Source organism: Electrona antarctica (assembly GCF_951216825.1).
Source record: "Electrona antarctica genome assembly, chromosome: 2".
Classification (NCBI taxonomy): domain Eukaryota; kingdom Metazoa; phylum Chordata; class Actinopteri; order Myctophiformes; family Myctophidae; genus Electrona; species Electrona antarctica.
The window spans coordinates 9,739,242-9,811,330 of NC_136807.1; the positions used below are offsets into that span (position 1 = coordinate 9,739,242).

At 43.4% G+C, this 72,089-nt stretch overlaps 1 protein-coding gene across 1 annotated transcript; it reads left to right on the forward strand.

Moving 5' to 3' along the window:
• The first annotated feature begins 21,157 nt into the window (after positions 1–21,157).
• Positions 21,158–57,536, forward strand: epha2b (eph receptor A2 b). Its single transcript, XM_079494248.1, has 17 exons — positions 21,158–21,260; positions 22,089–22,171; positions 23,754–24,402; positions 40,716–40,871; positions 41,598–41,966; positions 43,389–43,522; positions 45,547–45,709; positions 46,164–46,263; positions 46,984–47,039; positions 47,150–47,275; positions 47,942–48,127; positions 48,678–48,739; positions 49,035–49,244; positions 50,592–50,741; positions 52,684–52,877; positions 53,884–54,039; positions 55,748–57,536. Exons 1-17 carry the CDS (start codon positions 21,185–21,187, stop codon positions 55,854–55,856), a joined length of 2,979 nt encoding a protein of 992 aa, XP_079350374.1. The 5' UTR covers positions 21,158–21,184; the 3' UTR covers positions 55,857–57,536.
• Positions 57,537–72,089: the final 14,553 nt, after the last annotated feature.

A 72,089-nucleotide genomic window follows, 5' to 3' on the forward strand; every position in this document is an offset into this window, starting at 1 on the left:
TATGGCCTATGACTTGGCCACCAGAACTGCCTATAAAACGGGGATAAGATTTGCATTGTGCTTATTTGCATTGTGGGCGTGGAATTCTTTCATGCCTTCAGTATATTGCTCATATCGGCGGTTCTGGAAAAACGGATTTCCATTATGCATATCAGCCGGTTCTGAACAACCGACCATCCAACTGATGTGATGCTGGCCACCGCAATCTGTATCTCTGGACATCTATAATGCATTTGCTAAGTTTGAAGTCGATCAGTTCGATGGAAAGGGACACATGCACGCACACAAAGATTTTACACATTTAGGATATTGCTGTCCTTGAAACCATGTATCTCCATCATTCATTTTTTTTCCCCATAAATGAATGCCCCATTTCATACTTATACATCATGTGACAGTGTCATGCAAAAGTAACCGATCTGCTATTTCCTGGTATTTTTGACATATCCAAAATAGGAACTCCAGATTAAAGTGGTTTGTATGTGTGTTTTAGAAATATGTAATGCTTATGACTAAATAATAACATACATATGGTTTCTGCAGCAACGAATTATATCTCTGCCCTTAGAAGTACGGTGCGCCTGTATAAAATATATTTGCATGAATTTCCCTCATAGAGTTATGATTTCCCTTCGCATCGGACCTCTGTTAGAAATAGGAGAGGTTCAATTGAAAGATTGGCTTTCCATTACATAAACACGTGGTTTCTGTGCCGTCTTATCACTGATGCACTCAGAAATTATGATCAGACTTGAGACAAATGTCTCTAAGTGACATATCTTACAAACATGTGCTATTTTGCATGAGAGGGGGAGAGGTGGTGGAGTTAGCTGCTTTAGCAGACAGTTCCAATGGAGTTAAGTGGTTTTGTCTGAAGCGCTTTCTAATAAAATTTCATTGGTTCAATGTTTTTTTAACCAACACAGACGTAAAACCTCAAAAATTTAGTTCAGCGGTTTCCCCCGACAGCGACGATAGCCTACGCCCTATTCTCATTCATAATGTACCTGGAGGTTGAGACATACTCTATTTATTTATTGTATTTCTTTCATATACAGTATATATTTGTTTTAGCTCTGGTGTCTCTCCTTCACCAGAGCGGGTGGTCTCAGGTCAGAACCTGGCTCAGGGGGGGATGATGTGAAGTTGATTTGCGGTGGTTCTCCTTTTCAGGGAAATAAAACGATAGGCCTGCGGTTTTTAAATCCTTCTTCTATTCTGGCTTTTCAACCACTCTCTGCTTAGAAATCCTATCTGTCAGCAAGCATGAATGAATGAATGAATGAATGAATGAATGAATGAAGAGTGTGTGACAGAGAATGGGATTCTCTGCTCTAATTGGGCACACTGGGTGACAAATCCAAACGGAGGTCACTTGGGGTTGATGTCTATTTGAACAGAGGGTGTGCGTGTGACTTACATACTGTAGGGAAATGGATTTATAGCGTTTAAGTGGATGAGTCAAAAGGGCTATTACGCCAATCAGCCTGTGCTGACTGTCGATGCCCAACTGTGGGCATGACAGGATGTTCCACTCAGCTTATGCTCAAAGAGAAAACCAAGCAGCGTTGGAATTTTCTCAGGGTGAGTGAGTGTCACGTCGCAAAGAAAGAAAGTGGACTTGAGGAATAGGAAAAAGACAAAAGAAGGTATTTTTAACGAGGGGAATCTTATGTCCCAATGGGTACTAGTGTTCGTTTCCATTGTTCAACATAAGGCGTGTGTGTGTGTGTGTGTGTGTGTGTGCGTGCGTGCGTGCGTGCGTGCGTGCGTGCGTGCGTGCGTGCGTGCGTGCGTGCGTGCATGAGTACGTGCGTGCGTGCGTGTGTGTGTGTCGCTGGTGCGCGTGTGACTGTGTGTGTGTTGAAAAGGTTATTGTTCAGCTGGCTTACATTGCTGAGCATACAGTGTGTACACAAGCTTAGATTCTGTTTACAGGAATATCACAAACTGCTCCCCTCAAACCTCAGCCATGTTATGATTGATGGCTGAACTGTGGTTCGACCAGGGATTTAGGCAATTAACAAAGTCTCGTTTCACATACAGTAGAGCTCAGATTTATGCCTTTGTCGAAGAGTTAGCATAGGCTACTTGATCCAAAACACAATGTCCCAAATGGCTATAAAGATTTAGCACCGCTTGCTTCATCTGATGCTTATTCTTGCACAAAACTGCACAGGTCCCCCTCAGAGGCAACATGTGTGGTCTTAAAGGGACACTATCAGGATTTCCAACATTATAATACCTCCATACAATGTTGTAGGACTGATGTAATCTGAGCAGTCTTCTCTGTGTCTCTGAAAGAAGTCGAGGAAGTTGAGGCTGAGGAGTGATGTCATTGGAATAAAATCTGTGGATGGGAAAAGTACAACCTTTACTTTCTGGTTTAAAAAAAATTGTAATCCTGACCTCATGATGAAATGCAAGCTGAAACAGTAAGAAAGAGGCGTTTCCGCTTTCAATGCATCGTAAATATTGGTTTATGGATGAAAACTAAATGAAATGAAATGCCCATCAAAAGCATTCAACTATAGTGTGCCAAGGTGGAGATCTTCAAGGACACTCACCACCAGCATGGCTGGGGCCAGGCAAGCAATGCCTGCCCTACGGCATGTATCACAAAAGCCATTCCACCAGAGTATGGAGCAGTCTCCACCTGTCTGTCAACCATTTGGCTGTTGAATAAGCCCTGAGCCTTGCAGGAAGATGTAGCAACATCGAAACATAATGTTTTTTTGTTTTGTTTTTGGCCTGCACCCTGTCAATAAATAAAAGGCTTCAACTGTCAGAGATTGTGCCAGTGCTCATTTTCTGTTCACCTTATAAGTCCTGCTCCTGACTGAGATGCAGCGGACCAGCATGAACCTGGCCTGAGGCGCGGTGGACCCTGAGCCCTGAGCCCTGCCAGTCTTAATGTAGACCAGTGGTTTTCAACCCTTTTCATATCACAGCCCATTATTTATTCTGCATTTGAGCCACAGGCACAGACCACCATTTGATGACATTTAGCTAACTCGGACCCAAAACTAAAGAATATAATCCATGCTGTATTGATGTTGGTACCATAGGGGAGATAACAGGCAAATATCAAAACAACAATTAGCCCTTCACTAAATCCCACCCCAAAAAGCGATTGTCCAATGCCAATCCAAATAGTTTAGCAACGGTTGCTATGCAGGTCAATCTTTCTTCGCTGCTAACGTGCCTATTGGACAAGGATGGGTTGGGGAGGGACTTAGTGAAGGGCTAATTCCGCTACATTCTCTAATTGTGTATAGAATTAACTTAAATTATGCAGATGTTTAACAATATTTCACACTCTCAAGAGTTGAAGATCTATAAGGGTCCATTTGGTTACCAACTCATCATTTGGCTGGGGACTACACACCGTCCGTCACACAGGTATTATAATAACTTTATATGACTATGATTACACACCACTGCTGCTGAACTGGCTCTGTCACTTATATTATACACTTACTTATGTTTGATATCTGCTGCTAATGTCTCTCACCTGCACAAGGGTCTGTTGTGGTACAGGCCTATCAGCTGCAGCGAATGTTTCTCATCTTGCATTAGAAATATTCAGCTTGATTGTATTTCTATTTGGACATGCATGCACCTTATTTCATATTGTACATTTGGCATTGTTCCGTTTTGTTGTGTGACTTTGTTTCCCTCGTGTCTTTCTATTCTTTACATTTACTTTTCTTCAAACCGCAAAACATTCAGAGCTAATTAAGTACTTTCACTGGAACAATAATAGTAGATTAGCATGGGAATTAGATCTTATGGGGTGGAAATTCCAGAGGAAATTTGGAGCTCAAGTATTTCTCTAATTAACTCTGCATCATTTTGTGTGCGACAGAATTTGATACAATTTAAAATATTTCATAGACTGCACTTCTCCCCCGTCGGTTAGGTCCAACTGCCCAAGATGTCACCATTATTCTGCATCTCTCAGCCACAGGTTCTGGTCCTGCCAGACTACTGACGGACTTCTGGTCCGGCGTTTTTGAATGCTTCTTTCTCATCAATGGGAGGCATGGCACTAAGCCCTAATCCTTATACTGCTATCCTGGGGGTGATCCCAAGAGAGGTAGGTGGCCTACCTCTCTTGGGATCACCCCCAGGTACCGTATAGGCCTTTCGGGCCAACTAAGGAGTTCTATTGCTTTCGCCTCACTGCTGGCCCGAGGGCTCATACTAAGAAAACTGGAAGGCAGAAAAACCCAGTGGATTCAAGAAGTCCTGTATATGTTAAAGCTGGAGAGAATTAGATATAATGTCCACGGTTCACAGGAGAAATTTGACAGAGCCTGTGCTACGTTTATCTCATATGTTGAAGACTTTACATTTCCCTAAGGGGAAGGGGAGGTAAGCAGTGATCAGACCCCGTGCTCTGTCCCCTAATGGGGATTGGAGTGATCAGACCCCGTGCTCTGTCCCCTAATGGGGATTGGAGTGGACAGGGCTGGAATGCACCTTCCTTCCGAAGCCACGATGGTGGCGGTACTATTGACTAACATTATTTGCCACATCAGATATGTCTTTTTTTGTGTTTTGTGTATTTTTGTGTCATCTTATTTTTTGTACCCATCTGGTGTTTGATCGTTGTATTTGAGTTTGCTGTTTCTGGACGGGGGGGAGGGGGGTGGGTATAAAAACGGAATTGTTTTAACTAACTGCCTGTCTGAACTAACTTGCAAAAAAGGAATACAAACACTTTACAAAGTACTTTCACTGACACTTTTACACCTGAAAACGTGACAATAACATTTAAGTTGATCGGCCATTTGCAGTGAATGAGTCACGTAGGTATACAATTGTAAATTAAGCCTTAAAATAGTTACACGCAAACATATAAATCATAGTTCAGTCATAAATCATATTTTCTCTCTTCTGGTCTCTCTCTCTCTCTCTCACTCCACCCCCCCTCTATCTCTTTCTCTCTCTCTCTCTCTCTCTCTCTCATTCCCATCATCCCATACACCCACCCACACACACACACACCCGTGAGCATAATCAAGCCCAATCAACCTGCCTTGTCCAGGTGGAACAAGAGCGGAGAAAGACAGGTTTTGATTCTATGGTGTTCTGCACGTCTGAGTGTTGAAAGAAATCAAACAAGCAAGGACAGGCTCTCTGCTGAAGGAGGCCTGACAGAGCAGCACTGATTTAAGCAGCTGTCATACGTGTTGCTTTGTTCAACCACACCAGCTCCGCAGCAATGATCTCTATGCCGATGACCTGTGACTCTCTAATATGGCAAGTAAGACATCTGCTTAATGGATACACTTGTGCTTGTAGGCACTAAAAGTGTGCACAGTGACATATACGCGGGTGCATGTGCATGGCTCACGCGTGTGATAGATTGTCTGTTTGTATCTTTATTAGTACTCACGAAGGAACATGCCTATGACCACGCACGCACGCACGCACGCACGCACGCACGCACGCACGCACGCATGCATGCATGCATGCATGCATGCATTCCCTTCCCACACTTGCTCCTATGGGTGTCACAGCTGCAGGTTGGTTGTCTAAACAGCGGTGGTGCCATTCTAAACATTGGAATGGCACCAGTGTACACTAACTCTGAGAGAGTGAAGAAAGTGAGTGAGTGTGTGTGTGTGTGTGTGTGTGTGTGTGTGTGTGTGTGTGTGTGTGTGTGTGTGTGTGTGTGTGTGTGTGTGTGTGTGTGTGTGTGTGTGTGTGTGTGTGTGTGTGTGTGTGTGTGTGTTTGGTCGGGCTTTACCTTCTGGAAAAGTCATTTTTTAGGAGAGCTAGAGATGGCAAAGGGTTAAAGACTGGGGCGAGGTTTTCCTCTTCTTCTGGCAGGGAGACAACAGTTCCATGGCTCCACCTGCATTCTTCTGTAAACTAGGAAGCAATGCCATCACACCATGGTGAGTTGCTATTCTGCCCCCACACACACACATACCACAGAACATAGGGCTGATTTACAGCCAGAACTCCCCTTTGAGCAATAAATCCTTTCTCATTATACCTGGGGTTATGTGTGGAGGGAGGATACATGATTATGGGCTTATAGCTGAACTTCTCTACAACATTAAACATGCTATGGCTTAAGAATGTCTCTTCTTCCCACCCCCCCACCCCCCGCCCGACCAATCTTTCAGGAGTGAATCAACTTGTAATAACTAAACTGTTACATTTCAGGAAATAGACAAATGTACCTATACTATAGTTATTATTTAGGCACAACAAGCTCTAGTTAATACCTTTCATTTGTTAAACATTTATAAAATCCACAGACATGAAGGGGATGAAATGTAAGTGATATTTTGATTTTAAAATAAGTGTTACATGTAGCTCTATATTCCAATAGCAATAACGTGATTGGTCAGTAACAGGGGTCTCCCCTCTCCAGTTCATTCATACATTACAGACAATACAGTTTCAGGTCAGGATACCAATTTTATCCAATCAGGAAAGAGAACTCAGGATACAGGATGCAGGATAAGCGGAATTTTAAGTGGAATTATAAGTGGAATTTAAAAGTAATGCAACAAACGAAATTAGCAGACAAATTTGGAATTGGAACACAGTGAAACTGAAGCTAAACTGTTCTCTCTCCTTATTCAGCAAAATTGGTGCTCCACCCGCAGATTTATTCTCAGTTTACTGTTGAGCTGGACAGTCGGAGAGGCCTCTGTATACTGAACAAAGATGCAATATACTATCAGAATATATAGTAGACCTTTTTAAAGGACCATGCACTTCACCACTTTTCAACCTATCTTCATATAATTTGTCCTCACTAATCTTAAATACCACAATTCGGTCTGTGTCTCATAGGAGGGCTGTGGGCAGTTCAGAATCCCATCTTCCAGCTAGTGACATATTTAAAAATATATATATTAGATGAAAAGTGGGACTTCGTTTTTTCTTCTATACACAAGTCCTCTCTCTGTGCACGACAGTACAGTACAGTACAGTACAGTACAGTACAGTACAGTACAGTACAGTACAGTACAGTACAGTACAGTACAGTACAGTACAGTACAGTACAGTACAGTTTAAAATAGTCCACAGAGCACATATGTCTAAGGCTAAACTTGCTAGTATTTATCCTGACGTAACCCCTATACCTGTGACAAGTGCAAGAGTAATGATGCAACTTTGATTCATCGGTATTGGATGTGTCCGAAATTACAAGCATTTTGGGGGAATGTGTTTAATACTTTATCCAACATTCTTTTAATACTTTATCCAACATACTTTATCCAACATTCTTTTAATACTTTATCCAACATACTTTATCCAACATACTTTATCCAACATTCGGCAGAGTGCCGCATGGTTGATTTTGCCTTATTGCTCGCTAGGCGTGCCGTTCTGTTCAAATGGAAGGATTCTGACCCGCCCGTGCTCCGTCAGTGGCTTCGTGATATAATGTCCTGGAGATGTTAAGGTTTTCAGTTGCCGGCTCTGACAAAGTCTTTTATAAGACCTGGGGCCCGTTTATGACATTCTACCACAACACACAAACTGTACAGTGTGGTGTGCCCATGCCTAGACCACCATGACACCAAACCACAACCAAATACAAAATCTGTATTTTATCTGCTATGATAATTTTTTTCATGATTTATTTTCCCTTTTATTATTGTTTGTTTTTCTTTAAATTTTCAGATTGCTTCCCAACTGTCCTGGGGATTGTGGGTGGGGGGAGGGTGGAATAGGATAGGCCGGGGATTCAGTTTTATTTTATTTTATTGTTATATTTCTTCTGTGTCTTATTTGATTCTCCTGTGAATGTTTCCCGTAATGTACTGTAGGTCAGTGACGTGACACCCCTAAAAAAGTGTTTTTTAAAAACCTTTAAATAACAGGAATAAAAATCATTTACTTTTGTTCTACTCACTCTCATCTTTATGGAAACATATTTTGTTTTTAGATATTTTATTGGAATCAGAATTTATTCAGCATTTTGTTGTACTTGTGCCTAAAATCATCATATGGTGTGACATGACAATAATTGTTTATAAAATGAAATTGGAGTACACCTTTCTTAAGTTACTCACTTTATCAAAGTCCTTTATCATAACTAACCTGTAATCCACTATAGTTTTGTGAAAATTTCTTAAATCTGTATATTATTTTCGTAATCAACACTCAATGTGAGGCCCATGTTGTCGGTCTTTCAACATATTTTGTATTTATTGTGACACAACTTTCTCTAAAATTACACAAATATTTGTGACTCTTCCTGATACTATTTGCTATGTAATCCATGAACATTAATGGTTTCATCATTAATAAAGGTATGATTTTTTCACTATTTGGAACGTCACACCAAATGATTTAGTGTCACACCGTATGATCATATCTTCATTTCTCAAAGCAAACTGTGTTTTAACCTACCTATTAGTGAGTACTGAACTTTACAGATTGATTAAACAATTACTCAGGAAAAAAAGCAACAGGAAAATTGCTTTAACATTGAATAACATGCAAATGACTGAATAAAACAAAATTAAACACATTTTATTGTGGATAGTTGCAGATTTTAGGTGAAGCTGTTTAAAACAAATGTTTAAATGGACAAAAGAAACATGGGTCTTTGTTATTTATTGTTATATCTGTAGGAAAATACAATTTGCATCATATGGTGTGACAAAAAAGTCATATGGCGTGACAGGCAGACAGTCACACCATTATGATATAGTGTCACACCATATTATGTTTTCTGCACTTAACATAACCTTGAGGCTACTAGCTACACATTAGCATGCTAACAACATGCTATCTATAACAAAGCAACATAGATTTACATGTAATTATGACCAACAAATCTAATAACTTTAGCTTTTTTAATGAAAAAGGTGTCACACCCACAGACACTCGGATGAGTCGCATTGGTCAGCGTTCCAACAAGATCGTATTTCATGGAAATGTTAAAATGATAATTCACCACAGACACCTGTCATGCTATTGTAATGCAAGTGCTGAGCAGCCTTACTGAAGAAGGACCTCTCTATCCCAATGGGTGTTCAAACAATTGCCTGTTGAAATTTCCCAAAATGGTGTCACACAATATGATTTTGGTTTGGGGGACAAAATCTTTTTGATCAGAAATTACTGAAAACATTAAGCTTGGACTTTGAAAAGATTAGGCTCACAAATAGACATCTATATTATATTTATGGAATTTTTAAAAGAATTTTAGCATTTTTTCCCCTTAGTTTTATTCAAGTTCCTACTTTGAGAAACAGGGCCAGGACAGTCGCACCGTATGAGTTTTGCTATGTTTGGTTGAAAATTCTGAAGAAATGAGGAATGAAATGTTTTAATCTTGAGTATGTTCACATGAAGCATAATGTCCTGCACAATATTCAGAAGGTTTTTGACAAATATATTTTTTATTTATACGCGTTTGACACTGAGGACAGCAAAGGACAGCATGTCACGTCACCCACCCACGTGTGACTTAACAACACTTATGGCTGCCCCTGGGCTTTTGTTTAAAATTTAATAAAAAGATGTTGAAAAGAAAGAAAAATATACATATTTATTTTATTATCGTGAGAACGATGGCTTCCATTATCGCATTGCAACTTGTCAGGAATAGAAAGCCTGCAGTTTCTATTTGCTTGGATTCCCCATTGATGATGTCACTGGAAGACGGGTTTCTGAACTGCCCACAGCCCTCCTATGAGACATGGACTGAGTAGGAAAAGATTGTGGTATTTAACCTATATAGGTTGAAAAGTGGTGAAGTCGTCCTTTAACAATAAACCTTCCGTTGATTTAACCACAAATATAACTTACAGCACCTTTCTTTCAACCTGGTGTCCTTATTTTGGGCATGGCATGTCATGGCACAAATGGTCAAAGAAAACGCTTTTTTTTGGTTTACTCTAAAAACAGCTCATCTACAAGCTCACAATGATCAATTTAAAAACGTTAAAAAACGTTTGCGTGACACTGTCATTCAACAATTTATATAAATGGAGCATTCATTTTAGAAAAAGAACAAATCATGAAATATGGAGATACAAGGTTTCTGCCTGACAGCAACGATTATGAATCATGCCAAAATATCACACAGAAATGTTTTCATCAAGATCCGTCCGCCTGGCTGACGGTGAGTGTGCTGCAGACATGCAAACACAGACATACGAGCACCCACGCTCCTCAGCTGTCCCAACACTTTCTTTGGTGTGACTGTTCTGCAGTACTAGGAGGCGTAGGAACAAATGGTGTTTGGGGGAGGGGGGGGGGGGGGGGGGGGGGGGGGGGTTAGACATGCCTGACGTGCCTGCCTCAGCAAACCACAAACCGCTACGGGGGCTTGAAGGGGGCAGCAGACTCCCAACACCCCTCAGGACAGGTGCTATCGGTGGTGACATCACTGTTTAACAGGGCTATTGGAGGCCTCACTGCAAGGAGAACTCCACAGAGGCTCAGGGGCATTATTTTACTGAAGCACAATCACTATACCGGCTCCTCCTGTCCACATGTCGAAATGTCCTTGGGCAAGACACTGAACCCGACATTGCCTCCAATGAGTCGGTCGGTGTGAGCTTGCCACCATTGGTGTGTGAATGTGGGAAGTGAGGACGCTGCAGGCGTCGACTGTTCGCCACTTCCCCTCCCAATGTATGAATGAATGAACCATTGTAAAGCGCTTTGAGCACTTGGAAAAGCGCTATAAAAATTACCTAAATGTACAAAATGTACCATGTACAAAATGTCAGACTCCGACCCAGGTTAGCATCATTTATGAACTATTAATAGACTAATCTAATAGACGTATCAGGTACAACCTATCAATGATGTGGGCCGTCAATGAATGATTACATGTGTAGGCTGTAAAATAATTTACAGTGCTGATATCTAATAAAAACAATAATAATACAATACAATATTATACAAAATGCTTTTTCGAAAGAGGGTTACAAAGTGCTTTACAATAGCAAGATAAAATGTTGCCATAAGGAAGAAACAACTTTCGAGTAAAACTTCAAATTTTGTTCATACATACACAGTGTCAGCGAGTTACACCGAAGAATTGACATGTACACACGCACGCACGCACGCACGCACGCACGCACGCACGCACGCACGCACGCACGCACGCACGCACGCACGCACGCACGCACGAACACACGCACACACACACACACACACACACACACACACACACACACACACACACACACACACACACACACACACACACACACACACACACACACCCTAGGCGGTGTAGGCGCCCTACACCCTCACATACATCTCTGTTTTCCTCCCACTCTCCATCCCATCCGATATGACTTGGCCCCGGTAGGGTCATTTGGAACTGAATCAACAGGTGGCTCAATGGACGTTGTCACTATAACGCTGAGCCTCGGGGCTCCGGCCCTTCACTGCGGCCCCCGCCAGGAATCCATCTCACTCATTCAGAGTGCTCTCTCCCCTCTCTCACTCTCTCCGCCGTGCTTCCCTAAACGTCCACAATGGCATTTAAGCTGGTCGGTCACTTGATACATGGAAGCAGCAGAGAGCCTTGAGGACTAGGCCATTCTACTTGGGTGAGCAAACGGAACATCTGCGCTCAGCACCCCCCGCTTTCTTCTAGCTTGACCCATGTCTCCGATATTTAAAAAAAAAACACGAAGGCGTCGTCTGCGAATGTGAGCACGTTCCAGCTCAGGGCATTGGAATGTTGAGATAATGTTGTGATAACGAGCTGAATGAATAGCGAGGTGGATCCACTCCGCTCTGCATTTTTCTTCCCCCTGCCAGGGATGGGTATAGTCGATTTGCAAGGCCCGATGCCCTTTATTGGCTATAAGAGGAAGGGCAGAGGAGGTGGTTTCCAGAAATTAAATTAAATTAAATTGTGAGCTTGTGTCATGATTCTCATCCAAGGTGAGGTGGATTTCTTGAATCAGAGATCTTTCGCTGTGAAGTGTAGAAGTTTTTCTTTTATTTTTTTTAATCCAGAAGACACTGTTCCTGTTCCTTTGTGCATATAAATAACGAATATCATAGATATGCAAACTAAAAGAAATTACGTTAATTGACATTTACACACTGTCATCACATGCACGCACGCACGCACGCACGCACGCACGCACGCACGCACGCACGCACGCACGCACGCACGCACGCACGCACGCACGCACGCACACACACACACACACACACACACACACACACACACACATACACACACACACACACACACACACACACACACATTCTTCTTAGACATTTTCCAAGGATGGTGAGATCTATCACCACCAGACATTGAAAACCAACCTACTTCTACGTCTTATTACCTAATTATAGTGATGCAAACATTCAGAAGGGGATCTCGGATAATAGAATCATACTGTCTCGGATAATAAAATCATACTGTCTGGGACTTGCTCTATATTACGTCGGTCGTTAGGTCCTGATGAAGGTCTAATGACCTAAACTTTTTTTTTAATTATCATGGATCTCCTTCCAAACATTTGCACTTTTTGTCCTGTCACCGACCTTAAAAAGGTGTGCATCGGCCTTCGTCTAAAAGTAATGGAAACATAAAATAAGTCAATCGTATTCGTATATGGGACTCACTTGATTAAGTTTCATTTTTTAAAAGACACATGGTTGAAGTTTCAATTCACTGTTGGCTGGAAAAGAGAAATGATTTGTGATTTGTCAGCAAATGTCTTTTCTAAGGTTGCATACAGTCTGATAAGTCAAATACCAACGTAATGCTAATGGCATCACATGGTCAAGTTTCATGCACGGTAATTGTACTTAATATGGGGCAGATTTCAGTTCCTTCTTTAATTTTCCTAGCTGCTGAAGAATTGTGAAATTATTTGTGGCTTGTGTTTCCAATTTCCCTTTTATTCACAATCGCTGCACAGTTGTTGCAGATGATAGAAATATTTTTGACATTTGACATGAAGAAATAATGATTCTCTTCCCCATTCTTTTGTATCATAGCGTCTCTTCCTGAACTTATTCCGATTAAACTCGTCTCATCTCACTAGTTGTGATTGAGGATTAGTAGCATAATAAGGCTAATGAACACCTGCATATCAACATATCGGAAGTGGTGTAAAGTAACTAAATACATTTACTTAAGTACTGTACTTAAGTACAATTTTGAGGTATTTGTACTTTACTTGAGTATGTCCGATTTTCAGTCCTTTTACTCCACTACATTTCAGGGCCAATTTATTTTTAGATAATTAGCCTATTACAAAACATACATTAACCACATTTCGGACATTTGAAAATATTATACAAGCTCACAATGCGTAGCTATGTGACGCAGAGACATTCTGCATAATGAGTACTTTCTACTTTTGGTACTTTAAGTACATTTTGATACCAATACTTTTGTACTTTTACTCAAGTAAATTTTGAATTCCGGAGTAGTGCTACATTGTCGGGCACCACACTCCCTCGAGTCCTTGCCGATATGTGCTCTGAGTTTGAAGTTGGTCGTTCGCGAATATAGACATGACCAGACCAGTATGGGCATAGCTGTCAGATCTGTGGCTGTGGACAACCGATCTCTGTATGTATAAGTATGTCTATATATGGGCATATCGGGTGTGTCGTTCATGGTTATGTCTGAGTCATAGCGACATGACCGTGGTACGCTCGCCCGTCCTCCCATTAGCCAATTTTAATAGAGGATGAGTGCTTGTCTGTTCAGACTTAGGCCTCACTCACACTGTTGCAACATGCATACAACATTTGTCTTGTGTCTTGTCTGTGTTTAATGGCCGCCCGCGGCCCCAATGCATTTCCAATGCACATGGTTTGACAAAACATATATGTTTGATCGCTGTGTTGTGCCCCCCTCCCCCGCATCAAACAAAAATGTTTTGTCAAACCATGTGCATTGGAAATGCATTGGGGCCGCGGGCGGCCATTAAACACAGACAAGACACAAGACAAATGTTGTATGCATGTTGCAACAGTGTGAGTGAGGCCTTAGTCCAACATTTTAAACATGCTGCCCCCAAAATAATAACTTGTATTTTGAGGTCATTATAGTGTAACAAAAAAAGTGTAGGCCTAAACGTCTAAAACATATAATGTATAAAATACAAAAATAGCAGAACTACAATACAATAGGTAATTGGCCTAGACTATTTGCGATATTGTCGTACGAGAAGTGCATAGGGCTAAAAGACAACTCCGGAATAAATAACAAATTGTCCTACTTTGAGTGAGCGTTCGGCACAGCTGCTAATCGAAGGGAATGTGCTGGCCAATCACAGCGCGTATTTTCCTGGACTTCGCAAAACACATAATAGCTAGCATAAATGATATGTAGCTTGCGGAGTTACCTCAGTCAGATATACTCGAGGTGAGGTGCTCATTCAGTGTTATGCAAGACCCACATGCCATTCGCTTACGTGGCAATCAAGCTGACCAATTGGGCGGGGTATTTAATCTCACCCAAGTCTGGATTCTTCCTGCGTTCCTTAATTCCTCTGCATATGCGTTCCTGGTGTTGTTATGCACTTGTTTGCTCCCACCGCCACCCCAGCACCACCGGTGGGCTCTGCTACGTATTTCCGTATTTCTAAAAGGTGTGCATCGGCCTTCGTCTAAAAGTAATGGAAACATAAAATAAGTCAATCGTATTCGTATATGGGACTCACTTGATTAAGTTTCATTTTTTTAAAGACAATACATGGTTGAAGTTTCAATTCACTGTTGGCTGGAAAAGAGAAATGATTTGTGATTTGTCAGCAAATGTCTTTTCTAAGTTAGCATACAGTCCGTTTTGGAGTATTTCTGTTCCCCATGGGGGGGTTGTTATTGTATCTATCTCCCTGCTCCTATGGTTAATGATGGTTGTATAATTAAAGGGACAAAAATGTAGCAGAGCCGAACGCCAAGATCAAATGTTATATGCACACTTGTATTCTCATTCTCTAATAAATATTTGTTCAATCTATTTGTGAGTTATGTGACTGAACATCTGTTGAGCAGAGCAGACTACGATGACTTGTGTGGGACAACCAAGGCATGGATGCGTGTGTAACGACAACTGATTACAATTTCCTGAGGAAAAGAACTTAAGCAGCAATATGCTCATCTGGGGCTCATTTGGGATCAATATTAAGTAGGAAAATGAGCCTGATATGATATTTAGTCCGGAGTTGTCCTTTCAGTGGAGTTGTCCTTTAAGTGGAGTTGTCCTTTAAGTGATTATGTCTGAACAAGAAAGTGTGTGTGTGTGTGTGTGTGTGTGTGTGTGTGTGTGTGTGTGTGTGTGTGTGCGTGCGTGCGTGCGTGCGTGCGTGCGTGCGTGCGTGCGTGCGTGCGTGCGTGCGTGCGTGCGTGCGTGCGTGTGCGTGTGCGTGCGTGTGCGTGTGTTTGGGGGGTGCCCAATTCTGGCACTAATGATAATCATACATTTTACTTGTATTTAGTTATTTGATAATTTTAGCCCTGCTAGTGAGAGTGTGTGGCTCCAAATAAGGATGGTAATGTCAGTTGGTTCAAACCACTTTGGTGTTTTTGGATGTCAGGAATAGTACAGTCACTAGGGGCTGCTAGTGGGAATCTTTACACTCTTAGTTTTGTTCCTTTTGAATTCACAAGTGCAGCCTATGTAAAGAAAACTAAAAAGACGGAGGCGGTAGTAGCTGAGGTAGCGATCATTTTATAGTATATATACTATATGGTGATGAGGAAATAACTAAAAAAGGACATAGGCTGCAATGCAAAGAAAGATTTGACAGTGAAAAGAATCCCGCCATGAATCTTAACAACTTCTGCAATTACTTTAAGCATCAGCTGCCACTGAACATTTCCTCTCAGTATTGGCCACTCAAGTCGCTTGAAACACAAATGACCGCACAGCCAAATCCAAACCAACCACACATGGATGGTTTACATTACAGCTCAACACATAGGCCTACATCACAGTTGCCTCCTGGCTCCCTGGCCCCCCACCTCCACGCACGCACGCACGCACGCACGCACGCACGCACGCACGCACGCACGCACGCACGCACGCACGCACGCACGCACGCACACACACACACACACACACACACACACACACACACACACACACACACACACGGGGGGGGGGGGGGGGGGGGGGCACCAGGGCCCCACGACCACCAGCTTTTGCTTATTGCTGCACACAAGCGCATTTGCACATATCATATATACAACTTACACATGTCTCCATTGTATGTTGATTTATCCAAATTCAGCCGCCTTCTGCACACATGCTTAGTGCACAGTTTACATGTTGACTGACGAGAGTGCCATGTTTGGTGTGAAGGCTATGTAAACAATGTACCATATACAGTACATATATCCTTTTTTCTGTCAAAGTACAGTTGGCCTCAAACGCTCCTACGGGTACATTATTCTTTTCTACCTGGCAGGCTATTTACCTGACAATAACCGCGTGTGCCTGTAAGACATGGCTTGCAGATATAGCAGTAAATCTGTCAAGGCACATGGAAGAACTTCCCCCATTCATCCAGAAACACATTGCTGTGTGTAGATCAACAGGATCAGGTGTTGGGGATAATTTGAAGGGGATGGAAGCACCAGGCTTTATGGGTAATCAGACTAACAGATGAGCCCTATATCCTGTTCTCACACATGGCCAAGGCCACACTTGTCGCTATGTGCATGCGCACACACACGCGCGCGCATGTGTCTGACTGTGCTCCCAGAGTCCCATGTGTGTACTCTCCAGTGAGTGAATGAGCGAGGGCCTTGTCGAGTTTGCATGTACATGTGCGTGTCAGTCTCTCTGTGTACATGTGCAAGGCATGTGAGTGTGTGCGCGCGCATTACAAGGCGTGCATGGGCATGTCTGTGCACACACAAGTGCATGTGTGTTCGCGTGCATTCATGCATGCACATGGGGTCGAATTTGAAACAATGGGCCTGCTGTTTGCCTCTCTCCACCACTGCTGGAGTTGCCTTTACACCTGTGCTTGGCAGCCCTCCCAACCAGCCCCCCCCCCCCCCCCCCCCCCCCCCCCCCCCCCCCCCCTCCTAAACACACCCCCCCCCCATCCACCCAGGTCTCGGTTTACATCCTGCATTAGCTTTTAGTGCTGCATTACAAAGAACAATGCATATTCAACAAGACTTTCCAGCTCAGATAATATGTATGTACGATGACCCCGCAGGCATCCCTTATTTTAGACTCACACAAAAAAAGAGTCCCATATTAAAGTTGCAATCTTTAGGTATATTATATGCTAGCTGGGATTCAAATTCAGGTCTCCCCGCACGGGAGACCTAACATCAACCGCTCATCCAAGAAGGAATTTCCAATTTGCCAAGGAAGATTTGATGGGTTTCTGAGCTGGGAAGCAGGGCTATACAACTACAAGTCAACCAGTTCATGATTTACCTGACTCCAAAGGAAATAAAATAAAATAAAAATCAATGGAAGAATAGAGAGACCACCCCTACTATTTCAGATGTACTAGTTAAATTGTAATAATATGCTCTATACCATTGGTTAAAATAAAATCATATTCATTTGAATAAGTTCCGGACTGCAGCTTTAAATTTGAGGAGTTGCAACCAAGATGAGCTACCGTTGGGTGACGTCTCTTTCTGTCTCCCTCTATTATTGTCTTGAAACGCCTCCTTTCTTTCTTTTATCCTTTGTTTCTCTTGTTCTCGGCCTTTCCTTCTCTCCTTGTTCTCCCTCCCTCTGCCCTCTTTCTCACTCTTTTCAGTATTTTCCTGTCTCGTCAAACATTGGGTCCGTAAATGGGTGACCCCGCGGTTCCTCGGACCTGGGGAGAGCCAGAGGCGCAAGAAGAGGGTGCGCGGTCTTGCGCGTGAAGTGAGAGCACGGCTGGGGGGATTTAGGGGTTCAAAAGCCTGCTGAGACCCAAGGCATTTTCCCTGGTGTGAGGGGCTTTGTGAAACTAAAGCCTCAAGGCTATGAGAAGGGAGGGAGGGGTGTAGGTGGGGGGGGGATTGAGAGATTGAAGGAGGGAGGGAGGGCAGGGCAGGGAAGTGGGTGGAGGCCGGGGTTGGGACGAGGCATATGACAGGAACAGGACAATCCCATTTTTCCCGCGGTGTCGGCATCACAGGTGTGTGAACCTGAGTGTGTGTGCGTGCGTATTTGTGTGTGTTGGAGAGGCCCATGCCAAATCAATGACACACTGTATTGTAATCACCTATTGTGGCGACAAGGCACGGCGCTCAAAGGTAAACACTTTAGAAAGGAAAAAAAAGTCTTATAGTAATGGACCAGGTACCGTACAACCCTCTGGCTGCAGCATTCAGCCTTTTACAAAGGATGGGGGGGGATTTATTTAGAGAGCAAGACATAAAATAAAGCTCCCTTTATCGTTCTCACAGGCATTGCTCAAGGTTTTGCCATAGTTACAGACTTACAGTGGGCAACAAACAATGAGAGTAAGTCAGATAAAGCTTGACACCAGAATTCCATTGAGCACTAGTTGCTAGGTAAGGGACTTTTCGCAATTCCCCATATTCGTTCTAACTGAAGCATTAGCTACCCCTCTCCCTCTCTCTCACACTCCCTAATGCCCCCTGAGAATAAAGATTAAACTTTTTTCCCCCCCTTTTACTGATAATTTGACCGCTTTTTATCTACTGGCTTGGCGGGGCACAACATATTTGGAATGCTTTCTATTATTTCTGACAGGATATTTAGTAGGCCAGCTGTACTTTTTTTAATTCTGCTATTCAGAGCCGCTATTATGCTTATATGAATACATTTCTCTCTGCCTGTCATGTTGATTGTAACTCTGTATGTTGGGGACTCTTACAACAAAGGGGCATAATTTCAGGGGGGTTCCTGCCCCCGTTCCCCCCTCCTCAGCCCCATTCAACACGCAAACAATTCCAAATCAATATCTCCTTGCACGCAAGTCTAGTCCATGGCTGGCCTATAAAAAACTATAGGTAGGGTACTGGGTAGGCTATATCTGTGGTCCTCATGGGGTCTGCTGGTAGGGACCCACAGAGCCCAGGGGTCTGTGGGGGGGTTCCAGGGGGTCTCCAGCAAAATGAGTTAATAGCTATAGCATCAAAATCAGTTTGACCATGCATTTTAACCCCCTACATTTGATAGTGGTGGAAAAAGTACTGAATTGATTTACTTAAGTATAAAAGTACCAATACTGCAATTTAGAACTACTTCGTTACAAGTAAAAGTACGGACTTGAGTAAAAGTACAAAAGTATCGGCATCAAAATGTACTTAAAGTACTAAAAGTAAAAGTACTCATTGTGCAGAATGTGCCATTTCACAAGTAAAAAATGTGTACAAAATCTATTGAAAATAGCAGATCTACAAGCTCACAATGCGTCGCGGTGTGACGCATTGTGAGCTTGTAGATCGGCTATTATTTTCAAATGGTGGTAAATGTATGTTTTCTAATCAAAATTAAAAAGTGACTATAGTAACTAAAGTTTTCAAATAATTGTAGGGAAGTAAAAGTACAAATTTTGGCTCTGAGATGTAGTGGAGTAGAAGTAAAAGTACTGGAAATTGGAAATTGATTGATTGATTGAAATATTTATTAACAGTTTGCAGAATTACAGTACATTTCAAGCACAAACTCAATACAAAGACTGTTAACTGTGAGTGGACGACCCAATTAAGCATTACACTTGTTTACAAGAGGGTCCACCATGTTCAATTCATTTAGAGACGTACAGATAGACACTACTATATAGTCAAAGAACAGAACAGGAATTCATCATAAAATACTTTAAATACCTCAAAATTGTACTTAAGTACAGTACTTAAGTAAAAGTACTTAGTTACTTTCCACCACTGGATATTTGATAGCATAAACTCACAATCTGCTAGCCTTTAAACACAAATCTGGTTATCTGGGTGCCCCACTGCCCCTAGCGCAACATATTTTCAGACATATTTGTCCGTGGCAAAGACTTGTCCATAGCAATTTTTGTATTTACTTTTTGAGGGCCGCTAGCCCCCCTCCTATATTCAGCTAGTGTAGATTTTTGTTCTAACACAAACATTAAATGCCACAATGAATGGAGAATTTACATCATGTGTCTGAGCAAATCGGTATTTTTGTCCTACACAAAGATTAAATTCCCATTGACAATGAATGGAGAATTTACGTCATATCTCATAGGCTATATGTAAGCAAATTGGCTATTTCAGTTCTACACAAATTCCCATTAACAGTGAAGCAATAGCCCTAGATTATAAGAGCACCCCTCACTTCACACGGGTGTGATTTTTTTTACACAACATTATGTTCTTATTTTGATCATAAAACCCAATTTTACTGAATGTCAAGTCTCCATGGTTTTCCTCAGAATAGTGTGACACTGCATGATTATGGTTCTCAAATCTTGTATTTACTCAGTCTCTGCAGAGTGCACAAATGCCAAATGGAACCAAATGGACCCGTAATTGTCAGTGTTACAGGCCCATTATGGTCATTCAGGGCTAGGCTAGCTCTTTGTGTTTATGGTAATATTATTGTCCACTCGTGAGTCGTGACAAAAAAAGAAATTTGACAAAAACATGTCCACCACAAGCAAGCATAATGGCGATGATCCGAACCTGGGCCTAATTTGCGGTAGTCCAGTAAAGTCGCGACGTGTCGCCGTGATGATGTGAGCAACATCTTTTTGGCATGAAAGCAAGCATCGAATCCGTCGATCATCTATTCAACACCCCTGCGCGATGATGGAGTATTTCAATTAAAGTTAATCTGTAACCAGCGCTGGTAAAGTCCCATATCTATGTGCCACACCCCCCACCCAGGCGGCCCGGCCCGGCCCGGCCTGCATGCCATGCACATCGATATGCATGCATGGCCTCCAGTCAGTCCACACACACACACACACACACACACACACACACACACACACACACACACACACACGCACACACGCACACACACACACACACACACACACACACACACACACACGCACACACACGCACACACACATTCCACCGGGCGGAGTCCGTGACGTCCCCCATCATTTGTGAATGAGGCTTCCGATTCAGACGCACTCAGTCGCTCTCACTCACTCGACTCTCACCACCAGTTCAGTTCAGTAGAGCGACCCATGCAGCAGGGCCAGCCGCACGGTCCCAGCACTGAGCCCGCACAGGAAAGGAAGGCAATAAGGGGGAGAAACAAGAAGAAAAGCTGGACAAAATGGATTTCTGTGGACGATTATTATTTTCATATGTATTTATTAACGGTATATTTATTACGTTGCAATCTACAGAAGGTGAGTGGTCTTCACTTAAAGTTCCTTCAAAGTTTGTTAACTTTTTTTCTCTCCCAGGCACAAGTTGCTCTGTGTGTGTGTGTGTTGCTCCTAACACGCGTGCCATGTGAGGAAAGATAACTATAGAGGAAGTAGCTGCCTACCTGGAATTTGCTGTCTAACTATTTCATTTGTATTTATTGTTTGTATGATCATTTCTAACACGTTAGATTATTTGCCAAATAATGAAATGTGTACGTACCCGATCACAGAGCCCATATGCCCATTAGTGTCGATGTTTTATTGCTGATTTGATGTTTTACATTAGCCTACAATATCATAAGGTGTGTCAGTGAAATGACAGGCACCAGTAACTTTTAGACACATGGCACACTCGAGTTCGTCTGGTTGAAAAACACGAGGAACTTTGGAGAAGTCAGGGAATGTTGTATTAGGCACTTTAAAATGTATTTGCCTACCCGTCAGTCGGACACTGCCGCCGTCCTTCCTCAAGTTCCTCTACCTCGTGGATAACCATTTCCACTTCACTTTTATAGTTAAGCCTATAAGTAGGTGATACAACAAAATAGCTCCATTTTATATTCTGTTTGATACAATGTGCTATGGGTGCTGGTTTCTTGATTACTTAAAGAAAGAAAGGTTTCTCCTCTTCAGTTTCCTTCCAGAAAAAAGTGCGATGCATTGTAGCCTACTTTATCAAATATTAGCTATATTTAAAACATGTAACTGTCTATCATATTAAAGGTCATACCGGGCCAGCACATTTTTCTTTACGCACGGACGTTCATTATTTTGTCATTGATAGAATATGTGCTTTTATCTGTGCAGAGGTGTTGTTGGATATGAAGGCAGCAGGGAGTGAACTGGGCTGGCTAACGTGGCCCCCCCTCGAACAGGGAGAGAAGCAAGGGGTAAGTACTGTATTATCCACCCAACCAGGCAGGAGCCACATTTATCCTTTGGGGAATTTGCCTGGAAATACTTGCATGCATGACAGACATCACAAAAAGCACGATCATAACTTATACTGTTCCACTCCACTGCATTCGTGTCTCAAAATATGTGCCCATGTGACCGTTGTGTGGTTTAGCTGTTCATCCTCCCCTCATCATTGTCAGGTATCTTTGGAAGTTTGGTACTACTGAAAGGCTAATGACTGGTTCAGCATGAATGTGGGAAGGGAAGGGGTCGGAGAATAATTGATCAGGGGGGGGTTGAGTTGACTGCAGAGCATATGTTTGGGCTGCACCAAGGAATAGACACAGAATGGCTGCTCGCTGTATACAGAGAATACTTGTGGCTTCTTGTGGTTGCAAGGCTTCAGCTCCAGAATTGTATGTTAGAGTGCAATTAACTTTTAAAGTTTGCAGCATGTGGTGCCTCTTAGGGGGGAGGGGTTGTAGATACAGCCAATCAGTCCAACCTATCTTTTCCTTACCAGGGGAAAAAATGTCTATCTTTAGAGCTGCATCATTACATCCAATTGCTATGGTCATTTTGTGAAAGTATGTATGCACACTTGGTTGAAATTCATGGTTTCATAGTAGGCTAAATGGCCGTTCAGTCGCACGCAAATTTGTTTTATGTGTATTGGCTCATTGTAGCATGCTGCTGCTGAATTAAAAGGCATGCTTGGGCATGCTTGCAATTTTGACACACTCGACTCCTCTGACTTTCTTGAAGATAATGTGACTCACCTTCACTGCTGCATAATTTGATGTACAATAGTTTGTGCACGATAGTTTTAGTCTGAATCATCGTTGGTGAGAATAATAGTTTTATTACACAGTTAGCCATGTTATAACCCTTTATGACTCTTTATGATGATTATCATTTTAGCTCATATTTGCTCATTTTAAATACCCCTTATTCAAAAAAAAGTTCAGTAGCAGTTTTTATAGAGGCGTTGGTTCTCCTGTTACACATCAAGTTTATATGCAGTGCCACACACTCAGCCAACAAAGCACATTCCTTTAATTAATAGCATAGTGGCAACATGCAGAGAGCAAACCACAGGCTCTGCCCCTGTGGGGGCCGAGTGCTTTTCTGCAACCAATGTTACGTGAAAGCATGCTGGTAGAATTTTGTTAAAAATGTCTGTGGCAGCATTTAGTTTATGTACAGCAACATTGTTCAAACAAGATGCCAGCAATGCTGATGGCATGTGAAACGAAAGAACAAAGAATTATTAACTCTGCATCTCTTCAATGTATTATTGACACGAATATACCTTATAATCAATGGAAGCTCAGACATTATGTTACAAAAAAGCTTTCTTGAGAAAAACGCGCCAAGATGGATGCTTAGTAATTTTCATTGCCATAATGTGGAGTTGCCCCAAACACAATGTTTTAGTTTCAGGTCTCTAGCATGGACCCTTAAGACGAATTATGTTTCACAGTTCCGGTTCAGCCCATTACACATAGGGGTTCCCCAAGGATCAGTGTGTGGTGTGTGTCTCTAACCTTTTCCTCTTGTATGTTCTATTTTCAGTGGGAGGTGGTCCAGAAGACCATGAATGGCTCCCAGTTCTACTCATACTCTGTCTGCAATGTCGGGGAACGTGAGCAGGACAACTGGCTCCGCACCACCTTCATACAGCGGCGCCCGACAGCCTCCCGCGTCTTCGTGGAGCTTCAGTTCATCGTACGTGACTGCAATTCATTCGACGGTGCCTCGCTCACCTGCAAGGAAACCTTCAACCTCTTCGCCTCCGAGTCGGACGCAGACGTCGGCACGACCTTTCGCAAGGGCCAGTTCAGGAAGGTCGCCACCATCGCGCCTGACGAGATCACCAGCAAGAGCGAGTTGCACATCAACACGGAGACTCGCGTGGTGGAGAACCTGTCAAGGAAAGGCTTCTACCTGGGCTTCCAGGACATCGGCGCCTGCATGGCTCTGCTCTCCGTCAGGGTGTACTACAAAATCTGCCCCACCACAGTGAAGAGCCTCGCTGCTTTCCCGGAGACGGTGGCGGGTGGCGAGAACCAAGCGCTCAGGGAGGTGAACGGGGTGTGCATCGATAACGCGGTCAGCGAGGAGCTGCCACGCATCTACTGCACCGTGGACGGCGAGTGGGTGGTGCCTGTCGGGCAGTGCCAATGCAAAGCCGGCTACGAAGCATCCGAGGACACCTGCAAAGGTAAGGTCGTTCTCTTGCCGACTATCTGTCCTCGGCCATTTTGGTTTTCTGTCGGAAGCCTGGATGTAGTTTCCATAAGGTGTTTATTATTTTAAAGCATCTTTTACCTTAGTCACTGTTTACACTTTGTATAATAACCACAGGTTGAATGAAAATGCACATGATCCCATTATATGTGGGAAGCGTTTGGTATTTATCATGGGCGTTATGTATCATCATTGTGTGCTGGAATTCTCCCTTTGGCTAATGCAGCTCCTCAGTCATGGAAGGAATGCTCTCTTGTGCATGTCACAACATCGGCCCTGACCTTGAAACCGCCAGCTATCGAATCTGGGAACGTGCTTCATGGCTGCAGCTATGATTGACAAAATGCACGTGTTGGTGGATTTAAATAATTTTAACTAAGACAATAAATAAATGAACTAAACAAGAAGGGTGCCTGGTGGATGGACCAGTTAGTGCTCCTCTCAGCCGTGAGGATTAGGACATGAGTTTGAATCTGACTGCCCTCTTGTCTTGCACGTGTCATGTCTCCTCTCTCTGCCCATAGTTTCCTGTCTCTCTACACTCTCCCGTGAAATATATCATGAACTACTTAGACCATATACTATTAAACTGTATACTTCATTGACTGGGCTCCCAGCTCTATTCTTGGCCCCCTCCTTTTTCCCCTCGACACCAAATATCTTCGCTGAAAATAGCCGATCTACAAGCTGACGACGGGTACAGGCTTTAGTTTCGACACTATTATTGGTCCGACAGTCATTAGACCGACAACCTACCTCAAACCCTAACCTAACCACAAGCACGGGAGTGCTAGTCCGACAGTTGTTCCTGCATGTCGGACTAATGCTCCGTCGGAATTACCATCGGATCCCGCTGACGACGTGTCACATTGTGAGATGCGTTGCGAGCTTGTAGATCTGCTATTTTCACCGAATGTTTGGCTATTAACACTGAATGTTTGCCTAATTTATGACATGCCCAGAAAAGGGGTGTTCATGTGGTTAAAAAAGTAAATAAAAGACTGACGCCTAGGTTTATTGACTGTCTGTTGCATCAGGTAGATTTCCGATCAATCATTCATTCATTATCGTCCTTTGTCTTATCTCCAGCTCAGATATGATCTGCTGCCATAATTCAAGCACTTGACTTTGTAGTTGCGACACAACCCGTTTTATGTCCCGGGCCAGACGGGGCCCTTTATTGTCGTCGGAAAGGGCCTGTCAGAATTGACGTGATTGATCAAAGACCGGGCCAAGGCCTCCTCCTCGACTGTGATGGATTAGCATCTTCAAGGCAAGGATGAGAACGAGGGGAGGAGGAGGCCCCCGGAAGAGGCCTCCGAGGCCAGGGCGACTTTGTTCACCGCATGCATCAGAGAACCTGGTGGCCCTCCTCTTGTGACCGGGCATGTTCGCTACACGTTCCCCCCTCACATTAGATGCTGACTTATTGAGTCCTCTTTTGGTAGAGAGAGGCGGTGCTTTGGTATTTGGGTGTATGGTGTGACTCCAGTGCATTTGTAGGTGAGCTCACTGCGTGCCAGGGCCTGTCGAGACTCTGCTGCTCCATGACAGAGTGCCTTGAGCTTCTCGCTTGCCTGAAGACACACGCGCACACACACACACACACACACACACACACACACACACACACACACACACACACACACACACACACACACCACACATTGCAGACTGTCACACACGACTGCTAGCAATAATCCTCACGATAATACATGCATGCACCCGCAGTCACACACACACACACACACACACACACACACACACACACACACACACACACACACACACACACACGCACTGTAGTTGCAAATCCCCCTTTGCAACCTCTTCATAATAGATTGCCTGGTTCTCTCTCATCGTTAACAGGCAGCCACACGGTGGAATCCAGAGTTAATGTAATGCAGAGATTGTACAAATGGAATCAAATGGACCCGTAACTCCACAAGGGTCCATTCCATTGTGAACTTTCAGAGTGAAATTAACTCTCTGGATTGTACAGTGTTATTATGTGTGATGAGCCCAATGCCCATCTGTCATTTGCACCGTTAAGAGTGCCCAGGTAGGCTGATTAAAGGGGGAGAGAGAGAGGAGGCGCAAGGAATGAATGAATGACCCAGGGAAATACCTCCGCCGCGCGTGGCCCAGCAAACTGTTTGTGCCTGAGTGAGTGAGGGGTGTGATTAAAACAGAGAAAGAGGTGAGGAATGGAATGCAGCGGCAGAAGAACAATGACGTCCTCTGTTCAGCCCGCTGTCAGGCTGTAGGCACTGCTGGCCTCATGCTCATCCTCCAGACCCTTGTACCAACACTACCGCCCCCAGTGCACGCACACACACACACACACACACACACACACACACACACACACACGCACGCGCACACACACGCACCACCTCCACCCCTTTGGTTGGCAGTGGTGGAAAGTACATTTACTTAAGTACTGTACTTAAGTACGAGTTTGAGGTATTTCTTGTACTTTACTTGCGTATTTCCAATACTTCTACTCCACTACATCTCGGATCCAAATACTATACTTTTACTCCACTACATTTATTTGAAAACTGTACTTATTATAGTTACTTTGTAGAAATTGATTATTATGACAAAATATACATTAACCACTTCAGCCCTATACATACATTTTGGCCATTTGAAAATCGCCGATCTACAAGCTCACAATGCGTCGCATAACTTGAAACGGGACATTGTGCACAATGAGTAGTTTGTACTTTTAGTACTTTTAAGTACATTTTTATACCAATACTTTTGTACTCATTTTGAATTCCGGACTTTTACTTGTAACAGACAGAGTATTTCTACATTGCAGTTTTGATACTTTTACCTAAGACAAACATTTGAGTACCTTTTCCACCACGTCCACCAGCCTTTTCCCCGTCGGTTGGTACATTCCTGTCGGTTTTGCCGAGTGAGGAACCTCCCCGGATTACTCCAGACCTGTGGAATTCCCAGGAGGAGAGCAGCCCCGGGTCAGGGCCTTTCAGGGGGATAGAGGGGGGGGGGATAAACCCACCTCCCTCACCTAGATGGAGTGGACGGGGAGGTCGCAGCAGAGTGAAGTGAACCCAGTGATACAGAGATGAAGACAGAGATAGATCACGGGTTTACAATGTGAGGCAGGCAGAGACTGAACGCATGGCCCCATTGGCCCCTAATGGTTCTGAGTGGAAAAGCCCACTCAGGCACGTTCGTTCACTCTCATCGTTATCGTCGCTGTCTGGTTAAAACGCAGCGGAAAAAGCAGTTTCAGCATTCATCTTTCTCAAGTTGAACTTTCTTTTTGGCCATTTGCGTGTTTGTCACATTGGAGCAGGCAGGGCCATTTTGAAACCTGTTTAAAAGCGGCAATCCGTAACCTTTATGTCCCACCTGGGATTGGAACCCATATTTCTCCACACGAGAGACCCTGACCCAACACATTCTCTACCACTTATCCAAGAGGCGGCCCCCTATTTGACATGGAGACATATTGCACTCATGAGCTTGAGGCAGTGCTATGTGCTACTATTTTAGGTGTGGAACCTGACTAGAGAATCCACCACCAACCACTATAGATGCGCTTCTTGTATTGTATTAACATAATTCGTTTCTTCCGGGGAGAAAAAAACACATTTTTGAGGCTATTGTTTTTTTCTCTCTCCATAAACCAATGCTATTGAACACACTTTACATCTGTGCGTTGGTTACGGACAAAACCTCTTAACTCCATTGGACCCTCAAACTGTCTGCTAAAGCAGCTGCTAAGTCCACCACCTCTCCCTCTCTCATACAAGTAATTGACAATATATAAAGTCACAATACCAACTTTGATGAGGCAGTATCGCTTTGTTTAAAAAATATATAAGGTTTTCTTCCTTTCCTGAAAGATGAAAAATGAACATTTTGAAGTTAGGGTGGTTTCTTTTCGACAGCAGAGATTGGATAATCTAGTGTAATTCTTTAAAATGACTTCAGGATTATGAAGGGGAGAAAATATATATTTCCTTTACTTTTTGGGAGGGGCTCGGGGTGTTCAGTAGCATAGTCACTTTATTATTTATCTCTGTACCTATTACATGCAAACAAAATAACTCAGATTCGTATGTTGTACTTACTTTAAATCTGTCATATTACCCAAGGAATATGATCTGTGATCATGACTATTACTGTGTCTCCAGTGAAAATTTCAATACAAAAAGGATTGCAGCTTTTAAAATCCTATTGTCAGCATCATCTAAACAAACACAACCATGATGGTACCACTGTGTTCCTTCCACAAAAACCAAAAAGAAAACATACTTTTTGCAGATGTGTTTAGTCTGTTTAGTCACAGCACCAGCACTTGATGCTTCCAGTTGGGACTCGCTGTGACACCGTCCTCCCCAGAAGCCTGTCACACCCATCCTTACTCATAATCCACAGTGGCACAATGGAACGGCATACCTTATGTTACCTCACAATGAATGGCTTCTCCATAGGTGTTGTGTACTGTACTCTACTGTGCTAGCCTGTACGTGTGTCTGGGCACACACCTCGCCAGCCACCGTAGAGCATGCAGTGAGCTTATATGATCCCACAGCTTGGCAAATATGGCTTAAGCCCACTTCATGGTTTCCAAATGGCCTTGTTTACAAATGGAGGCCAGAAGCAAAATGTGTGGACTTGCCAAGAGTGGTTTCGCGTGTGTGTGTGTGTGTGTGTGTGTGTGTGTGTGTGTGTGTGTGTGTGTGTGTGTGTGTGTGTGTGTGTGTGTGTGTGTGTGTGTGTGTGTGTGTGTGTGTGTGTGTGTGTGTGTGTGTGTGTGTGTGCGTGCGTGCGTGCGTGCGTGCGTGCGTGCGTGCGTGCGTGCGTGCGTGCGTGTGTGTGTTGGGAAGTAGCGTCTTGGTGGAACTTTCGAATGAGTTCCGTTGGAGTTATATACTCGAACTGGGGACAGTTTTTAACTCTGTTTCTGTCTGGCTCCATCCATGCATCTTCCTGTTTCTTTCTCCCTCTAATTCTTGTTTGTTTCTAATTCTATCCCTCTGTTTGTTTCTCTCTCTCTGTTTCTGTCTGTCTCTATCTCTCTGTTTCTGCCTCTCTCTTTGTTTCTGTCTGTCTGTCTATCCCTCTCTCTCTCTCTCTCTCTCTCTCTCTCTCTCTCTCTCTCTCTCTCTCTCTTTCTTTCTCTATGTATTTATTTGTGTGTCTCTATCATTTCCAAGCTGATGTAACATAAACAGTTGGTGACTAAGTTGTAGTTGTGTGACTGTGCACTGTGGTGAGTGACTCGTATGGGTAGTAATTGACTTGGGTGTGTGCGTGCTTTTTAAGTAAAGTATAACTACTGGTTCTGCATTGCATTTTTGCCTTCAGTGCAGTCCCAGTGTGCCGGCTCCACTTTTCTCTGCCTCAAGTCTTCCCTATAGTCTCTCCTCGGTGTGCTCTGTCCTTCTGAGTTCGGAGGTCACTCTTTTCAGGTCACTATTTTCAGTCCGATTCCACGTTCCCATTGTCTCCCGATGTGGTTTTAACGAAACGGGCCTCCGCTATTTCACAAGCTCGTTGTTGTGTGTAACAAACTGACAAACATATTTCTCTTGCGCTTTGTTGATACTTGATGGATAATGGAGCTAGTATTATTATTACTGGCTCCCGCCCGGGTCTCGAAGGTGACACCGATCAAGTTTAAACATCCCGTTTCACACGGCCCTGATGGGGCTATTTAGATGTTGTACTGTTCTGCTGTCCACCAGTAAATAAATATGCCTACTTGCTCCACGACTGACTCCAAAAGATAAATAGAGGCTGAACTTGAACTATACCCCCCAATCTTTCAATCACAGTTTTTAGCAAGGGAGGCACAGGCGAAAATGACCGTTCATGCTCACATATTGGCCAAGACACATAAACATGTAGTGTAGATAAAATGTAAACATTATCTGCCTTTCTTTCTCCCCTCCCTTTTTGTTGCTGTTCTGAATGTGTCTTGTGGGAGCTGTGTTTTATGTTAAGATGTCGTACTGTGTGTGTACGTGCTAGAAAGAGAAGATTCCTTGTGGACTGTATAGCGTGAGGGAGTGAGGAAACAAATGGACAAGTACTGTTTAATGGTGCTTTGGCTTTAACCAGATATATCTGTCCCTGGAGCCAGCTTGTTGATCATCCAGAACCTCTTTTTAAGGCCACAGTCTTGTGGGATTCCCCCACGATGAGGAGTATACAGAGACGTGAGCGTAGGATCCCACTTACAGATCTCACAGATTTGACACAGTTGACTTAAAGTGCAGAAAAGAAAAGAGCCTCATTCAGGGCTCCTCTCACACATAATGAAACCGTCTCCTTCCCTGTGTCCAAATTTTATGCTCCGTCGAATTCCCCTCGGCCTTCGTTCCCAGCAGTCGGTCAGGGAAAAAAAAGAAGGAAGGTTACTCCACAGCATTGTCTTTGACAGTGTAGAAAGAGACCCTCATTTCATTCCGTCCTATGGCAGTATAGCGTAGCGAAAATAGCCACTCTATACAAGCTCATCAGCTATTTTCAAAAAGTCGTTTGAAAAATGTCTAAAAGTTTTGCCTAGAACTTTGACAGTGTTGTCCCTCATTTAAATGCACATGTGTGCGGTATATAAGCCTGTCTTTTCCCTCTCCTGCTCTTAGGCGGAACGGGAGGGTTTTTTTGGGGGGGGAAAGACACCGTGATTACTTTGAATTAGCAGGACTCTCAGATCTCATGCCAAGTTAACGTCGGCCTCTCGGGCTCAACATCAGGGAGTTGGTTAGATAATGGGTGGTGGGGTGGGGGGCGACTCTGAAGAAGATGCTTTCAAGCAGTCATGCAGTGTCTTGCCGGGCCACGTTTGCAGCGAGCAGAGGCCGACTGATTACCCTATAACATCACAAAGAAGATGACAAGGAAATGTACTTCGGCTTCCTTTAATGTGGATCAGAAGGTAGTTACTGTTGTGGTTTAATAACGCTTGCTCACTGTGACGACTGACACTTGATTTCTCTTTGAATGTACTGTATATCAGGCACGCCGCGTTAAACATTTGATATCAGATACGTGTCTCTTGGATACTCTGTTTTCTTTCCTTCCCCCCCCCCCCCCCCCCCGTATTATTAAGATTCCTGTTTTGTTGTTATTGGTTGGGTTGCAGTGGAAAGTGATGACAAAGATGTCGGCGGTCACGCGGCAACAAAAGATGGGTTGAAATGTCCCTTTGATGTCTTTGTTAGCCGCCGCGCGGTAACATTAAGATTGCATTCATTACCTAAAAGAGTAGAGACTGTTGAGTTGAACCACATGGATCCTCTTTCTGGGCATGTCATCATCATAGGCGCACATTCAGCGGAAATGTTTTTGCAAAAAATAAAATGCAAATCTACAAGCTCACAACATGTCGACGACGTTGTACCATGAAGCACAATATACACCTGAAGTTTAAAATATGTTTCTAAAATATCTATTTCGACACAACATTGAGAACTTTTCATAATCGACTCGATTAGTCGATTAGTCTGATTAACCACTTAACCATGTATTATACTTCATTGTACAATGGTGGCGTACAGAAATTGCGAAAATAGCCCATCAACGAGCTTGTATTATTCTGCTTGTATTCTGTTCAAAAAAAATATAATCATGATCGTTCCATAATCATAATCGAGGCAGATGTTGGAAATAATCATGATATTGATTTTGACGTCACGTCATATCTCCCAGCTGTATTTATATTATATTCTGTAGTGCTTTAGTGGTTCACGTTGTAAGTCATGTGCATGTTTGCCTGGCCTTGTCATAACGGTGGCCATTATTTTCTTTCCATGAACACACAGGATTGGGTGACAAGGCTAACTGATCATTAATGTTTGGGTTCGCTCTGTCACAAAGTTATGCACAGAATCGTGTTTGTCACATTGAATATGTGAATGACCAGCGGCGCTATCATTTCCTGCTCACTGCTCACTTTTGTGAATCAATTCTGAACACTACTTTGTGCGTGTGTGTGTGTGTGTGTGTGCGCCTGTGTGTGTGCGTGCATGTGTCTGCGCCGTGTGTACGTGTGTTGGGAAGGGGGAGATATTTCCCCTCTGTGACATTCCTGGGCCTGGAAGCCAACGGGAGAGTGGGGGACAGGGGACGGTGGGACGGGGACGGTGGGGGGGGTAGGCAGTCTATCGTGTCCACCACCACCACGATGTGGAGAGTATTGTATTGTATTGTGCTGCCGGAGTGTGTGAGGTCAGCACTTTCCTTCCCCACGTCAGTCAGTCACCACCGCCGTCCCGCGAGCTCGGCCACCAGCAACAGGAAACCGGAGGTCACCTAATCCCCACAGTGACTCCCCCCGACCCGTCGGCTCAGGGGTTTTCATTGTGGGCCCGCGGCCGGCCGCTCGGCAGCCTCATTCATTCAACCGCTTTGATTTTACATTCTTTTTTTTTTGCCCTGCTCCAGTGTTGTTTTCGTCGACTAATACTATGACGAAAAGTGTTTGTTGACTATACCTTTTTTCACAGACGAAAACTAAATAGAAACTAAATGAAAACTAAGCTATGGTGACTAAAACTAAGACTAAATATATCGACAATTTCGTGAAGAAATAAAAACTAGACTAAAAGGTTAGGAAGGGACTAGTGGACAAGAGATCCAGTATAAGTCATTTTACACTTGGTTGCATGCTGAAAATAGCTTATCTACAAGCTCACAACGCGTCGTGCTGCGACGCGTTGTGAGCTTGTAGATCGGCTATTGTCAGCAAGTGTAAAATCATTTTACTAAAACTAGACTAACACTAAAACATTCCAGGTGATTAAAATGTGACTAAAACTAAATGAAAACTATTCAAGAGACTATGACTAAAACTAAAATCTAATTTTGCTGCCAAAAACAACACTGCCCTCCTCGAGATATCTGGTATTTGTACAACCAAATGTCTTTACATCGTTAGGTAAACCAGGAAGCAGACCAGAAGTCATCAGAATCCAAGTGGTCTAGGAACTGGGGTTTGTTGTCTTTTCTCTGTCACCTGGCTGTCTGGACTGGACCTGCCAGCACCATGCCAGTTCAGACCAAAGCCAGATGTGGCTTGGTAACCATGACTGGGGTCAAAGTGCACCACAGAGGAGTCTTATTGGAACGCGCTCCAGACGCCCTGTTTCATGTCAGGCAATTTATTAACCGATTCCCAATGTGGCCGCGGCCCTATTCTGGGGCATGGTCATAGGTGGAAATTGTCAAAAAATGTGGGAGAGGGAGGGGGGGGGGGGGGAACAACAACACAAAATACCCACACACTCACTCCTTTGTCTCCTCACCGTGCACGGTGAGCCGCACGGTTTAGGTGAGGAGACAGAGAGAGAGGTGTGAGAGAGAAAAGGGGATTAGGTGGTGCATTTTATTGTGTTTGTTAACAACACAGAGATGAAAGCGCCGGGTGCAGTTGTGAAACAGATGTAATGCCCTTACACAGCTGCTCCATCGGTCAGCTAATCCTTTTGACTAATGCCTCCTCCTCCTCCCTCCGTCGGCCCTTTACACCTTTTAACTACCTCGACCGTCGTCCCCTCCCCTCCCATACCTCGGCCGGTGACCCCTCTGGGCTCGCGTTACATGGTAAACCTAACCCCCCCCCATCATGTGAGACCTTCATTGTTCCACACCACCCCCCCCCCCCCCCGCCCTCCTTCCCTCCATCCCTACCTCCCATGCTAATGACACGTTGTCATCCTGCATACAAACAAAAGTGACATGACGTATTGCGCTCGGACTTCGGCTCTGGAACGGCGTTGCCAACTCTCGTGAGAGAAATGAGCCAACCCACCTCCAAAAACAACCCAAAGGCAGGCCAACTCTTGCGAGGGAAGTAAAAGTCAAATCTCCCCTCGAAGCCAAAACAATCCAAAACAAGGCCAATAATATGGCCATATAATACTATAATGAAAAAAGATTTGATGCATTTATCATTATAAATACTATGTTTGGCTGTAATAATGAGTGTTTTGGTCCTTTATTATACTATTACACACATACTTGAGCCAGGCTCAATAAGTAGAGACAACAGACCGATTCTGTCACTTAAGGTGATTCACGCTCCCCCAAACCAATGCAATGGGTATTTATAGTATATACATCATGTTCGATTTTCAAAACAAGCCACTGAATTTTTTAAACAAGCCCAAAAAACCGCAACCCGCGATTTGTGGGAAAAAAACACTGCAACTCTGGAAAAACAGTCAAACACAAGCCAAAAGTTGCGGGAAATAAGCAGACTTGGCAACCTGGCTCAGGAATGAAAATAGGGGGGTTTGGGTTGGTGACAGGTTAGACCCATTCATTATGCGTGTGTATGTAAGTACCTGAAAATAGCAGCTTTTACTTGCCGAAATTAGCATTATCTTCAAAGCGCGAATGCGGCACTCCGCTGTGAGCTTGGAGATCTGCTATTTTCAGTGCGGGACACTGGCGCACATAACTAAGTATAACTCGGGCATTAGACCCCATTCATTATGCATGATGTGTATTTAGAAATCGCTCTCGACGTCGCAACAACTCATTTCACATTATAGAGAAGAGAGGCTCTTCTGGGGAGTTGTCCTCGAATACAAGATCAAGACGGATGGCATTTTCTCCTTTTCCTTTGCGTATTTATTTATTTTACTTGGGGTTTTATTTTTCCACCGGGGCGACCGTACTTCTGAATTTAACCTCCACCCCCGTGAAACATGCCACCGGCCTGGCCTGGCCTGGCCTGGCTGCGTTCGCTCTCTCCTCTCCTCTCCTCTCCACCACCACCACCACCACCTCCTCCTCTCCTCTCCACCACCACCTCCTCCTCTCCTCTCCTCTCCGCCTCCCCCACCACCACCTCCTCCTCTCCTCTCCACCACCACCACCACCACCTCCTCCTCTCCTCTCCACCACCACCTCCTCCTCTCCTCTCCTCTCCGCCTCCCCCACCTCCTCCTCTCCTCTCCTCTCCTTCGCTCCCTTGCTGCTTGTGTCTGTTTGTTTTAGTTGGCCATCGACTCCCCTGTAAGCCGTGGACAGTTTAACTCACAACTTGCCCCGAGGCAGACGTGACCTTTTGGCTCTTAAAAGCCAAGAGCCTGAGTTGACTGTGATTTCTGTGCGCCTCCCCCTCCCCCTCCCCCTCCCCCATCCCAACCTCATCTCGCGTCATGCCCTGCCTTCACTATGTACTCCCCCCCACCCACCCACAAACCACCACTTAGCTGTGGAGCCCTGGTCGCAGATTTCTCTTGTGGAGCCAGCCACCATATTAGCCATTCATCCATCCGTCCGACCAGGCATTCATCAATGTCTCACATCTCATCCATCTTAAACTGGGCCGCTGACAAACCGGGGGGCCCCACTCACTGCACAGCTCCCGCTGCAAAGCCTCTCTCGGGGGGCTCCCAGAATGTAGTCAGGTCCCCTGCGTTCGCTCACAATAAACAAACGAAACGTCGAGCCTCTCAGGGCACATGGTGGGGGGGGGGGGGGGGGGGGGGGGGGGCTCTCAAATGACAAACAGTGCCTCCATCTCTGGGGAGAGTGAACAGAAAAGGGATCTTTTCCTTTTTAAAGTTTGACGCATGAGACGTTGAGAGACGTTTGTTTATGAGAGACGGATAAGGTTCTCCTCAACACCCCCCCCCCCCACCAGACGTTTCAGAGCAGTTTTAGGTTATTTTTGTAAAGTGGTTCTCAAACTTTATTTCAAGATCCCCCATAACTCTGTGAATCCATTGGTTCCGTTCCTACACTCTCAGAGTTATACAGACATTAGTCTATTATTCGGAACTCCCTCAAGGAACCCTGAGGACCCCACTTTCTGTTATTGGTAGGGGGAGGGGGGGGGGGTCCCGCAATATCTTGTGTCTCTCGATCACTCTCTCCTGTACCTCGCAATGCTTTGATTGGCTGCTGTAGGAAGGAAGCGCCGCGTCAGCCTCACACTTCCTGCTTCCTGTTGTGTCCAGCAACAATCCAGAGACAAAGCCCCCAACACACACACGCGCACACACACACACACACACACACACACACACACACACACACACCCTGATTCTGTGGAACCAGGAACATTCCTTTTTTTTTTTACCGGAAATTTACTCTGCCCTGGCATTGTCGAGGAATCCCCTCAGTACCCAGTACTATACCCACAGCCAATGCTTACTTTTGCTTGATTACGTTTAATTTGCTGTCAGTCAGTCTGACTCATTATGTGCAAGGAAAACGCATAACTCATCCCCCTCCTGTTTTTAGGAAAGTGAAATGGGCTGAGACAGAGACGGTATACACTCTGGGGTCCAGCGGCCTCCTGTTGGGTGGTGTCCACCCTGGAATGCACTCTTGATTATAGAGAGACGGCTCACGGTGTAAGAAAGCCATCGTCCCCACAGCCGTGCCCGTGACCACGGCGCGTTGCAGCCTACCGTGTTACCGGCCCTGTAACACACACACACGCACAAATGCACGACACACGCACGCACACACGCACAGCCTGAGGCTAGACTTCCCTTATTCAGTGTGCCATGTGGCATCGAGGCTATTCCCATTCGTAACAAGTGTGTGTGCATGCGTTTCTTTTTTTCCTTCTCCTTTCTTCCTTGCTTTGGCAGTTGAATGGTACCGCATTCTCCTTGTCTGCTGCCGGGCGGCAGTGAATAGCCATGTTAATGGGTTAGCTGGGAGTCTTTTTTTTCTTCGTCTTTTTTTGCGAGGGAAGGGAGGGGACAGAGGAATTCGGGGATTACGATGAGGAGGAGAGGTAGGGGAGTTGGGGATGTGAATCAGGGTTCAGGGCGGCAGCTGTTACCCCTACTCAATGGCACAATTCTGCCTCTCTCTCTCCCTCCCTCCCTCTCTCTCTCTCTCTCTCTCTCTCTCTTTCTCCCTCTCTATCTCCACTGTTTTCCTCAAGTCCCCCAGCAGGACTGAGTAACCCTCGCTCTCTCTCCATGTTCCTGTCTCTTTCTTTCTTTGACCTTCTGTCTCTCCGTCCCTCCATTTTCCGCCTCAGCCATCCTCTGCGTAAAGTCTGTGTTAACGAGTAGCTGTGGCAGCTATTGGACAAACAGCTGCCGATGATGAAGAAAGCGAGGAGGAGAGGTCGTCTTGAAAGGACGAATGAGCCAACATGTGAGGCCGTCGCACAAAAGGTCACGCTCGGCTCTGGTACGCTGTCATCAACTTCAGCTAATCCTCACCTATCCCTTAACAACAGTCGGCTCCACTGAGATGCGGAGATGGTTGAAGTGAAATTTTTGGAGTCAATTGAGTAAATCCCCTGGATATGCTGGCCCGGGAGACGGTTGGCTCTCCTCTCCGCATGTGCGTGTCGTCACTTGTGGCTTCTATGTGAACCTCGCTCAAAACCCCGACCACAATGAAAGCCGGGTGCAGATCAATGGAATACATGCCCTGAGAATATGATCTCGCCGTCGTCCTTGGGTTTCGTCTTGTAACTCGCCTCTCTTTGGATGCCAACGGTGAAACTGCCTGCCTGTCTGTCACTTACTTGACACGTTTCACCTCTTCACTCAGGTCACCGCGGCTAAACTTCAAACTCGCCATCTGTCACACCTCTCGCTCTTTCCCCTTTGAATGCTTTCTGTTTCTGTCTCTGAAGCTCAGCGGTTGTCTTCAAACTTCATGTCACATGCTGGCCCCCAAATTGACTTTCTGTAGGTCCTGCACTAGCACCCCATTTCAAACAATTCTGTACGGGCGACCGCGGATATAAGAACAGATGTGGTTTAAATTGTACTTGAAATATCAATTTAATATAATTTAACAACTCTACATAGAACATCAAAAATACCCCCAAGATTAAACTTAGGTAAATAAAGCACTCCAGCCTGCCATAATCACATGTAGATTTTAAGAGTTAATGTAAACCACATTTGTCATTCATTGACTAAAGAGCTTAATTGTGAATTTGCTTATTTCTAACCTAGTGGTGATATTGAAACATATTATTTTTGTTTTGTATTGAAAAGTCAGTTAAGTATAGTGAAATTAAACTACTCCATTTGGCTGGGGACCCCCTGAAAGGACCTTCGGGAGATACCAGACCCTACTTTGAGAACCGGTCCATGTGTCAAGGCTGCTGCCATTTCTTTCCACTTGGTTCTCAGTATCTCTACACCCGGACACTGGTTATGTAAATATGTATGCCTCATCGTCTCTCTCTCTCTCTCTCTCTCTGTCACACGCACACACAAACACACTCTTGTTGCAACCTTGTATTCTTTGTTCTTTCAAACTAGTTTACTGTAATTTGAATAGTCAACATCATTCAAATGGACTTGGATGGAATGGAAAGTAAAGCCAAGTGTGCTTCTGCAGTATGTGTTTATGTTAATCACCGGAAGTTTTCATAGAAAAGGGTGTGTGTGTGTGTGTGTGTGTGTGTGCGTGTGCGTGTGCGTGTGCGTGTGCGTTTGTGTGTGCGCGCGTGTGTGTGTGTTCGGAAATTGAGGTATGAGAGGCGGGGAAGAACAGGTGACAGGGAGATCACATAATCCATCTTCGGATGTCAATTTTACTCGCCCACAGGTATGTGTGTGTGTGTGTGTGTGTGTGTGTGTGCGTGTGCGTGTGCGTGTGCGTGTGCGTGTGCGTGTGTGTGTGTGTGTCAGCGTGCGTGTGTGTGTGGGTGTCAGCGTGTGTAGTGTATGTGTGAGTGAGTGAGAGATCAAGTGCATTGCGCTTTGCATACATGTGGGTGTATTTTGTGCATACATGTGCACGTGGCTATGTAGTCTGTACATGCTTGTGTGTGTGTGTGTTTGTGTACTGTACGTGTGAAATGGGATAGCTGTGCGTGTGTCTGTCTGTGTCTGTCTGTGTGTGTGTGTGTGTGTGTGTGTGTGTGTGTGTGTGCGTGCGTGTGTGTGTGTGTGTGTGTGTGTGTGTGCGTGCGTGCAGACGTGACTGTAACAGTTAAAGGGAGGTCAGTCTTCTCATTTTCTCCCTCCTTTTGGCACGCTCGCCGAGAGATTTCACAGCGCATTAAGTTCATATTTCGACACCGCCACGCACGGCTGGACGCCGTACCTGCCTCCCTTCTATTCGGAGCTGGACGTGTGAAATTAGTTGTCATCTTATCTAAGCGATATGGTTTCAGCAGCCCCACACGGGGGTCTGGAAGGAAGAACATCAATTATATTAAAAAAAGACAGTGGTGTAAAGTAACTAAGGGCATTTACTTAAGTACTGCACTTAAGTACAATTTTGAGGTGTTTGTACTTTACTTGAGTCTTTCCAATTTCCAATACTTTTACCTCTACTCCACTACATTTCAGATATAAATATTGTACATTTGTACCTCTATTCCACTACATTTCAGATATAAATATTGTACCTCTACTCCACTACATTTCAGATATAAATATTGTACTTTTACTCCACTACATTTCAGATATAAATATTGCAATATTATTGCAACACATACATTAAACACATCAGCCCTATATAGCCTACATTTCGGCGATCTACAAGCTCACAATGCGTCACAATGTGATGCATTGTGAGCTTGTAGATCGGCTATTTTCAAAAGATCTTTATGCATTTGAAAACTTGAAATGGGACATTCTGCATAATGAGCATACTTTCTACTTTTGGTATGTAGGTACATTTTTATACCAATGCCTTTTTTTACTCAAGTACATTTTGAATTCTGGACTTTTACTTGTAACAGAGTAGTTCACAGGGTGGGCACAGGGACCGTGGGCAAGCTCGCTCATTTCTCGCTTCGCTCATTTCTTGATGTTTTCTTTGTCCCAGCAATCGATGACTGACTTACTGTCCTGGAATGTGGAATGACTTGTTGTGTTTGTTGAGAGAGAGAGAGAGAGAGAGAGAGAGAGAGAGAGAGAGAGAGAGAGAGAGAGAGAGAGAGAGAGAGAGAGAGAGACAGAGTGGGGGATGGTTTCAAAACTAGACTGAACACTGAACAGGTCCTTAGATCGATGCATAATAATGACATGCGTGTGTGTGTCAGTTTAACTCAGTGACCTGTACAGGGTCAATTTGTTCACTGTATTAATCACTAGAGTCAACACTGTGCAGAGTCCTGCCTCTGTTTTCCCTCCCGCATCTCAGCTCTGACCTTTCACCCTGACCTAAAATGGTAGGCGACTATGCTTGCTCGCAGGCGAGGTGAAAAGTTCACATTTACACATTACACGACGGTTGGACACAAACACGCTTGAAGAGCTGTGTGAGAAGAAGAACAACGGATCGTGTGCCTCATTATAAATTCCCATTGTTGTTCTCTCTCGTGTGTTTGTACAGAATGCCAGCCTGGCTTCTTCAAGGCTTCGGCGTCCGGCGAGAAGTGTGTGTCGTGTCCTGCCAACAGCCGGCAGCTGGGCTCCGGGGGGCTGCTCTGCCCCTGCGCGGACGGCTTCTATCGCGCCCCTGACGACCCGCCCACCGGGCCCTGCTCAGGTAAGGGAACATGGTTTGACTGAAACAGCCCCTGCCTTTCGCCTGTGACCTTTCCCCCCCCCCCCCACTAAAGCCTGACTTATACTATACAACCTTATACATGGACCACTTGAACGCTAGTGTTAGAGAACTGGACTTAAGTTACAACTGTAATTGCTTTCTTCCGTCTACAACACCAGATCTCGTTGCCACGAATAGCTGATCTACGCGTTGAGTTGTGACACGTTGTGACAACTTGTGAGCTTATAGATGTTGATAGATTATTTTGGGCAAATGTGTTCCCAGATGTGCCTTTGTTGCCTGAGACTAAGAATAAGGTTTTTATATTTAGTCGACTAAGACTAGACTAAAGCCCTAACCACACCAAAGGGTCACCGTGCAACTCCTTGTGTCCTTGTGTACGGTTGCAAGGAGTTAAGGCTAAAACCGTCTTGACCCTTTGGTGTGGTTTGGGCCGTTGGATTCCAGGCGTTGAATCACTAGGGTCAACGTGGGTCAACGTGCAACACGACATATAACACCGCAGGGACAGCGCTAAAACCGTCTTGACCCTTTGGTGTGGTTAGGGCTTGAATGCTGTTATCAAAAGACTAAATCTAAATCTTCTGAAAAACACTGCCCAGAAGCCAGAATAGGCATGCTTGGGCTTCAATCGATTAAAGTACAAATCAGGAGTAAAACCTCCCTCCCTCCCCTCCCCTCCGTCTGCGCTCCATTCCACAACAGGCCCTCCCTCCGCCCCGCGGGACCTGACGGCCGTCACCGCCTCTTCCGGCAAGCTCCTGCTCTCCTGGAGCCCGCCCGAGGACACGGGCGGCCGCAGCGACGTCACCTACGGCGTGGAGTGCCGCCGGTGCGAGGGCTCCTCTGCGTCGGAGTGCGGTCTGCCGTGCGGCGACAAGGTCCGCTACGAGCCGGCCAGCGCGGGCCTGACGGACACCAAGGTCTGGGTGAGCGAGCTGGACGCCCACCTCAACTACACGTTCACCGTGGAGGCGCAGAGCGGCGTGTCGCACCTCGCCGGCCAGGAGACGCCGGCGCGTGCGGGCAGGCCGCCGTCCACCAGCGCCCTGACGGCCACGCTGCAGCACACAGGTGAGCGAGGCGGTGGCATCATCACGCGCCCTGTGATTGTTATTATGTGATTATAATACGCGCCCTGTGATTAGATCTTTAACTCTTGAGAGCGTATAAAATGAAACCAAATGGACCCGGTACGGGTCCATTTGGTTTAATTTTATACGCTCTCAAGGGTTACATTATTGTTAATTTAGGCCTGACGTCGAAATTAAAAAAAATCTTCTAAATCCTCCAGTTTTCTGAAATAAATATTTTCACGATTTTTCAAAAATAGCAGACCTACAAGCTCGTAGCGTGCCACTCGGTGGCGCGCTATGAGCTTGTAGATCTGCTATTTTTCAATAGCTAAATTACAACATAATGTTTAAAACACGGTTCCCGCCCAAAATGGGTTAAACATCTGCATGACTTCATTTACAAGAAGTCTACATTAGAGAATGTAAAATAATTGCTATTTTGATCGTTGTCGCCTGTTATCTCTGCTATGGTACCAAAATCAATACAGCATGGAATTGTGGGCAAAATCTTTTCCAACGATAACAAAATATTCTTCAGTTTTGGGTTAGGGTTAGAGAGGATAAATCTGATCAAATGGTGGTCCGTGGCTCAAATGCAGAATAAATAATGGGTGTAAACCCCCCCCCCCCCCCCCCTAACTGGGGACAGGGAGGAACTCCTTATATGGTCAGCACACTATAGTAGGGAGGATCATCACGAGAAAACAAAAAAATAAGTGATATTTGAATTAAGTGAAATCACTGAATATACCTTGAATGTGTGTGAGGTGTGCCAATGTGTGTGAGGTGTGCCAATGTGCCTGACAATACTGTTGACTACTGTCAGTGCTTGCACATTGGCAGTGGCACGCACGCCTTAATCACACCCATTATAATGTTTATTAGTTGCAGCTTGCTTAGCTTACACAATGTTCCGCAGTGCTTCTCAAAGTGGGTGCTGCGGCACCCCAGGGTGCCTTGACACCAGTCCAGCAGTGCCACATAATAATTTGATATTGGACATTTACCAATATTACTTATACAATTACTTTATATCAGTTTAAATGTCAACTACACAATTAATTTCAATCACTTGTAACGGAATCAGATATTCTCTCAAGTTTTAAACGTGACATATCTTAGAGGGGGGGGGGGGGGGACATTTATGCTAAATATCTAATGTATTTTTTTTGCAGATACGGGAAATGTTAGACATGGGAAAGAGAGAATAGTGAAGAAGTGAACACAGAACAAGTCAAATAACAAGTCGAATGAGATATTCAAAGTCGTTATGGGAACTAGATGGACGTGGTCGATTTCAGAGTTTGAAACTGAAAGATACAGCTTTACTTCTCATTTGGAGTTATTATTATTATTTTATTTTTTGTAAAGTATGCTTAAGAATGGACTCACATCATTGGCTCCCCTTTCCCTCCCCCAGAACCCACCAAGGTGACGTCCATGCGTCTAGACGAGCGGACCCCCACTAGTCTGTCCCTGTCCTGGGCCGTGTCCCCCCGTCCACGGACCCAGCAGCCCAGGCCCACGCGCTACGAACTCACCTACCGCAAGAAGGTACCGTACCACACTGACTCCTGATGCTCCACTGTTCACTGACATCAACAATACTAACTTGAAATAACATTTCTCTTACAACTGCCAGGTGCAGCAAGCTCTCAGTTAGCTCATAACATTAGCATGCTCATAACATTAGCATGCTCATAACATTAGCATGGTCATAACATTAGCATGCTCATAACATTAGCACTCTCACTTGCGTTCTCATACAAACCCCTTACACAACAGCAGACGTTCAGACTATGTGATTTATGGGTAAGTCTCCCATTGGCTTAGAGGCAGCCTAGAGGCAGCCAATCATGAAAAAGTGTCTACTAAGGTCGTCTTTACCAGAGTAATCTAGTAGGAGAGTGGCGACACTAGCGTTGACTCCAATTGTAACAATGGCATGCGGATGTGCTCATTCTATCTCAATGGGATAGTTCCAATGTTTGGAACTATATCCCTATAGGCACCCGCTTTGCGGCGAGATCAAAGCGTGTCGCCACTCTCTTACTAGATTACTCTGGTCTTTACGGTCGCTAGTAGAGAAGTAGCTAATGTGGTCTAGTTGCTTTTCAAGCACCCGGCAAAGACAGCAGATCTACAAGCTCACACGTTGTGAACATGAGCTTGTATTTTCTTTAAATAATATCTAATGATGTGAAAAACGTTGTTTAAACTACTTGCCCAAAACAGGGACGCCAGGTTGAAAGTGTTTAACAAGTTGCAGTTTTTCATTAAAGTGCATAAGCAAGCACACCCAGACAGACAAAAACTCTTCGGAAAAGTCTCGTATATGAAGGGGGCCAAGTCCTTTCAGATGAGTTGCATGATTGTGGCTATTTTCCTAGCGATGTTTTACAGGACATGCATAGCATATGGTTTATATGCTTTTACTTACCGTTTAAACCCAAGCTTGTAATGTTTAACTTATCGCAAAATCCTACTGGATGTCCTGTAAAAACCTGATGCATGAGAAAACAACGGAGCATGTAGTGAAATGTGAGATGTATGTGTACGAAGCCACAGGAGACCATAATGAACTAAACGTTTACAAAGGGCACATTGATGAATACATTTATCACAGATAGATCTGTCGTGTCAAAGATTACACTACAGTGCAAACAATTTAATAATAATATACTCGGCGCATAAGCAAACACAATACACTTTGAGACAGCATATTATTATATACAGTAAACAACATCCTGTTTAATCACTTGATCCCTAGCGTCCCTATTCTTGGGGGCAAACATAGGCAAAAGTAGAAGATTTCCACGCTCACAACGAGCGTGGAAGATTTCCACGCTCACAACGACACGTTGTGAGCTTGTAGATCTGCTTTTTTTGCCGAAGCTATTCACACAGCATAAACAGGAGGGGCCCTAGGTGTAAGACTCATGGGGAACTCCAGTCAACAAAGTATAGGGTTTAAGTCAGTGGAAATACAGAATAGATACACACAAAGGACACGTAATGTACAAAGCTCCATACCATGCCGTGCCCTTGAAAGGGATATACGGAACTCAGAGCTTGACATGTCACTTGAAATCATGTGACTATACTATAGTCAGAGGTTTTCAACCAGTGGTCCTTGAGGGGGTTCCAGGTGGTCCCCAGCTAAATGATGGAGAACCAAATGGACCCTTATAGATCTTTAACTCTTAAGAGTGTAAAATGAAACCAAATGGACCCTCACTGGTCCATTTGGTTTCATTTTACGCTCTCAAGAGTTAAATTATTGTTAAAAAAGAATGTAGTAGAGTTGTTATTTTGATCTTATCCAACGATAACAAAACATGTCTTGAGTCTGAGAGGCTAAATCTCATCATGGTGGTCATGGTGGCACAAATATTGGATAAAATAATGGGCCTTGAAATGAAAAGGGTTGAAAACCACTGGACTAGAGCATCTGGTATGGACCATCCTATACGTCAAGTGATAACTAACAGCACGGGAAAAGGGAAATATAATCTTAACGTATTATAATGGTCCTCTTCATCTTTACGAAGCTCTGTTTCTCATTGTCCGTTCCGCAGGACGACAACCTGGACGTGACCACGGTGCAGTACACGGTGCTGATCCTGGAGAAGAGCTCGGTGCAGATCAGCGAGCTGGCCCCGGGCACGGCGTACCTGTTCAGGGTCCAGGCGCTGCCCAGCGGCTCCAGCATGGAGGACGAGTTCGAGACCCTACCAGAAGGTATTCATGGATTAAAGCTCTCAGTCACCATGCACGACTGGTCTTTCGGGTTCCATAGAAGCCTTCTATGAAAGCATGCTGTGCACCGCAACACGTTGCAGTGCGACGTGTTGTGAGCTTGTAGATCGGCTAGCAATAGAATACAAGTTCAGAAGCATCTTCCAGACACATGAATGGTCTCAGAAATGTCATAAAAGCAAACAGGTTAATGCCTCAAATCTGTGATTTCTTCATCTGGTTGGCAACCACACTGTAGGTTTAGAATGATCATACTGAAAACATCATCATCACACTTTCAGTCTTGAGATTTTATTTTGCTTTATTCCATGGGTATTGGAGAGATGAGGAGTTTAAACAGCTTTGACCCTGTCGCCAAGGGACCATGACCTTCACAGTGTTTTTGTTTTTTTGTACGTAAATGTTTATAACGACGAAATCCCTCCATGTGTTCCAGCGCCTCTGGCCCAGAGCAACACAGCGGTCATCTTCGGGGCAGCGGTCGGCGGAGGGGCGATGCTGTTTATCGTGGTCGTGGTCCTGCTCATACGCAAGCGGTGAGCGGCGCTCCCCCCCACCCCCACCACCCCCCCCCCCCACTCACTGCTTCTCTCTTTGTCTTAAACAGTTTGAACACTTCGCTCCTTCAAGCAGCTTCCTTTCCCATTCTTCCCTTCTTCCTTTGTGGGGCCTCCAAATGGCCCCCCATGCATTCACTCTCTCTTCACCTCTCTCTTTTCTCTCTTCCTTTGGCCAACTCTCTCGCTCTCTTTATCTGGATCTGTGTCCCAGCACTTGCTGGGGAAGAATTGGTGTTGAATGGGTCTTGTCATTGCTCAATGGGCATATTGGAGGGAGTGTTGGGGGCCTTTGAAAGGAAATGGGCCCAGAGTGGCACATTGTTGGTGATAAGAGGCGCTCGGCTCTTTCTGTACCAGACCGTAGCCACTTTGTAAAGGTGACCCTGACCTATACTGTAGCAGTGTGTAGCTGTCTGTCCGCCTTGCTGCCTGCCTGTCTGTCTGTCTGTCTTTAAATCGGTTTGGCAAACAGAGTCTGACGACAGCTTTTTATCAAAGCGCCGTCTATCTGAATGGGGGCAGTGCACTGATGTCTGGTTTCTTTGATAGTACAAAGTCTCAAAGCTTCTTGACAAATCACGACAATGGCTGATATCTGCAATTAGGATTGAATCAAGACAAATGACGCAAGGATGTTGGGACAGAATCACCTCTGCTGAAATTAGATAATCATTTTCAGTTTATGTTTTTGTTTAGGAGAAGAAACTCGCATACCAGACAAGGACCAGAGGACACCTACTTTTCCAGCTCAGGTAGACAGAAGAAAATCACTCCCTCTCTTATAATCTTGTTTTTCTTTTCTATTTGTCCAGGTTATATTCACCTTCTTTCACTAAAATCTGTTTATACTTGTGTCTCCCAGAACAATTGAAGCCTCTGAAGACCTACGTGGATCCACACACTTATGAGGACCCCAACATTGCTGTCCTTAAGTTTGCCAGTGAGATCCACCCCAGCCACATAACCAAACAGAAAGTCATTGGAGCTGGTGAGTGAGAACACTGTTGAAACAATGTGTGCTTTGGGGCTTAACTCCAAGATGTTGAAAGATTTTTCCAATCCCTAAAGTCACTGTTTATATTGCGACTTTTTCTTCATACAGCTTAGCAGTTTGACTGACAGTGGTTACTTGAGCGAGATTAACATCTTTGCGGCTGAGTTCTCATTCGACATGTTTGAACATATTTCCGTGTGGCAACCCCTTTTTTGGCTGCAATGTCCACATGTTTTGGCAGACACGCAAAACAGTCAAATCAATGCGCTTCATTGGCAAATGAGAGAAACTGTTGCAGAAGTTCCGTGGGAATGCCAGAGCACCTGGTTTCTCGTTAAATTAGAAAGTTTATTGAAGCGACCACCTTTACCCTTTGAACCAACACCCCATTGCCCCCCCCCCCCCCCCCCCCCGCCACCCCCCTCCCCCACGTGACAGCTGATTCCCATGCCCCCACACCACAGGCCCTCCAGCAATCATGCAACGCTGGCTATCAACACCCCAGCCAGCACACACACCTACGTGAGAGCGCCTGAGGCAAAACAGCCAATGAGACTTCCCTGTTTACGTTCTCTCTGTTACAACCGAGCCAGGAAACCGGAGGAGACCTATTAAAGAAAAGAAAAAAAATCTTGTTTTTTTTTATGTCGTGCCCCGCAGGGGAGTTCGGCGAGGTGTACCGTGGAATTCTGAAGGTGCCGAGCCGGAAGGAAGCGGCTGTGGCCATCAAGACGCTGAAACCGGGCTACTCCGAGAAGCAGAGGCAGGACTTCCTCAGCGAGGCCTCCATCATGGGACAGTTCTCCCACCAGAACATCATCCGCCTGGAGGGCGTTGTCACCAAATGTAAGTTCACGGATTCAAGTTCTCAGCCCCCACGACCGATTTCAGTCATTTTGGATCCTAGAGATGCCAGCATTTCTTCTATTTAAGCATAAGCGAATAAGCCAAAGTAGCCTATTCTGCAAGCTTGTAGAATGGGCTACTTTTGCTTATTTATTAGATTAGAGCATTTCAAGTGGTCAAACTAAGCATTATGTGCAGAAGCATCGTTCCATAAGACCCTATAGTCTCGGATGTTTCATATAAAAGCAAACGTTACGGCCTCGGTCTGTGATTTCAGTCACTGTTTCAGTCATGAGATTACATTTTGCTTTAATCCATGTGTAAGGACCCTCCACCCACCCATATAAATCATGAGTGTGAAATTAACGCTGGGAGTGAAAAACATTTTTTTTACTCGTCAGCATTTATTTTACCCTCATAATAAAACTGACACTCAGGATCTTGCAGTGTACCTTCCTTCCTAGCTATTATCGTCTCTTGTTGCAGTTGCATAAATGTACAAGGTGCCAGTTTCAGCAGTGGGTAAACCTCTCTTTTTTTGTGCTTTCAGTCAAACACGCCATGATCGTGACAGAATACATGGAGAATGGAGCACTGGATAAGTACCTCAGGGTAAGATTTGTTTGTCATGAAAATTATGATATTTCTCATTGACTGCAAACTGTAAAAAAAAAAGTCATTTTTTTTTCAAAAATAGCAACAAAAAAAAAAAGCTGATCTACAAGCTCGTAGCGTGCCACCGAGTTTGCTATTTTTGAAAAATTGTAAAAATGCGGCACAAATCTTTCAATATATATTCTTTCAGAGCGAACGTTTTTCTTTTTTTTCTCGACGTCAGGCCTAAATGGGATAATGAATTTTAGCTCTGAAATGATCAAAACATCTGTTTTCTTCTCATCCCAATCAGGACCACGATGGAGAGATCTCCTCCTTCCAGCTGGTGGGCATGATGCGCGGCATCGCCGCGGGCATGAAGTACCTCTCCGACATGAGCTACGTCCACCGCGACCTGGCCGCGCGCAACATCCTGGTCAACTGCAACTGCGAGTGCAAGGTGTCAGACTTCGGCCTGTCCCGCGTGCTGGAGGACGACCCCGAGGGGACGTACACCACTAGCGTGAGTTGAGGAGGTCACACCTGTCATGGATGGCAGAGGATATTCTTTTCTTGTTTTTGAGGAGGGCGCTAGCCCCTCCTGTGCCCAGCTTTGTGTGTTTGTGTGTACCCCGTAGCGATGATTTGAATGGCCGAGCAAGTGTGATATTTTCTTATTTATGATGTTTTTTGCTTGATTGATAGTAAGTTGGCGGGAAATGGGGAGAGAGATGGGGGGAAGGTTTTTTTTCCAAATCACCCAAATCACTGAATGCTCCTTTAATGCAGACCCCAAACTAAAGAATATGTCCACATTTCCATGATGTTGGTACCATAGGAGAGATAACAGACACACCTTAACACTTGAGAGTGTAAAATGAAACCAAATGGACGCGTAAGGGTCCATTTGGTTTAATTTGACAGGTAACCCTTAAAGCTCAAGGCCAAGTGGGGACTGCATCTTTGCCCCTTGAGTAGTAGAAATGTAACACTCTTGCCTGAGAGTGGTAGAAGAAATGTAACACTCTTGTGTCTGAGAGTGTTAAAGTTTAACCAAATGGACCCAGACCCAGAAGCATCCATATGGTTCAGATTTAACACTGAGGATTTGACCAGGGAAGATCAAGTAAACAGGGATTGTTCTTTTGTGGTAGACACTTTATCCATTAACCAAGTTAACCATTATTTTATACTTTAGCTATTGAAAAATCGCAGATATACAAGCTTGTAGATCTGCTATTTTTGAAAAATCATGAATATGTGTGCAAATCTTTGAATATATATTCAGGGCTTTCTTTTTTCACTTCATTTTTATTGAGAAAAAAAGACAGTGACAACAAACAGGAAATAAAAAGAGACAAGGGAAAAAACAAAGCAAGAGACAAAAAAAAGAAAAGAGGCTGCATTTTTCATATTACAGGATACATTCATTGAATTCCTCATACATTGTCAATAGGCTGGATGAAGAGATCCCACTTTTTATAGAACTTATCCTCTATCCTATATCCGTAGTCTAAGTATGATTTTTTCCATGACATACAATTCCTCAGTAATGTCCATTCAATGTTCTTTCGTTGGTGGGCAGAGCAAACGTTTCAACTCAAATCTTTGCTTCTGGGAGGTCCCTGGAACAAACTATTTTGAGATGGGAGTTCGCGGCCAAATACATATCATTCTGGGGGTCCTTGACATGAAAACGTTTGAGGCACCACTGATTATAGAAACAGCGTTTTTCAGAAAACTGTCAGCATTTAGAAGACATTTTGTAGAATTCGGTCTCAGGTTGAAATGTGAGAGTGAATAATAACCACACGGAGCATCAGAGTTCGTCCGTATACTCATGAAGGTTCATCCATATACTTTTCAACAGGGTGGTAAGATCCCTATCCGCTGGACAGCTCCGGAGGCCATCGCATACAGGAAGTTCACCTCGGCCAGCGACGTGTGGAGCTTTGGCATCGTCATGTGGGAGGTCATGGCCTTCGGAGAGAGGCCTTACTGGGACATGAGTAACCATGAGGTAAAGCTTCAGCGCCAACGGTCACTTTGCTATCATACACTAATGTTAGAGCAGACGTGAAAAGAAGGTGGAGGCCCTTTAAGTACTTACTGGGTCAACATTTCAGAGCATTGGAGAGTGTGGAAAAGAGGCGAAGAAACGAGTGCAAGCAGGTTGGAATGGGTGGAGAAAAGTGTCAGGTGTGATGCGTGATAGGAATGTAACAGCAAGAATGAAAGGTGTACAAGACGGTGGTGAGACCAGCTATGTTGTATGGTTTAGACTAGAGACAGTCGCACTGACTGAGGAAAAGACAGGTAGCAGAGACTAAAATGTTGAGGTTCTCTCTGGGAGTAACAAGGATGGATAGGATCAGGAACGAGTACATCAGAGGGACAGCGCATGTCAGATGTTTTGGAGATAAAGCCAGAGAGATGGTTTGGACACGTACAGAGGAGGGATAGTGAGTATATCGGTAGAAGGATGTTGAGGTTGGAACTGCCAGGCAGGAGGCCTAGAATAGGAAGACCAAAGAGGAGATGTATGGATGCAGTGAAAGAGGACATGAAGTTAGTTGGTGTGAGAGAAGAGGAGGCAGAGGACAGGCTGAGATGGAGGCAGATGGCTTTTCCCAAAAGGGAAAAGTCGAAAGGAAAAGAAGAGTTAGCCACCGTGTTAAGGAAACCAGCTGCAAGAAACCTTTTGTGACTTCCGCTAATGTTTAAATTTACACGTTTAATATCCTGCTATTGTACATTGTGGGAATTAAATATAATATTCAGTGTAACATTGTATGCAGTACATCTATAATAATATAAATAATATAAATAATGCACTCACAAAATTCACTGCTACAGTCAGTTCCAATCTGTTCTCACGTTCTGCCTTTATTCTGTAAATACTCCTCCATGCCTGCCCACCGGGGTGCTCAGACAGGCCCTTGTGTAAATACGACTCACTATAATCAGATTTCTTATTCTTTATAAATATTGTACTGTATCAGATTTAGTGATAGTTGGGTCAACCAAGAGAGCAACCTACCAAGTTGAAGCTCTTGTACTGTATGTGTGACAGTACTCGGCTCTATGTGTGACAGACAGTACTCGGCCAAAACAATCTGATTCCAACACTGCTATTCTGGAAATCAAAACTCCTGTTTAGATTTTCTGTCGGGTGAAAAAAATGGGTTGCAAAATCGTGGGATGAAAAAAATGATAGAAAAAAAACCTCCTGTTGAAAGCCATTTTATACTTTTAAAACAGAATGCTAACATTAATATTGAGCAAACCGAGGCTTTAGCAGTTTCTTCCCCCAGGCAGTCAGGCTGCTGAACAGCTGACCTTGAACTGTATTGCACTGTATTGTCACACACTTGCACTTTTTTTTGTGTTTTTGTCTTTTTCTTTGCACTATAGATGTTTGTCTATGTCCTGTGTATGTAAGACTGAGAATGCTCTGAGCAAAATAATTTTCATTGTATTTATACAAAAATCTGAACCTGAACCTGAACCTGGTGGAAAAAGTACTCAAAGTTTTTACTTAAGTAAAAGTACCAATACTGCAATATAGAACTTTACAAGTAAAAGTCCGGAATTCAACATTTACTTGAGTAAAAGTACAAAAGTACTGGCTTCAAAATGTACTAAAAGTACCAAAAGTAAAAGTACTAATTGTGCAGAATGTCCCATTTAAAGTTTTCAAATGTATAATAAATCTTTGAAAATAGTGATCGTGATGCATTGTGAGCTTGTAGATCGATAATAGGGTTAAAACTAAAGTAACTAGTAACTAAAGTTTTCAAATAGATGAGATGTACCGTAGTGGAGTAGAAGTAAAAAGTACTGGCAATTGGAAGTACACATACCTCAAAATTGTACTTAAGCAGAGTACTTAAATGTAGCTTAGTTACTTTCCACCACTGGGCAGCACTAAGTCTGCCTCGTGTCTCCTGCTGTGATTGCAGGTGATGAAGGCCATCAACGAGGCGTTCCGCCTGCCGGCGCCCATGGACTGTCCCTCGGCCGTCTACCAGCTGATGCTGCAGTGCTGGCTCCAGGACCGCTCCAAGAGGCCGCGCTTCCCCGACATCGTCAGCCTGCTGGACAAGCTGCTGCGCAGCCCCGACTCCCTGAAGGCCATCGCAGACTTTGACCCCCGGTAAGATTTTTGTTGTTTATACGCGTTTATAAGTGTTTATCCTGTTTAAACCTGAGGAGGATTGATTGATTGATTGAAAATTGTATTAACAGTTTGCAGAATTACAGTACATTTCAAGCACAAACTCAATACAAAGGCTGTTAACTGTGAGTGGACGACCCAATTAAGCATTACACTTGTTTACAACAGGGTCCACCATGTTCAATTCATCATCTGTGTCGCCTTAACCACTTTATTAATCATTATTTTAAACTAGATGTTTTTCAAAAAATAGCAGATCTACAAGCTCGTGGCACCGAGTGCTCGTGGTAGATCTGCTGTTTTTTGAAAATGTAGTGCAAATCTTTGAATATATATAATATTTCACAGCGAACGTTTTAACTCAAATCTTCTGGGGGGGAAACATATGAAATATATTTTCAGATGGGGGTCCACGGCCAAATACATATCATTCTGGGGGTCCTTGACATGAAACAGTTTGAGCACCACTGATCATAGAAACATAGGTTTTTCAGAAAACTGTCAGAATTTAGAAGACATTTTGTAGAATCTTGTCGTCGGGTCTCAATGGGATAATTACACCCCAAGAAGGACACGTCTGACAGGCTTGAGCGTACGATGTAAAGTCGAGTGCGGGCCTACACGGCTAATGAGAAAAATCTGCCGCCCTTGTCTGTGGCTCTGCTTGGGTTTCTGGTGAAGAATTATAGTGGTATTTAGTGTTGTCTAAATGTTGTGTGAACGCACGCACAATATTTGTCTTTGTGTGCGAACGTGTATATAGGCGTTAATGCGTATTGTGAGAAGCGGATGGAGGACAAAGGTTGCCGTGCTGTGTTCATATCTTAATCGTTGCTCTCTCTCACCCTGACTGAACCAACTGGTTTTTATCACTGGGGTTTCCTGCACAGTAATTACAGCCCTGCTCTCTCTCTCTTTGCCGGCTTTGTTGTGGGAAAGCCTGTTGATGATTATCGCTCTCTCGATCTGCTTGCCTTTCCGCCAGCGTATCCATCCGTTTGCCCAGCACCAGCGGTTCGGACGGCTCCCCCTTCAGGTCGGTCTCGGAGTGGCTGGAGTCCATCAAAATGAACCAGTACAGCGAGAACTTCACCTGCGCCGGGGTCGTCACCATGGACCAAGTGCTGCAGATGAAGAACGAGTAAGTGGCCAAGCATTCAGTGTTGTGCAACGTTACATATATATATATTTTTTTTTATCAAAGTTTCTTTATTAATATTTTCAAATCACATAAGGGTGAAATAGAAAATAACATTAATAACACCCCCCAAAGTTCCCGCTCCGAAAGAGCCACAACCCTGGTATCTCGTACCATTAACAAAAGATACAATTAAAATAAAAAGTACATACAAATATACATATTCACTGTGAAGCATATAAACAGTTCAAAAAAGGTTAAGTATTGACGTTACGTAATTAGACGGTTTACTTGCGCTCGCTATCTTATTGGCAGAGATGGGAAAGAAATGGTCTACCGTGGCCAAACTGCCGTTGTGTCTTGCATGAGAACGTCGTGACTTCTCTGAAACCTGCGTCTAGCCTACGTATTGTTTTTGTTTTTCCAAAATGTCACTCTTTAACAGCCAGCTGAATAGTTTACGCACAATATAAACTTCGGCCTCAGCTACAACTTGAGAGACGGATGAGACGGAAAAAATAATGGGAGGGAAAGAGAGAGAGCGGCCTCATTTGTGGTAGCGTGGCGGTGGCGGCTTGTGGTCTCTCCATTCCCTATTCTTCCTCCTCCCTTTCTCCATTCTTTCTCTCATCCCTCCCTTCCCTTCACCCACACACTAGCAGCCCTGGGCAGCACTTTTGCTATTGCCATAAACCACTAGTTTTGCCTGTTTGGGGCAATGGCCTTTGTGGCTGCTCCGACATTAAAGGGAGTGGAGAGAGAATAGCCTGTGGAGCGAGAGAGGAACCGGAGGAGATCAAGCAACCGAAATAGACGAACGAGACTTTAAGCCCCAAAGTCTGTCTTTTCCCCTTTTTCTTTCCACTTAGGAAAAACTGAAGAGGTGTAGCCGAATTGGTCAGCATTCTGCCCAGCTTATCACCGCTGCGCAGTTTGAAACAATTATCATGCCGATTAGATCTCCTCGGATCTGTGGGAGCACCAAGGGGGTCATTTACTTACATGGTCGGAAATTTGGGGAGGAATTGGTTAGTGAGGCACATAATATGAAGTTGTTTTTGGACAGTAACAAGGTCCAAGCGATTATAGATAGCCATAAAAAAAAAAAAGAACGTCCCCCAGCGAGGGTTTTACGTAACACGGTTGGTGTTGGTAGCCGTTGGCAGAGATAGGCATGCTCTTAAAGCAATCCCCCTTTGAAGTGTTTGTCATATTCTGTGGCGAGATTTCACAGCCGTTTCCATCTCATATGGTTGCACTCTCGGAAAACCAGCAGCTATTTACGACCCACCCTTCTGTTCACCAGACAAGTGATTCAGGGCAGACAGGGAGAATCCTCGTTAAGTAATTATGGCTGTAATTAAGGCTTTGACTATGGGCTGACTATGGCACGTTGGAAGCATTTTAAAGGTTTGCATCGCATAGGTGAAACCACCATTACCACCCCCTTTGATGGTAAAGAGAAACCCTGGGAGATTACTAACTTGAATACACTCAAAACTAAGCCAAGTGACTCAATGATGGAGTCACACATGAATGGAGGTTATGTATTATGCCGGTAATTCGTCACAATGGTTCAGTTGGTGATCACTTCAAGGAATGAGAGAGAGGAAGGAAGGATGTGCTTGAAGAAAAAAAATGTGCTGGAACGAGGCCAAAGTATGAACCCATCTGTGGCTCCTCTTACACATGTCTCATCTCTCTTTCACAGGGATATCAAGAACATTGGCGTGAGGCTGCCCGGCCATTTGAAAAGAATCGCCTACAGTATCTTGGGCTTGAAAGACCAGACCAGCACGCTCAGTGTGTTCGCAGTGTGACGATCCCGAAGCAAAAACAAAGGGAATTCGAATCGGGGCACTGAAGTGGGGCAGCCCCCTAAAAAGACTGAATGTTGAACTCTTAAGCTGAGCTGGAGTCGAGCTGCAGGGACGGCAATGGATTGACTCAAGCAAACGAAACTCTCCAACCCCAGGGGGCCTGCCGAAACAGACTGACTTACTGTACATTTTTTGTTCCTTCGAGTTTTGTTACAATTGTTTTTTTTTGTTTTTTCATCTTATTCAAATTGGAATGGCGCAATTTTAATATACAGCAATAGATGTATCAAGTAGTAGACAGTGTATATTTTTTGATATATATTTTTTATTATTCATGCCTTCTGTACAGATACAATTAATGCTCACGCATCTATTTTATATTATTTTTCTTTCCTTTTGCATTCCTACTTCGTGGAAAAACAAGAATGGAGCCAGACATTAAAGTGGCTTGAGCTTTGGTCCTTGCCAGATTCCATGCAAGAAATGATAAGGAAAGCACAGTAAGTCAGATTGTACAGGAGAGGGTGGGCCGACTGGGCCGTCGCCTCGCCTAGGACTGAGGCTGGTGCTGATGTTGTGATGTCATCTCCTTTTGAATGGCACTTTGACCGGAGTGGACTGAGATGAGCTTGAGCTGGCCTGAAGTGAACCACTTTGTCTCCTTGTGTCCCAATGTTGGACATGTCATAATAGACGTGGGGGGGAAAAATATGTTTGTGGAACATTTCAGTTTGTTTTAAAACGGCAGATCTACAAGCGATGGATTGTGAGCTTGAACAATTGCTATTTTTGAAATAATATCAAAAAAGTGGTTAAAGGCAGACATCATAGAGGTGTAATAACCTTGTTGGCTACTACTAGCTGTGTCCGGATATTAAGCTAATGCTATTGTCATATAATGATGTTATATGGAGAAAATAAGAATGAACTAGCAGTATATGAGGTACTCTTCACGTACAGTTTCTGCACACACTTTTTTTGTTTTTTTAATTTGGGTAATTTCCCAAAGCATTTGGGATCAAGAACGCCACTTATAATGTAGCACTTGGACCAAGAGTAATTTGGTCTGGAGTGGTGTCAGATGGAGAGCATAATGTGTGACTTCCATCTTTTTCAAGGAGGAAGCAGACGTTACGATGAATGAGGTGGCATTTTAAGAAAAAACGTGTTCCATTTTGAACACATCTACAGGCCAGTCATTAATGAAGTGTGAGAGTGGATTTGGACTAAAAGGGCATCATGACATTCATGATGAAACTATTGTGGTTATAATGATTTCATACCCATTTATATTTTAGTATGGTTTGCGATTTCAATATTTAATCCCCCCCCCCACCCCTTACTAGCAAAACACAGATTAAATATATTCTATCTTTTAAATTGGTCTATATATACCCATACCATTGTTGTGGGATGAAACTATCTGCTTTCACATTTAAGATTGGTGTGAACCTCTGCTTTCTTTCATGCATTACTTTTTAAAGTTTCATCCATTACTTTTTAAAAAGCAACCCATTTCAGGGGTGGCAGTGGGGAGTTCTTGTTTCTGCACTGTAAAATCAGGGGGCACTAAGTTAAATCACCCTTACCGGGTCCATTTGTACACTTTCAGAGTTAGATTACAGTAGCACTGCCGATGTCACTGTTTTATCCAAACAGGTATAGTGGGCAGTTTTACAGTAAACACAGTGGCGTGCACAGACATTTAGAGGGGCAGGTGCTCAAGTGGAAAAAAAGGGCACTTTGTGCAGCGTGTGGAACCGGCCGGTTGCCTTAATAGTGTGAGATTTATAGATTGTGGGGCCTAAATAATATATTAGAAGCTTTTGATCAAGAATTGATCAATGTCACCATGGTCCACATACTGTACAGTGTAACTGTACAAAATAAGGGCACGAAAAGGGCACATTGCCAAAAGTGCTCTAGCACCCCCTAGTGTCTATCTGTGCACGCCACTGAGTAAACATATATCGATTCTCCCAGTGCTCTTAATTGATGACTGCAAATCGTCACTGTCAGGTGGTAACCTTGTATGTCCAAAAACAGTCACTGTGTTAGTGTTACTAGTTATTTAGTCACAAGCTCTTTTCATGGGTTCAATATTTATAAAACCCAAAAACACACTTAACCACTTTCATTTTCACTAATTTCGAAAAGGGCAAAAATATAGCAGATCTATAAGCTCAGAGTCTAGGTTAGGTTATCAAACTATCAGGCGATCCAGCTTCTAGAATAGATACTGTATATTTTTGCTACTTTTGTGTGACACTGTAGTATGACAAATTAGGGCATTCATTTACCAAAAAATAATAAAAAATAGAAAATGGAGATACAAGGTTTCTGCCTGACAGCAACGGTATATTTTTCGTTACTGTTGTATACCTTCCTTTACTTGAATTTGTGCTGTAATTTGCTTTTGTTCATATCAGTGATTTATTTTTATTGAGTAGTTAGACCCAACTCTGGAAAAGGGATTTTTTTGTGTGTGTGTGTGTGTGTTGTTATTACTCTGGGTTATTGGCTGCAACCTTTTGTATGATTTGACTTTTTAGTATTTACCACAATACCAAACTTTATTTTTGTGTGAACCCTCCCATCACTATGCTTCATTCATCCCAATCATGTCAAAAGCCTACTGTTTTTCTGTCTTTCTTCTGAAAATGTTTGCCTGTTCCTTTGTCAAAAAAGCCAATTCCTATCCTACCCTTTGACCCTATTGTTTTATACTGTATTTAATAGTCTATTTATTTTTTACTTTTATTTATTTGTCAAGATACACACTGAGCTGGGAATTTATGATTGAAGGTTGTTCTTCTCAGTCATCAATAAACTAGAAAACATTACCCTTTTGTCCAACAATTAAGATTTCCCACAGAATGTTTGATCACAGTAGTGGAGCAATAAAAGCCTGAAAATTGACTTTGGTCTGGCTTGGTTTATGATTGACACACACCAGGGACAGAGGAATGTGTTGTTATTTTGGCTGGAATAGAAGTGGCCTTTTTAAAGACATACGACGGGATGTTTAGACTCAACCTGGATTTCCTTTTAGTATTTTCTCTCATACTTGGAGGAGCAAACAAACAAACTGGAGAGGAGCTTGATTATACAGTACCTGCAGTGTAGCTTGTAGCTTGTATGCTTGTACACGCACACGCACACGCACACACACACACACACACACACACACACACACACACACACACACACACACACACACAGAGACACAGTTTCTCTGTCAACAACTATTGACAGCATTTGACATGAGAATATATATTCCCAAATCAAATTCCCCAGAGACATTCACATGGACATTCACATGGTGATGTCTGTTTCTTGGGAAATTACAACATTTAACACCAGTTCCTCTCCCATGAACTCTTGTAGTGAGGAGGAGGTGGGTGGGGTCGATGTTAAATGTTGCATTTCACATTAAGTGATTAAATTATTTAACCCTATAACTAAAGCTAAAGCAAAAATAGGCCATGTATACAAGCTCACAACGCGTGTCGCGCTGTGACACGTTGCGAGCCTTTCGGTCATGACACCTACACGCAACTACTTGTAAATTTGGGCATAACTAAACTCCAACCCCTGAAGCCTAACCTCCAAATGCCCTAAATCATAACCCGAACATGAATCGTTTCCTAATTGTAAACCGAATTCTTCAGATTTGTTTTAGCATAAAGAAAGAAAACAAACATGCTGGGACATTTGGCCCTCACAAGTATATTAATTAATACAAGTACACACACGCACACATACTGCGCGTGCACGTGCGCACACACACACACACGCACTCACTCACGCACACACGCACGCACGCGTGCAGCCACGCACGCACACACACACACACACACACACACACACACACACACACACACACACACACACACACACACACACACACACACGTCACTCACACACACACACACACACACACACACACACACACACACACACACACACACACACACACACACACACACACACACAGTTTCTCTGTGAACAACTATTGACAGCATTTGACACAATCAAATTCCCCCCAGATGTTTATTAAACAGACATTCAAATGGCTGTTTCTTGGTTTCTTGGGAAATGACAACATTTAACACCAGTTCCTCTCCCATGAACTCCTGTAGTGAGGAGGAGGAGGTGGGTGGGGTCGATGTTAAATGTTGCATTTCACATTAAGTGAGATGTTTGTGTGTTGCGTTTCCTCCTCTGATTCTTTCATCTATTTGGAAGCGACGCTCGCATTTATGACCCTCTTTCAGTGGCGTGCACAGATAGACACTAGGGGGTGCTAGAGCACCCTCTGCCCTTTTGGCAATGTGCCCTTTTGAAAAAATAAAATGAAAACGTTTTTTTTTTGTTTTTTGTTCTTATTTTGTAGTGTACAGTGTACAGTGTACAGTATGTGGACCATGGTGACATTGATCAATTCTTGATAAAAAGCTTCTAATATATTATTTATGCCCCAAAATCTATAAATCTCACACTATTAAGGCAACCGGCCGGTCAAGGTGCCCTTTTTTCCCACTTGAGCACCTGCCCCTCTAAATGTCTGTGCACGCCACTGCCCTCTTTAGACTGCAGTGTCATTATTCTAGGGTTGCAACTATCAATGATATTCTTAGCAATAATAATTCTAGCTTTTTAGATTAATCGGCACATTGGTTTTATATAATTATAACATTTGAGCTTATGACATGCCCAAAAGAGTGATCAATTATTATTAATCAAAAATATTTGTATTGTCAATTATCGTTTATTTCTTATGCACGCTTTACATATACAAATCTACAGGTTTACCTTGACCAAGCCCTTTGCCTAATCTCTTCTACTTGACCTTGCATGGGCAGGCAAGTGACCCTGGCGCCTTCCTTCCATTATAAAAAAAGTTATCAGCTTTACTTGATTGATGCCTGCAACAAATCCTTTAATGCATTCCACAGATAAGAGCGACACACACCAGCTAGGAATGTCAATATTTAGACACTGAATTAATCTGCAGGTCAACAAAGTAACTACTGTAGGCTACCAAGGAATTACAACAGGTAGACTATGAGAATTTGAGATTTGCTACTAGGTACTTGACTTAACGCCTTGACTTAACGCCTTAAGGCCATGTGTTCACATGGCCTTGTTCAAGCAAATTAGATGACTACTAATAGTCCTCGCTTTGTTTGGGGACTGTAAACCAAGAAACTCTTCCGCCATTGCCTCCAGCCCTCCTTCCATTCATCCAGTATATCTCCTTGTGGGTGTGGTAGACTCGGTTACGCTTTTTCTCTTCCGCTCACGAGGGCAAACAACGAGAACATGGGTCCACCGCACTGCACTGTTTATTTGCAGAATGTGTGTCCAAATTTGTATTCACACGAATTCATGTCTGAATGTGTGTGTGAATCAGCCGAAATGTACTATATCACTGTCGTCGACTGTTGTTTTTCATTTTATTGCCCTTGGTGCGGAGTGGATGGATATGTGGAGGCTTGTTTATGTCTGTCATCGGGGGAGTGTTCAGTAAATGAGAGGGATGCATGCAGAGGGGGGCCTTGAGAAAGGCCTGATTTATGCTCAGTCGTATGATGGTGTCGCGCGCCGAGAACAGCAGATCTACAAACTCTCAACGCATCACAAATTGAAAATTCTGAGCTTGTAGATCTGCTATGTTCTGCGCGTGACACCGCCATATGAACTATAAGTCCGGCTAAATGGCATAAGGGGAGGGGAGATGTAGTAGAGAATGGGAGAGGCAGAGAAAGGCAATGAAAGAGAATTTGAGATGGGAGCCAAGTCATCCCAGGGCTTCACTGCAGGCCACAATAGCATGTGTGGTGATTGTGTTGAAGGCTGTGCGTCCTGAGCCAGTTAAAGCCTCTACCCATGAGGATTCTTGCACGTGGGATCCGTGGCTTTCGCTTTCATAGCTTGTCCCTCTTCTTGTGGCTCCTTAGATGTCTCTGTTCCTATAGTAAATGTCCATTTAAAACAAGTAGGGGAAAGGAAGCATTGGAAAACGGTACTGGTCATATATGACCTCTCCCTTCCACTGCTATTTATTTTCCCTTTTCTTTTTCTTTTTTACTTCTTCTTTTTGTTCCCTGTATAGGCTATATTGCACTGAGTTTCATGTGCGGATTTGAAAACCGGCAACACTGAGGAATTTACATCCATGCTAATTTTAGCGATGGGTTCCTGACCAGAAAACACATCCTCCAATTTCTGTCTATATTGGTCTCCCTGCCGCTCTCCACTGCTCTTTCTCTCAATAACACTCCAGGGTTTTGGCAGATTATTCTGTTCCAACCTTCCCTCACAGACCCTCAATTTTACAATTTTACAATTTTCGCAGAATAAAAAATGCAAAAGAAATGTCCTGATCTAACACATAATTGCAGAGACCACAATTAGATCTAGTGGTGGATAAAATATTATACTGAAGTAAATACTCAAGAATGAGTAAGTCAATGTCCATTTTAATATCGATGCCTTGCTGTATTGAAATTTAGAACAATTAAAAAACAAATAATTCAAAAATAGTGAAAATAGCAAAGTTGGTAGGATGAGAAATGTGCCATTTTAGGTCTCAGGAGTCAAGACAAATATAACTGACACAGCAAGTGCACTGGTTTTACTATTTTGTGCATAGATTAAATTGCATGGGGAGACGGCAAATGTTCTCCAATCCCGGAGTGGATTTTCCATCATATTCTGCCTAAATCTGCAGAACCTTTGACATCGCGGTTACTCCGATTTTCCCAGAGTTTGACATTGCGTAGGCAGCGAAGACAGTGACAGGTTAACACTTGACCACATGTGTGCAGTTTGATTGACATCAAACACAGTCCTGTGATGACAGCAGTCCCTGCCTTCTTCACAGCCACTGGATAAACGCCGAGTTTTACAAAGACATCTGTCCTGCAGTGACTTTTGAGAACTTTAGAGCCAATCAAAATATGGGACATCTCTATACGTGGGACAACAAGGGATACAAATGCTGTGCAGTCCCACACAGGCTACAGTGGGATACTTGGTGACCCTATAGCGCACGCCTATATTACAAGGTTTACACTTATTTTGAATGAATTAAACTTATAGACGAAAAATGTGTAGACGAAATACGTTAAAATATAAGACACCCATCATTTGAGTGTATAGTGCCCGAAGGGAATATCTGCCTACGCCGGTATACCTCCCTGTAACCATGTGATGGCTGCCTCAGCAGCCACACATTGAGACAGAATACTGTATGGTGACTTTTCTTTTTGGTTTATTTATTTAGTTTATATGCATTCTTTCTATATTCTACATACAACATTCAAACACACTACACACATGACAAGACACAACCAATTGAAATGTCAGTTTATTGTTTAGTTGTTTTCTCTAGCTGTGTTATTTATTTGCATTTGAGTTGACTGAGTGTGGGAGAATGATGATAGGTGCTGCCACACTATGGAAAGAGCCGCGCACGTTCTCGGCTGCGCGCAGCTTAAATTCTGAGTTTTTAGACAGCTGGTGGATGGAAAAGAAGCTCTACCTCCGCGGAAGACTTGTGCGACGGCCAGATTCCCGGAAACGCTCTCCTCCGCGCAAGTCGTTCGCGGAGGTGGAGCTTAATTTCCATCCACCAGCTGTCTAAAAACTCGGAAAATAAGCTGCGCACAGCTTAAGACGTGCGCGGCTGTCGACCGTTTTGCGCTTAGGTGTGGAAAGGCCTTGTGTGTGGGAGAATGATGATTGGCTGGCCAGAGCCAGGGGAACCAGCAGCTCCATATCGGCAGCTGATGGGGGACAGTTGGACTGCACCACAGTCTCTAGCTGCACCGTAGGGAACGACAGGGGTTATTTCTAGTGTGTTTAAGTTGCAGCCTGTGTCTTTACCCTCCTTGTGTTTACAAGCTGTCCCTATATATGTTCCCCTCATTCTGTCATTCTGGTTAAATAAGTTATGTTGTTCAGTTCAGTGTTGTTTAGTTATAGTTAAGTTGATCTCATCTTTATTTAGGGCCCACATTTCTGTTATTTGTTAAAACTATTATTTGAAACAAAGAAAAATAAAGACAAAAAAAACCCTTTAACTTAAACCAACAAGTTTCCCTGTGTCTCTCCTTCCGACCAACTCGGTCCCAAAACAAACCATGGTTTGGAAAGTTGGTAGGTTATACTCTTTGTGCTCTTAATGTCCCAAGAATATAATTTAAAAGGTTTGAAAAACAAAGAAGGGTCCCGCACACTGTCAGAAAACTTGCCAAAAATGTTGCTCTTTATTCAACGTTTCGGTCTATTCGACCTTCATCAGGACAGACAATACAGGGCACAATAACCACTAAACATTTATAGACCAGACCCCCAAGAATATAATTTGCCAATACATTGACAGAAGCCTTGAAAGAACAAATTGTGGCTTAAGTGCGAACTTGTGGTTTAGGTTCAAGCCACATAAGTGGCACAAACCCTATAGTTAAAAGGCTTGGGGAACTGCTGATGATCAGATGACTGCTCTACCTTCTGAGCCAGTATAAATGCAATGGAGTTTCATTTGTTTTTCACCACCAGGCCGAAAGTGTGGCAGAGATTACGTCTTGCACTCTGTCTGTCTGTCTGTCTGTCTGTCTGTCTGTCTGTCTGTCCGTCCGCCCGTCAGTATACGTGATCAAGATGGATCCTGATTAGCATCTAAAGTTTGCAGGAGTGGTTCGCTTTGAATATAAAGGCCTGAAATGATTCCACTCATCTCTATAAAGATTGAATTCCGAACATTACTGGCCCACCTAACCTACCTGGCCTGTACTTTTTCTAGTTTTCTAGTGCAATGTTTTTGAATATTTACAATACCAAATTTGGAAACAAACATTTCTAACCTACCTGCCAAATATGGAAACTGTACTGTTAGCTCTGGATGCCCTGTGCAAAAGCCCCATGACTTTAACAAAGCTCCCTCGCTTTTTAATAGAAACAAACATACAGAAAAACCCTACAGGACCCATGTGTGATTATTCTATTTCTATTGGCCCCTAAATCTCACTCAGCATGACACGTCTCTGCTCATCTTTTCTTTTCCGCAGAACCATTCTTCATCTCTGGTCCCCACGACCACCTCCCCCTTTTGAAAACTATTGAGGCAGGGAGGATTGCAATTTAAGTGTGTCGAGGATCATACCAAGAAGTTAGGGTACTAAAATAATACAATTCATTTTAACATGTTGGGGTCCAAAGTTCCAATCCTGCATCGTTGGGATATGAAACCGAGACTGATACTGTACCTCTCTGCCAGATTAGACCTTATCAGAAAGGATACAGTGGTGACTGGTGAGTAGCCTAATTAGATAGCTGTCACTAGTAATAAAACTGAGGACAAACGGTTTAGCAATGGAAGAGTGGAAGGAGCAGCATTTCTGTCCCAAAAGTTTAAAACCTCAGGCCGTACGTGCCTGTGGGCCTTCTCAGATATTTAGATTCTAAATCTGAATATATACGTCTCTATCCTAATCAATACGTGTCCTGTACATCAGAAAAGTGTACTTGTCACAGCTTGCTGACAAGATTGTATATTTTAAATGTACATTTCTCATCAAGCCAAATTATGCTAAGATGACTAAGTGACTCTCTCAGCATTTTCATTCCATTACCTATCCATTTAGTGTATGGAGACTTTTGTAATCATATATTTCTGTCTCTGAACAGAATACATTTTGTTATACTTGCATGAAGTATTGAAGATTAATAAGAGCTCCCTGCAGTTCATGACTAAAGAAAAGTGTCAGGTTCTCAATGGCTAGTTGTACATTATATACACAATAGTGTCTTCAGTAATAACCACTTATGCCCTGATATACTTTGTCGTACAACGAATAGCGATGGGATGCACTGTGAGCTTGTAAATCTTTTATTTTCACTATTAAAAAAATAGGGACACCATGTTGAAAGTGGCAACGATGAATAAACAATGAGACAATGTTTGGAACAAATTGGCCTACCAATCACTGCCAGAATGTGACATTTCCTAAAACGTGCTGGCTGATACTGTGGGTCTGTTTGAAGTCAGAAAAAGGCGACACGACGAGGGAGCAGGGCAGAAACACAAGCTGCTGTTGACATAAGCCTTGCCGTCCTGCAGACTCTTTGTATATTTTGAAACGTCGGCCTAATTCACTCCATACTCCTTCTAATGACATTGCTGATGTCACCGAGCACAAACAAATCCTAACAAATCCTCCACAGAAAAAAAAGAACTTGAGTAAAACTCTGTTACTGTCGTCTCCAGAAGCTCTTTGCTTTCTGCTTAAGTGTTCAAGAAGGGTTTGTGGACGGCGCCACACAGAGGGGTTTACATTTCTCTTGTGCATTGAAGAGACAAAGTATACTTAAAGAGCTTAAATTTGTCCCCGTCTGAAATTTAGAAGTCGAAGCCCCAGAAGTCTGGACTTGTGGAAGTAAAAATCCAGTCTCCAAGTTTACATAGCTATTTTACCAAATACATTTTAATTACCGTTTTTTTAGGTTTGTACACAGCCTAATTCTCCTAGTGAGGGGGTTTTTTGTTCTGCAAAAGCTTTTAGCCTTTGACTGTGTGCAACCTGGGTGGCATGGATCTGGCCTGTATGGACATAATGTGGCGCCCAGATTCAGTTTGGATCTTGTAAAGATCAGGCACCTCTGGATGCCCTGTGCAGAAGCCCCAGGACTTTAACAAAGCTTTTTAATAGAAAACAAACATACAGAAAAACACTACAGGACCCGTGTGTGATTATTCTATTTCTATTGGCCCCTAAATCTCACTCAGCATGACACGTCTCCGCTCATCTTTTCTTTTCCGCAGAACCATTCTTCATCTCTCTGGTCCCCACGACCACCTCCCCCTTTAATTTCCGCCTGTCTGCATATGTTTTGGAGGCCATTAATCGTCCCCTGCACAACATGTACCCCAGCAGATAATTACAGTCATTAAACCAATTAGGCAGCGCATGGAGAGGAGGGTAAGTCGGGCCCCGGGGCGTCTTCAGTCCTGTTCTTCAGCACCAGGACGGGGGCCGACGGCTGAGGTGGTCCGCCAAAACTCTGGCAGTGTTTTAAGAAACACAGAAAAGAGGAGAGAGAGAGAGAGAGAGAGAGAGAGAGAGAGAGAGAGAGAGAGAGAGAGAGAGAGAGAGAGAGAGAGAGAGAGAGAGAGAAAAAAGAAGAAATAGTGAGAGGGGTGGGAGAATTACTTCAGCCCAGTTCTGGATTAATGCAGTTTCCTGTCAGTGGTGCTTTGGAAGGGCCTTGCCAAGTTCGCTTCAGGCTAAGTAACCATAGCCATTACCCACCAAAATCTTCATCCATTCGCAAATGCTTTTCTCGGAGGACACTGTGTCCATTTTGGTTTGTGTCGACCCAAATGTGCACCACTAGTCACAGGCTCACAGCCCAGAGGCGCTACTGAAGGATATAATGAAGAAATGTGAAAAATACATTAGAGGTGGCAGGAGAGGGAGAAGTGTGACTCGGCAGACAGCGGTTTTCAACATTTTTCTGTCCAGCTATTCTTGAGTTAATAATATTATGATTTGTGCAGGGCCCAGTGTGAGTCCTGGCGCCATCAGGCAATAATACATGGTTATTAGTTATAGAGACAAATGGGAACGAGACCCCAGTATAGCCATCCAAATGTCGAGCGAAGCCACAAAAACTCCCTCACACTTCCCTGGAAAGTCGTGCATGGTTAGCCATATTGGACGACAGACTGTCCTCCGTTGTTTCGCCGAAGTATTTCCCAGCATTCATGGTGTTGCACTTGGCCTGTATGTTTGTGAATTCTTTAAGGAGAACAGAGTTTACTGCTCACAAAGAACAGATGGAGCTATTCACAGGTTTTCCCAGGTGGCCTTTGGATTACATGTTCCACGGCAATGAAGAACATGTAGTGACTCCATGCAGAGCCTATATAAACAAAGAATACATATTTAATACGTCCAAGGCGGAAATAGACTTGTGAACATTAGCATGTGCACATTATGCCAAATGGAGCTCAATTCCCCTGAGCCAAGCACGCTGATTTATTTCTGGTTTATGTATTGTTGGTATAAAAAGGCGGATCATACTTGACCAAAAATTAGGCAAGATGAAAAAGGAGAGTATTGGCCCTCACATAAAGACTTGATACTTTTTAAAATGTGTTAACACTTTCACGCAACCATTAAAGCTTTACACTTTGGCAATTTGACAATATCTGATCCACAACACCACATCTTGCAGTTTGTAGATCTGCCATTTTTGGAAAAACATGAGTTTTTGAAATGAAAAGAGTCAATGTGGTTTCAAATAATACTGTAGATTTGACTGTAGAGATTTGTGCGACTGAAAGTGAAAAGAAAGCCCACCTAGAAAGCCATGTGGTTGACTGCTGTGCAGTCCCATATGGTCCCATGAAAAAGTGATTGCAGCTGTTTTCCTTCATGACTCAAAGAACTTTGAAATAAAACGCATTCTGCCCCCTGTGGCCACACACAAGACAAATGCCAGCGCATCTTAAAATGTTCCAAGTTTGATGAGCACCCAGCTCCCATTCCGCGACTCCAAGGACTACAACAAATATTTTTTGCTAATGTTTGCGGCTCCATAATCAGGAACGATGATGTATGATGTATATATTGGGGACTTTTGAATTTTCCTTTTGAAGGCCTATTCCAATTGCTGGGCAAAAACCACACTCGCAACTAATCAAATCATATGTTTGATTCGGTTCAAAATGTGGAATTGTTTGTGTCTTTCCCCTGTGAGGAAAAATGTAAACAGACGGGACGAAAGGAACATTGTACAATGTTCAAGTCAAAATAACTGAATATGGATAAATTACATAACAATAGGATATCATTTAGCCTATGTAGACACTGGTTTTAGAGAATTTCTATTGTCTTCCGCTCGCCATGACAAACGTGGGGTGGAGACAGGTTGTGGGATTGTGAGAGGATGTGTGAATTGCTGAGGAGTATACACACTCCTCTGGGGACAGCATTGCAGGAGAAAGACACTGAATGAGGCTATGCAGGCTGGGGTGGATTACAGAACGGCCTTATATAAGGGCCAACAGGTCCAGGGGCCCAAATGCTCAGCTATACCACTTTAAATATGTTTTAGTGAAGACATAACCTGAGATTCCTTTCATAAGAAATATAAAATATATAATGTGACAGAGCAGCCTCTGTCAGACTAATTTATGATCAACAATACACATTCATGGTCTACTTGTCACTGTAATGTGTATGTGCCGATAACTTTATTGTCTTCTTATTTTTGTACTCTATTCCTTCCTTTATGAGAGTCTATCGTTTATTGTCATTATTGCTCATTGTTCTTGCCATGTCTTTGTATACTTCATTTTTATTTATTTACACTAGTGTTATGCCTGAGCTGTTTTTCTTTTCTTTTCTTTTCCTTTCTTTTCTTTTCCTTTCTTTTCTTTTCTTTTCTTTTCTTTTCTTTTCTTTTCTTTTCTTTTCTTTTCTTTTCTTTTCTTTTCTTTTCTTTTCTTTTCTTTCCTTTTCTTTTCTGTTATTAATGTATGTTCTTTGTTGTGTCTGTGTGTTTATTGTCTTTAATTTTTTAATAAATATACTTTATAAAAAAAACCATTCATTGCATTCATGATGTTCAACAATATACATTTATGGTATTTATGCGGTATTGTATGTAGATTATCAGTCCCACAGAAGGTGCACATTCTGCTGTGACATATGAATCTAAAATGCTTGTGTTTATTTGATTGAAGCCTGTGAAGAACTGATTGATTTCATTATGGGGAGCATCTTGGGTGGATAGCTAGTACATTGTGATTTGCTGATTACTTAGCCAGGGGTGGAGTCGGTAGTCTATATAAAGGGGAAATGTTTCAGTCGAGAGTAGGATGCCAATGCCATTGTCACCTGTGGCTTTCTGTTTAAGTTATGTTTGTTTGAGTTTCCTTTTCTTTAGTTGTGCTGTTTTCTCAATTATGTTATCCTGGCCTGAAACACAAACAAAAACCTGCAAGTCTGTCTCCTGGTCCATTCTGTCATTTAAGGGTCTATTCACGGGTACAGGCTTTAGTTCCGACATACTATTCGTCCGACTGTCATTAGACTGACACCCTACCCAAAACCCTAACTTAACCCTGACCGCAAGCACGGCGCAATGCATGTCGGACCAACGCATCTGTTTTCACTGATTTGTAAGACGATTTTGAACAGTTTATAGGGGCCCACCTAGTATTACAAAAATCAGGGGATGTCCTGTTTATTGCAGATATTATATTAAGCCAATTATCGTATAAATTCAAAGAACATTGTGTAGGCTACTAAATGAAAACTTCCCTATTGGACTATAATGAGTATAAACTGCACACATGCAAACATTTTCAACATTACATCACCCATGATCACACCATATGGCACCCTTGAGCAACATTGTAAGGAGGAATAAACCAACCATAGTAACATGTTTAAATATCTGGATAGTTTTGTTTCTCCATCTGTTTGTGGTTTCATTTACATGTACTTCCTTAATTTGCTCAATATGGATCAAATAATTGATTCTCTCAAAAATGTTAGGCCCATAAGTTTTATAGTTTTGTTTCTCCATCTGTTTGCAGTTTCGTTTAGATGTACTTCCATAATTTTCTCAAAATGGACCAAAGAATATTTTTTCTCCAATAGTTTTGTTGTTGTTATAGGTTGTGAGGTGGGTAGTTTTGTTTCTTCCATGTGTTTGCAGTTTCATTTAGATGCACACACTTAATTTGCTCAAAATGGTTTGCCTGCAAGGTGAACAGAAATATGAACAATACTTTTGGAATTCACTGAGAGTGTTCTGTGGTCAGATAGAGGTATAGTGATTACTCTCCTCTGACGAATTGTTAAATGCAATCTGTTACTGAAATACTAGAAACAATCTCAGGTTACACATACCTGAGAGTGTTTCTTTGGTATTTGTATCAGATTGCATTGCATTAAAGGATTAGCCTACCTGTTTGAATTATACAAGCAGGTTTTAACAAGACAACTTATTGACTTTGAAATGAACCTCACTGGTGATTTGACATGCTGGTCTGTTTTATCCAGTAGTGGACAAAGTAGGCTAGTGCAACAAAAAAGGCCAGTGCAAAAGAAATATGTCAATTTGGAGGTGAAAATCTTTGACAAAATGTTTGAGAATCACGGTTGTACAGTTTTGCAATCCAACCCGGACAGACTTGCTTGAAGCCAAGGGTTAGCCCAATGCATTTGCTGTATTGAAATGTACGGTAAACATTTTCCAAATTATTTAAAGATTTTCCAGAAATGTTCAATAATAGTGACATTGGCAAACTCACAAGCTCACAACGCATTGCATTGCAACACTTTATACTGTACATTTTCTATTATCACTATATTTGAAATTGGGATTCAATGGTTAATTCATAACATTTTCCCTGTTTCTATAGGAATGTAGAGGAGTCAAAGGTATATTAACAACACTTGAAATATAGTGGAGAATCACAAGTATCCAAAAATACGAATACTCAAGTAAAGTACAGATACTCAAAAAGTGTACTTGTACAGTACTCAAGTAAATGTAATATAGTTGTCCACCACTGTTTTTCTTTTTTACACGGTTCCTCCTTCTGTATTACAGCAAAGCAGAAATACTTTAAATGAAATATTTAAATATTTATTGAACAGGGACCATATAAAAATACAAAACAATATACAGCTGCAAACAGCGATAAGAGAGGCCAAGAAGGAATGCACTAAGCAATAATAAAAGAAGGAAAGAAAAAAAAGATATGCAATACGCACAATAAGCCATAGAAACATAGAAGACTGAAGTTGAGAGAAAGAAGACCATGCAATTAACAAATGAGCATTTTAAATAGCTGACCCTAACCTAACCTCAGAAAAACTATGTTAAACCTAATCTTAATCCTAACCTCGTTAAAACTATGCTAAATCTAACATTAACCCTAACCTCAGTAAAACTATGCCTAAACCTAACCTTAACCCAGGGCTGGACTGAGACAAAAATTCGGCCCGAACATTTTCACGGAATTTGGCCCAGACTGGCCCACCACAACCAGTGTGCAGATACCTCAGTGTACTCTACTGACTTTTCGGGTCGAGGCCCATACAAATACTTGAAATACAAGCTCTTAACACCACCACATTTACAGTACAACATCAATGAAACACAACCAACAGACAACTAATTTAACATTTGGCCCAGACCGGC

Bases quoted from the DNA above. Each gene is read 5' to 3' on its own strand.
- epha2b (XM_079494248.1), top strand. From the start codon at position 21,185: ATGGATTTCTGTGGACGATTATTATTTTCATATGTATTTATTAACGGT. The intron at 45,710-46,163 runs GTATTCATGGAT...CATGTGTTCCAG, and splicing joins GTTCGAGACCCTACCAGAAG to CGCCTCTGGCCCAGAGCAAC. The intron at 46,264-46,983 runs GTGAGCGGCGCT...GTTTTTGTTTAG, and splicing joins GTCCTGCTCATACGCAAGCG to GAGAAGAAACTCGCATACCA.